The sequence below is a fragment of the Herpailurus yagouaroundi genome, unplaced genomic scaffold (assembly GCF_014898765.1).
Source record: "Herpailurus yagouaroundi ecotype Mexico unplaced genomic scaffold, PumYag 159, whole genome shotgun sequence".
NCBI classification, from domain to species: domain Eukaryota; kingdom Metazoa; phylum Chordata; class Mammalia; order Carnivora; family Felidae; genus Herpailurus; species Herpailurus yagouaroundi.
Window position 1 is genome coordinate 42,508,038 of NW_024412400.1, and position 70,353 is coordinate 42,578,390.

At 46.2% G+C, this 70,353-nt stretch overlaps 2 protein-coding genes and 2 long non-coding RNA genes across 11 annotated transcripts in view; 2 read left to right on the forward strand and 2 right to left on the reverse strand.

Annotated features, from left to right (window-relative positions):
* Positions 1-13,145: 13,145 nt before the first annotated feature.
* ZIC4 (Zic family zinc finger 4) lies at positions 13,146-40,722 on the reverse strand. 8 transcript variants are annotated; one of them, XM_040480426.1, is made up of 6 exons: positions 40,428-40,722; positions 33,639-33,892; positions 29,880-29,964; positions 23,098-23,715; positions 18,081-18,399; positions 13,146-15,997 (listed from the first exon to the last, which is right to left on the reverse strand). In XM_040480426.1, coding segments are annotated over exons 3-6 (1,008 nt in total). In that variant the 5' UTR covers positions 29,950-29,964; positions 33,639-33,892; positions 40,428-40,722; the 3' UTR covers positions 13,146-15,996. The 8 variants fall into 8 exon arrangements, with proteins under 8 accessions (XP_040336360.1, XP_040336359.1, XP_040336363.1 ...); XM_040480425.1 differs by lacking the exon at positions 40,428-40,722 and adding an exon at positions 36,497-37,413; XM_040480429.1 differs by lacking the exon at positions 33,639-33,892.
* Positions 19,369-22,572, forward strand: LOC121033797 (uncharacterized). Its single transcript, XR_005792120.1, has 2 exons — positions 19,369-20,433; positions 21,483-22,572. It is a non-coding gene; the product is annotated as an uncharacterized LOC121033797 (long non-coding RNA).
* ZIC1 (Zic family zinc finger 1) lies at positions 37,439-40,954 on the forward strand. Its single transcript, XM_040480422.1, has 3 exons — positions 37,439-38,451; positions 39,877-40,040; positions 40,730-40,954. Exons 1-3 carry the CDS (start codon positions 37,470-37,472, stop codon positions 40,925-40,927), a joined length of 1,344 nt encoding a protein of 447 aa, XP_040336356.1. The 5' UTR covers positions 37,439-37,469; the 3' UTR covers positions 40,928-40,954.
* A 9,145-nt stretch (positions 40,955-50,099) lies between these two features.
* Positions 50,100-70,353, reverse strand: part of LOC121033798 (uncharacterized) — a 23,594-nt gene continuing 3,340 nt past the window's right edge. The window contains exons 2-4 of the long non-coding RNA XR_005792121.1: positions 55,006-55,172; positions 52,058-52,736; positions 50,100-51,214 (exon numbers count right to left, since the gene is read on the reverse strand). This is a non-coding gene — a long non-coding RNA (uncharacterized LOC121033798). The remainder of the gene's footprint in view (positions 51,215-52,057; positions 52,737-55,005; positions 55,173-70,353) is intronic.

Below are 70,353 nucleotides of genomic sequence, written 5' to 3' on the forward strand. Positions count from 1 at the left end.
CAACCCAGGGAAAGAACGGGAGAAAGATGCCAGGGAGACTGAGAGGGTCAGCCCAGCACACCCCAAGTTCACACCTCGGTTTTCCCGCTCACGTATTTTTATTTTTCGCAGAGGATGCCGGGAGAAGACATCTTCCTTCTTAAAAGCTGACCTGCAAAGGTTTGGGGGCCGGGGGAATGGGGCGCGGTCCCTGAATGCAAGTCGCAGCCCCCGTTGCTCCCGGACCCTGGAGGAAGGAGGCATAGCAGTAGCTGGGAATTCAAGATAACACCTCTGAAATCTGCTATCAAAGTCAATGGCCCCATCTTTGGGGGCAACCGTGCTAAAACCCCACAAGATGTGAGGCTAGCCTGCTTCAACCAGCGTTTAGTGGCAAATCTATGAGAAGCCCTTTGACGGCCGCTTTGGAGTCCCCCATTTATTTGTGACGTTTTAAGTGTGGAAAGGTCAATTTCTGATCTCCACCGGGTCTGAGGGGCCCATGAGGACTAGACTTCCTGTCAATGTTTGTCTCCTTTGGGTATCTCACTCCTCAGATTCAAATTAGGGCACTGCCTGGTATCCTAGTATAAGGAGTTCAGGTTCCCCACGACCTCAATGGGTGGGTACCAAAGTCAGCCTCCGACCGGAGCTCTCAGAGTTTCGCACCTTTGGAGGCAGCTGGACCCTCTGTCAAGTTGCCTCCCCCTCTCTGTCCACTCCTTGCTGTCGCCAAGGCTCCTTCCAGAGCCCGTGACAGCATTTCCAGCGGCTCTTCACCTTGAATATTTTTACACCTCCCAAAAAGGAAATGGGAAAGAGGAATTTCCTGTCGGAAGTTTGGGTCTTGGTCATTTGTACATAGTGGTATGGTGCTTTGGTTTAACCCGAAGGTTTCTGTAGTCGGAACTCAAACAAACTGCTGGTAGCCAATTGATGCTTGTGGGGTCAGGTGGATTTAAGTAACTGTTCTAACAGACCCCTTCCCCTCGGGGCTGAAGATTCCTTAAGACTAATAGGCTTTGCTTTGTACTTTACAATTATAATAAAACTATTGGGGACTCCCCCTGCCTATAGTGACCAGCTCAGACATGATGAATCATGGTGTGTCCAAAGCCCTCGTTTTTGGCTCTGCTTTTATGACGCCCCCCATTCCAACAGCTCCGGTGGGCCAAAGTTTGCTCACAAATCCCACCCCACCCCCATCCGACATCTTTCTCTTTCTCTCTTAATTCTCACTTGTCCTTGGCTTTCTGGATGGGTTCTGGCTTTCTGCACAAGTATCAATCGAAAGGAACTTGGGCACAGGGTGGATGGCGTACCCGCCCGAGGTGGAGCTTCGCATTCATTGTCCCAATAAATTGAGATATAGTGTGCATAAAGCAACGGAGCAATATGGTTATAGTCCACGTGTATGACTTAATTAAGCTATTTGCAGCTTGATGCTGCAAGTCAACGGGTGTGCAAGTGGATTAACAATTGCCCGCTCCCTTATCCTCAGGATGGCGCATAATTACTTTACTAGCGGTACATATCAATTTTTGATGATTGCGGAAGTCATGCTCGCTTCACCAAGAAGCCGCTTAATAACTCTCCGTTGTGTATTAAAATAGTAGTGTTTGGAAATATTTCGAAGTCGCTCCCAACATTTTTATAGGTTCTGATCGTGGCCTTTAATAGGCCGCCGTTTTATTCCTGATATATATTTTATAAAGGGGCAAAGGCTAAACTACAAGTCCGTGCTCTGAGAGGGAACTGGAGTCTGCCTCCTGCTTTCCACAGCGAATGCCTCGCGTGTATGCTCAAAGCCGAGGTGGCAGAAGAGGACGTAATGGACTTGTACAAAGGCTTCCAGGGGGGCAGCCACCTCTAAAATTGCTAAAATTGTCTCTTTGGCACCGCGCGTGCGCGCGCGCGCTCGGCTCGCGTCCCTCTCTCTCTCTTCTTTCACACACACACACACACACACACACACACACACACACACACACACACCTCTTTCTACTTAAACATAACCCTGGGAGATTGTGAGTCCTACCTCACTTCCACAAATGACACTGTGTCCCAAAGGATGCATGCCCCTCATGGGCAAGGCTAAGGGAAGTAGGGCGTCTGGTGGCGCCGCGGGGTAGTGTGTACTAACACGGGTTGATAAAATTTGCAAGAGAGCTAATAAAATTACCCAACCTGATGACAGAGACATTGACATTCTGACTTCCTGGGCTCCTTGCCCTTTGTTTAGAGTAAGATGGCGCCAAAGCCCCAGCTCACTTCCACCGAGGCTGGGATGGGTGGTGATGATGTGCATTTGTTCTCTGTGCTTTACTATTTGAATCTTAAGTCAAGGCTGATCGTTTGACCTCTCTGAATTGAATTAAATTCATCACCTATAATTTTATTAAAAAGCCCTGTGGCCATCAATCATAATGAGAGCATGGGGAGTCAACATTTTCCAGGAAAATGTGTCAACTTCACGGACACATGGCGCTTACACCATCCCTTTCCTGTCCTAGGCTGAGCAGGCACACACCTGCTGTTCCCTCTGAGCATAAAGGGTCAGTGAAGCCCTCAATGGGCATGGCATTTGGGAGGAACCAAAGCTGGGTGAGATGGTGCCCACCGGCTGCTTTAGGCCAGGTTGTAAATGTAGTTCCTCCCTGTGAATTCAAGGGAAGGTTTACAAACGGTGCACCCTCCCTCAATATGAAGGAAATTTCATAAAATTCCAAAAGATGAAAACCAAGTTCAGAGCTGTTTTTCCTCATTCCTGATACTGCTACTGTAAATCACTTTGAAATCATAGTATATATATCTCAGCCACACTTGCATCTGAGTTTCCATGTTATTGCTTGCTAGTGAAATAAATGTAACAGCAGTCTCCAAAAAAATTTCACTGTAAAAATGTCTAGTGGTCTTTGAGACTGACGTCAATATTTATTCTTAAAGCTAAGGTTGCAGAGCCCCTGTTTTGAAGGTTTCCTGGTCGAAGTTGATTTGTTCTTGTACCTGAAGCAGGTGATGTTTCTGCAGAGACATCTGAATGACAGCGGGAGTGAAGGACAAATCTAATAAAGCCTAATAAAGCGTGAGCGTCAAAATGTCATTAAACTTACAAAGATGAGACTCAAAATCACCAAAAAGGTAAATGTCTTCATTAGTCTGATCTCTGAAGACTGTCGAACATTTCACTAATTTATAATTTATGATTGTTTGACAAATATTGAAAAGTATGTAAATATGAGCGGGATAATGTCTTTTCTGCGGGAGATGAGGAAATGACCCAAACTGTACGTGCCTGCAAGATTACACACAGGACCCAGCTCTCTGTTATCAAACTGTGCCGCCCCTTTAGCCAACATATTGTGCAAGTGACAAGTGAAATAGTGCAGATAAACCAATGGTTTAAAACGTAATAAAGACAACAGCCATTTGCATTTTTTACATTTTATTACAAAGGTAATTTACTATGACACATTTCTGAATGTAATTTATGAAAACATGTTAAAGCAATTACATCGTGTATACAGCCCTCAGAGCTACAAAATTCAGATAAATAATAATATTATAGATCTTTAGAGACTCACTATTGAAAACATATCATAAAGGGAATCTTTTATTTCAAAAATGCATTGTACAGAAGAAAATAATGGCATTAAAATTTAAAATTAAGAATAAAATCTTGAAGAACAATAGAAAGTAAATGAATAATATGCTTTGCTGGAGCTGTAGAATTAAATCTTCATGATGACAATTTGCTTACTTCACAGGGCTTATTATCAATACATTTTTTTTCCTTCCTGGAGTCAATATTAGGTGCAAATTGTTAAAGGTTTCTGGGGAGGGAGGTACAAGAGAAACGCATGCTCCCTCTTTCTTTTTTTTTTTTTTTAATTTTTTTTTTCAACGTTTATCCATTTTTGGGACAGAGAGAGACAGAGCATGAACGGGGGAGGGGCAGAGAGAGAGGGAGACACAGAATCGGAAACAGGCTCCAGTCTCCGAGCCATCAGCCCAGAGCCTGACGCGGGGCTCGAACTCACGGACCGCGAGATCGTGACCTGGCTGAAGTCGGACGCTTAACCGACTGCGCCACCCAGGCGCCCCGCATGCTCCCTCTTTCAAACTTCTGAGCTCTTTCCTTCTCTCCATTTCTCTTTCCCAAAGCACAGAATTGTACCAGCTTTGAAAAGTAAAAGAGAAATCCATTCCCTGAAGGTCAATATGTCTGAACTGATCCTTCAGGCAGACATTCTACACCAGCCTGTCATAAGCTATCAAAATGGGAGAAGAATCCATGGGGGGAAAGGGAAGAAAAGTTTATGTAATAGAGCATGAAATAAAAATGGGGGACGTTTCATTTCTCTCCCAACTCCCTAGACATTAATTTATTTTGTAATAACTCCATAATATATTTTAAAATTGGGAATGCATGGTTAGATACTTTAGATTCATCCTCTTAACTATTCTTATCAACTTTTCTTTGTTGGTGGAGGGGTTGGGGCAGGAATCATCCTTCCTCCTGTATGTGCACGTACAACACTTTGTAAATGCATTAGCTTTAAAAGCGAACCATAAACTAAATCTGAAATGGGCCCTTCTCCTGCCTATGGAGGGCATGCCCTGGGTTTATTCCACAATCTTGAGACTATCTGCAAGGCCTGCTGTATGTTTGCTTGAAAGATCCCTTGGGGAATGTTACCTGCTATGACAGGCTTACAGCTATCACTCCCCTCCCAGCCTTATTAAAATCTCTCCAACCTAAAGAAAAAGGACCTTGACACCACTCAAAGTCGAATTTGTGGGTCACTGGGTGCATGTAACAATTGTGCCCTGGTCTTCTCTTTCAGTTAGGGAGTCCCAGCAGCCCACAGTAAGTGGCTCCCAAAGCTTCCCCCTCCTTCCCAGCTCAAACGCCCAACACCCCACAAATGGATGCAGAGGGGCTGCGGCCCTTCAAGAGTGCCTATAGAGACCCTTCCAGCTGTTAGAGGTGGGCATGGCCTAACGTGTCCTCATCGCCTCACAGCAGTAGGCAGGTGAGTCCCCGCCTACAAACTTTTGCTCTACCCAGCCTCCTGCTAGACATTTGGCTTCAGAACTGACAGTTAACGTTTCTACCACCTTCAGGTGAAGCTAGTGCTGCCGCCGTCCCACCAAAGATCCCTCAGGTCCGTATTGCTGTATTCCGCAGCCCAGGGGTCCTAAGTTTTCGGGACTGATCCCCGACCGCCACACCACCATTTTGGTAGCGTGGGTCGCCCTTGAACCCTGCTTTAGAACAGATTCTGACTCTAATACTGGGATTCGCGCCCCTCACCGCAAACACCGATCCCTACCCCAGCCAAGGCCGGTGCCTAAATCTGATAGCCCCTGGCCCTAGCAGAGTCTCAGCCCCCTCTCCCTTGCCTCCAGATCTGCACTGGACCAAGGAGGTGGGCTGTGGGTTAGTTTTAGCCAGGGTGAAGTCAGTCCTCAGCTCCAGCCTTTGTCTCTCTTGGAATGTTTAGGGGCTGCATATGCTTTTGTGTTGCAAACAGCAAGCGGGGTCCCCAGGAGTCCCTGACCCCATGCCTTGGCAGGAGCACGGTTTCCCCGGACAACTGTGGCTGGGCGGGCTCCGGGCGGTAGTCTAGCGCAGGCACACTGCCACGCACACCAGCGCCAGCGCAGACTTGCAGCGCCCCGCGCGCGCGCACACACACACACACACACACAAAGAAAAGTTCCTAAACAAACAAACAAACAACAAACAAACAAGCTGATGGTGAGCTACCTGAATGCGTGGACTAGATGAAGGGAGAAATATAATGAACAAGGGGATCAATAAAGAGAGGGGAGGAGAGAAAAAAACCCTGCTGTTGTGTCAACTTCAGTGGGCAAATAATTTCCTAATAACAAATGAAACAATGAAAGGACTACACTGTTTTCTATTACTCTCTCTATATATGACCCTGTTTATATCTGCATGGCCATGTTTTGATGACTTAGAGTGTATGCAAAAACAAACTTTCCCCGCAGTGTTCCCCCCCCACCACCCTTCTCCTCTGCTTGTCAAGCTTTTCTTTCCAAACAGTCAGATGATTTTAAAAAGAAGGCAAAGGAGAAGAAGAAAAAACCTCCACTACCATCACCACCCAAGAAATGATAAATAGCATCGCATAGCTAATCGCTGGAGGGCGCATTTACCAATTCATAATCATTTATTCTTGGTGATGTATGGCTCTTACACTTAAATCTGAAAAGCTTCTATTTGAAGGTGTAAATAGCTTTTTTTTTCTTTCCTGCCGTAAACCTTCCTGCATTAGCAGTGATTGATCTCATGTACAATTCGTCCCAGAGTGCTATTTTACAGGGGGAACACTAGCTTTTGGAGATTAACTGGGGAGTCTGTTACATATTAATGAAGCCGGGAGATATACTAACGTTTTGGTAATTTAGTTATTTGTGTCTATAGCTATCGTCGTTATTTTCTTTTAGACCCCTGCGGTTGTTATCCATCGAATTAAAAAGTGGTCCTTAGAATTATTTTTTCTTCCAATGGCAACTAAACGCCATTTAATGTGAAAAACAAATGTTGACTTCTCTCTTGAAGGAACTGTGTCTCTTGGCAAGACATCAAAGTGTTTTAAACTGTATTAGTGGGTTATGTTAGTTTTCTTACCCTGAGTCTGCGCTAAAATAATGACTAACAGGGAGAAAAAGGGGGGGGGGCAGTCTGCCTGCCTCTAAGAAAAATTATTTAATCTGGGAGAAAGGGATACAGTTAAAACTCTAGGATAAAAGTATTCCTGGCAAAAGCTTCCGCAAAACATTTGGAAATCCAAACTTAATGTTGGGAGTAGGGTTGGGGGAGGAGAAGCAGAGGTTTCCCATTGATTTGCAACTTGATAATTAATATCCCGCCAAATGAGACATCAGCTTCATTAATGCCTGTGGGTTCACAGATAGAGACTTTTGAGTCAATTGCAAATAAAATCCACATTCCGCAAAGAACTTGCTTCATGGCCCTGGATAAAATGGCACCGATTCTGTTTTCTTGTAGGATTTTTATGGGGAGAGAGTGTATCTAAAATGCTCTGGCTTCCCACACTAGACCTAGGGGAGTGTCTGCAGGCAGGTAGCCTCCCCAGATACTCCGCAGTTCCCAGGTTCTGTGGAGGATTCAGAACCACTGCCAATTGCAGGAGTAACAGGATGAGAGGGGGGAAGCTGTTGAGAAATGCTGTGCTTAGAGTGCTGTGAGCACCTACGCGTGCCTCGCGTAATAAAAGGTGGATAACTCATTTCCACTTCCACGGAGTCGGGGAACTGCCTGCTGAGTTCAGGAGAGGCCAGGAAGTGGCATAACCTCCCCTAGGGACACATCTGCTTCTGGGTCTTGATCACATGAATCTTAGCTCCAAGGCCCTTCTGACGCCTACCCTAGGCCTCATCCTTCTCCCCTCCCCCCCAAATAAAGTCTTCTCTACATTCCCTTCCCTCAGCCAGTTATCACCCTCCTCCCAGAAACCGGGATCTGGAGCTCCAGACTATGGGGGCCTTCCAGCCAGGGTTTGCCATGAGGGCAGCTTCAAGAAGCAACAAACTTTCCAGGGCCACAAAACACTGAAGCGTGATGGCGCCAGTTGGCCAGGGCGCGCCCCTTTTGTTTTGGGGGGCGATTTATGTTCTTTATAAAAATGTGGATCGGAAAAAATAGAAAGGGCCTTGAAAACGTTGTTACAATGAAAAAGGGACAAATTAGAAGACATTTTCCGTGATCAAAGGCGGGAGGGAGAGCGCGCATGGGCATTCACAAAGCTTGACTTATTCACTCCCCTCCTTTGCAAGCCGGGGCAACAAGCGTGTCCCCCATTGACAAGGCGCCCTATTCAGACTGCAGGTGCGAAGTGGGCCGGCGCGCCCGGCCACATTATGTCAAGGTTGTTGGAGATTAGTGTTCGGCCTTAATAACTAAAGCGCTTGATTTACATTGGAAAAAAGCCCCCTCAGCCGTGAAAACAAAATCGTTGAACGCGTGATCATTGCGAGGGCGGCTGATATCCTAATACTCGCATTGTCCTAGGCTGGGCCCTGGCGAGACAGGCCTCCTCAGAAAGGGCAAGGCCTGGGTTGCTGGTCGTGGACCAGGTCCCCAGTCACATACCCTGTTCGGATTCAGAAAGAAAAGAAAAGAAAAGAAAAAGCGATGGGTGGGGTTTTACAGGAGCCTAAGGAAACAGAGTGAGGGCTTCCCTGAGAGTTCAGATCTGGGATAGGAGAGTCATGGGAGTCCCCCGGCCCAAGAATAGGCCCATGGTCCATGGTCTTGTTGCACGTTTGCTGGGCCTCCAACATTACTTTGGGGGCGAGCTGGGGACATGTGTTGAAGTATCACGGGCAAGAACAACTTTACTCAAAGATGATGATCATCTAGGGGTGACTGGAGAGCTGGAGGAACTTACAAAGGACTAAGACACATCCACTGACAGGCTGTCTTCAAGAAGAGCTTTGCTTTCAAGCTAAATCCTCCAAGAAGAGCCCATTTCAGAGAAGTGCAGAACAGCGGGCAGCCCCTGCCAATCTTTCTAGTTTTGTCTTCCCAATAACTGAGAGGGGCATCTACCTTGGCCTTGGTCCTGCTTCTCCCTATACCCTATATGGGTATTTCAGGGAAGATTCCATTCCCCCATACACTATCTCTGTCTCCCATACACCCCTCTTCCTCCACTCATGAGAAAAGATCCAGAGAATAAGACATCTGTAGTTAGAACCTAGGAACAGGCATTTCAATATGGATATGTATCTATTCTAACTGCAATATTTGTGTGTGTGTGTGTGTGTGTGTGTGTGTGTGTGTGTGTGGAAGTCAAGCAACTTAAAGCGATTTCCATAAGGTCTGTCCTAAAAGAAAAGGTTTGGTGGGGACAAGGTGAGAAAGCTATTAACTATTGTCTGGCCCTGAAAAGGTCGTAAGTCAGTGCCTTGGTAGCTGACCTGTCAGGGGAAGGTATAAAGGCTTTATTCATGCAGTCGTTTCAATGTTCTCAGCTCTCACAAAAGTGTTTTTATGATTCAATTTTCTTACCTCTTTTCTTAATTAAAAAAGCTGAACCATTAGAATAGCACCTGCATCGTGTCCTGACGGTGCCTGCATACTAATTCCAGAGTCTTTACAACCAGTAATTATAACATAAAATCAGAGATTGAATAAAACAGAAGGATTTTGCTCCCAAAGCCCTGCTAATCCCCTTTTAAAAGGGTCTGGTGAAATAATTCAGAACAGTATCCGGAAGTTGGATTACCGCTCCTTTTTTTAACTTTTTACAATGAAATGATATTTCACACTTAAAGAAAGCTCTGTTTTTCTACAACAGTTTTTTTTTTTTAATTGGCAGGGTTTTTTTTTTTTTTTTTGAATGATAGACAGCATTTGACTATGGATTCCTTGCTTACTAAATGCACCAGCAGAAAATGTAGGGGAAATTTTTATAGAGCATTTGAAACACTTAAACGTTCTCAGGTGAAAGTGGCTGCAGTGTGATTGAGAATTGTTTCTGTGCATCATGCATTAGGCAACTTTCCTTGTTTCCCTCAGAGGAAATAAATAAGCAAATCTTTCAGGGGCAGATACCTATTACTCATGACTTAGAAATATGCACATTTCAGGCAGAACATTTTTGAGAATATGCTGGGTGCATTTTTAAACACTTACTGAATACATTGATGAGTGCAAAAGCTAGAGACCTCCATTAACCCTGCCCTCCCCCAGAGCAAGACCTTGCAGTGGCTTAAGCCAAGGAGTTTGAGCTGTCTGCATTTTCTCCCCTGTTCTGGCAAGAAACACTATCTTCATCGGGCTAATCTGATCTTGCTTGGGCCAGCCGTCAGCCACAAACAAGGGAAAACTGGGTCATCCTTCTGATATTCTATATAAATCACCCAATAATATTACTAGTGTTTTTTTTAACCCTTCTTTTTGCCATTATCCTACAACTGCATGGTACAGCCAAACCCATAGAAGTTTACCCAATTTTGCTTTTTTCCCTCTGCAAACATTTCCCAAGTCTGCCCATTCATTATGAGGTTCAGAACCATGCACAGCCCTGCCTGACTTGTTTTGAACTGATCAATATTCTTGCCCTGCATGTTGGCTCATACAGAGTCTCACTGGATCTAAAGAAGCCAAAAATGCAAGACAAGTTTCAAATCCATCTCCCTCCTCATATTTACATTTGATTAACTTGCATCCTAAGATGATTTTTTTTCTTTCTTTTTTTCTATGCAGCTGTTGCATATGTTTGCAAGACTACTGGAAGATTCAGAAGCAACCCCCAAGACCACTCCTAATTGTCTAATGAGTTTCCTTTTCCTGAATGATTTTGGGATCTGAACTTGATAAGATTCTTAGAAAACTCTCAAGCATTTTCCTCACTGAAGATATTTGAGCAAAAAAGTGGTGCTGTCCTGGTGCCCAAACAGGAAGTTGGTGACAAAGTGAACATGCTATCATGGGATCTTTGGTCACTTAATGATATCAAGACATGATTAATTTCCCCACAATAAACATCAGTATGAGGAAACTATAATTATAGAAAAAGGCTTTGGCGCGCTAGGGGAGACTCAGTCAGTAGAACATGCGACTCTTGATCTTGGGGTTGAGTCTGAGCCCCAGGTTGAGTGTTGAGATTACTTAAAAATAAAAAATCTTAAAAACAAAAGTTCTGATGCCTTCCTGGGAAAAATATGCTTTTCTGTGACTTTTGCTCAAACGCTCTGTCCTCCGTTGCCTACCCTGGCACTCCCCCCCACCCCCCAATCGCATATTCCCTCTCTTCTCACCCGGATCTTGAAAAACCCAACCGACCTAAGACAAAAATAAATCAACCTCTGGGCCGGGCAGGCCGTAGAGTTCACTGCAGTGCCAGTGTCTTAACAAGTCATGGGGGTGACATTAAGACGATTGGGTTTCTCCAGCTTCATCTCGCACCGAAATAAACTCGATTCCCTTTAATTTTTCTTGGACCTTTTAAAAAATAAATGTCTCTGCCTTAGCGCCCTGCTGCACCAGGCTCTGGAACTCTCAGAGAACGTTACCTCACCTGGTTTCAGAACCCTCCTCTAGCCTCGGGGCTGTCTGGAGAGGTACACCCTGCTATGGAGCTTGAGGCCCCTGGCGGTACATTTTCCGGTCAGGTCTGGACATCTGATTCTGGGAGGAACTAGGGGACATGTCTGAAAGTCGCAGTCGGAGTCATATAAAGTAACGATAGTAACATTAACAAGCACTTAACATGTCAATGTTAAATGTTTCAAGGATTATCTTATTTAACGCTCAAAAAAAAAAAAAAAAACAACAACAACAACAAAGTGAAGGAGAGTCTTTCAAACTCTATTCTACCAGATGAGGAAACTGAAGCACAGGACAGTGGAGGAAAAGCTCAGTGGAAACCACTAGCAGGCTAAGATACCCCCAAACTGCCCTTGGCGCCTCCATTGCGCGGTGGGGGGTGGGTAACCCCCAGAGGACACGCGAGTTCGTCTCCTAGGGTGAGGCTAGCCAAGGGCACTAGGGCACCGGTGAATGCAACCTCCCCCAGAGGCTACCCCATTCAACTTTCTGCCAAAAAATAGTGGTTTCCGGAAGGAGGTCTGAGCTCTCCTGGCGTCAGGGGCTGCTGAGGTGTTTCGCAGCACGACCAGCACGAGTTGCCAAGGGCAGCCATCCCTCCTCACTCTCTTCTCCCTCCATTCCCAGGAATGGCTCGAGCCCTAACCCCCCGCCCCCCCCCCCCCCCCGCGGCCCTCGCGGCAGGCACGTTGCTGTCCGGAGACGGATACAGAGGGCAGGGGAAAGGCCTGGCTCTGGGCTCTCTCCAGGCGCGCACCGAGCGAAGCGCTGAGCCCGAGAGTCCTTCCCAACCCCCATGCTCCCCAGCGCAGCGATTCTGTCGGTGAAAAGGCTTTTAACGAGCGCTCTCTCCAGGAGGCCGGGTCGGGGAGACGGAAGCGGCAGTGGAGGCAGGCCCCTCTAACCTGTCCCTGAGCCGGAGGAGGGGGACCTTTCCTCGAGAGGGACGGGAGGGGGCGCTAATCCCAGTACTAACATCCTATGGCCCTCCTCCCTCGCGGTTCCCAGCGACTCGGACGGGTCTTGGCGGCCCCAGGGGCCTTCCCCTTGTGGCCGCTCTTTTCCCACGCGCGCGTGCCCCTATCGCCTTTGCGAGCCGGGGCCCTTCCCCCAACCTTCTCTTCGGTACTGCAGCCTTTGCCCCAAGAGCTGCTTCTCTAAGGTGTTCTCGATGGAGCCCTAGCACCCCAACCCCAACAGCTGTGACCCTTCCACGGAGCGCAGCCCCCGATCCCCGCCAGACCCACAGGAACCAGTTGAAAGAGGCCAGGCGGAGCGTGTGCGGACGCGGCGCCTGCGCAGTAGGGGGGCAGGGCGAGGGGGTCGCAGGAGCCCTCCAGGCTCTGTGACCGCGGTGAAGGTGGGAGCGAGGCTCTGACGATTCAGGGGGTTCTGACACATCTGAAATCTCTAGCGGCAGGACCAAATAGGGCTTCCGCACTCGAAGCTACAGCCCACTGAAGATCCCGGTCAGGACCCAGGAAAGAGTCGCTGTGGGCTGTAGCCAGTCTAACGGCTTGGCCTTTCGCAGCTCTCTGAAGGGAGTCGTAAGGTCTGAGCTCCCGCCACTCCGGGAGGGTGTGGGATCCTCCCGCTAGGAAGACTCCTGCGGGCAACTGTGCCCGAGGTACCCCATCACGACGTAGGCAGGGCTTGAAGCCTGCTCACTCTCGCTTGTTCTTTGCCTGTGTTTATTCCCGATGACTACCGGGCTCTTGTCTGGGAAGTGAGAAGTGGTTTGTGAAAGGGTGCGACTTGTCCCAGCGGTGGGAAGGCTACCTTTCCAGGAAGCCATTGAGAGCATCGTTTTACCTTTCCGTCTTCTGTGACGGAAATTGGTTGATGAGTGCCAGTGTTAGTGGGATGAAATTGGGGACGGAGAAGGCCTCCTTCACAAAGGCCGCTTTGGTGGGGCCCTCCGTTTTGCTGTCCTGAACCACTAGGCTTCCGAGGTGTTTCTGTAAAGCCCTGAGGGAGAGGCAGGGAAAAGGACTGGAGGCTTCAGGAGGGCCCCAATTCTTTCCCTGGATGATGAAGTAATAACAGGACACTCGAATTCAAAAGAGGAAGGGAAACGTCACAACATTTATTACCAAAGAAAGTAGCAAAATGGAGCTCCATGTCCACAACGCTCTTTGGAGGGAAAGAGAATCACAGATTTTAATCCATTTTTACATATTTACAGCAAGATGAAGCCACAGCTTTCGACTATGTTTTTTCATTCATAGTCGACATTCAACAATCACTTTCAATCAAATACATAACAACTTTTATTTTTCTTTCAAGTTAGTTCATAATTTAAGGATCTAAGGGGGAGAGATGATAAATCACAAACAGTGTGGGTAGAGATGTACCAAATAGTATAAGGTTTCAGTCAGGCTTCTTGTGTGTGTGTGTGTGTGTGTGTGTGTGTGTGTGTGTGAATTTATGATTACAAAACATTTGCCTGTCTGTATAATTCACATTCATTGCAATCATTACATTTCCCATAAATTAGTGATATAAACAAACATATGGGGACTTCCAGTAAACAAATAAAAATCAATATAAGAGACAACATTTTGCAGCAACTATAATAACAGCATGGGTTACAGCTTGGGGAAACTTCTTTACAAATCATTTATTCAGCACACACAGAGTAGGGAGGCCAGTACATCCTTATGTATGTAAACCACCTTTAAAACCACATCGGGAGGTTTGGGGAAAGCTGGACAGGGTGAAATTTTCTTTCCTGGGCACAATATTAAATGAAGAACTGCATATGTGGATGGGAGGAGGGTATTTGCATGCACTTTGGGGACACTATCTTGTAAACTGAACTTTCTGAACTCCAATTGCCAAGACTCTGAAGAAAACAGGAAATGATAAAAATGTCTCTCCTTCAAGCCACTCTACTTTCTATTAATGGCAAAAAGGGCTTGCTGATTGCTGCTAGTGGGAAGAAACACACAATGGGTCTATTTTTAGAAGAGATTGTCTTTGAAGGAGCAGAAAATATTAACAATTGCTTGGCTGCAGTCAAAGGTTCCAAGCATCCTTGGCAAGAATATTGGGAGTTTGAGGGGTCCCCAAAGGAGGTTCATCCAAGTGACCTGACTGGGACTGATGAGGGCAGGCCAGTGCAGAGAGAAGCGGACACACAGTTTGTGCTTGGGGTATGTACCCTCTGCCTACACCTCCTCTGCATTCTTTCCCCCATGTCCCAGAGCCTGTGCAAAAGGCCCCTCAACATCTGTGCGCCTCCACAGACCTTGGGCCTGATGTCTCTGTGTTGCTTTTGTTTTTCCTTAGCAGGACTGAGTCCTAAAGTTATCAGTTAGTGTACTGTGCATGTATTTTTTTTTTAAGAAGTTTGATTTTATCTCTTTAGAAACGGTTTGAAACTAACGGGGCAGAGGGAGTTTGACAGAGAGGAGAACAAATCGCTGACAAAGAACCTTTTACGTTTCATCAGCGTTGTTAGGACGACAAGCAGGAATGTCTCAGATAATAACTCCCACTTCAAAGATTTCTCAGCTCAATAGAAAGCGGACCATCCTTTTTATTCAACCACAAGGACTGGCACTAAAGAAGACTCTACTGTTTGATTTTTTTTTTCACCGTGTTTATTTTTCCCCTATTCACTGGGGTACTTGGATAAAATAAACAACAAGACAATTAAGGGAACATGGACTTCTAACTTTCCTGCCATCTTCCCTATCCCCTTGGCCTTGGGCTCTTGAGTTCATGCCCAGGGCCAGCCTAGGCCTGATGGGTATCCTATGCCCCACACTAGGGAGAAACAATATGGGGGCCTGCAAGAGACCTCTGGGATAGAGGGGGCAGAATGGGTTGATCTGGGGACCAGAGTGGTAATGTCCCAAAGGCACAGTTTGAACTCCTTAGATTCATCCAGTGTGTCCCCTCCACAAGTCCCTTTCAAATTCAGGCCTCTACCCTGCTCAAGTGGCAGAGAGGCGTTTTGCACAAAATCGAGCTGGGGATGCTCATTTGTTAAGCTTCTGAGGTTGCCCTAAAGTTATTTACTCTTGACCCTGGAGCTTCTTTGGGGGCGCAGTCAAGGTGCACGGAGTCCGGCTCCTCCTTTCCTGAATGCGTCCCTGGCATCAAAACGCCCCCTCCCCACAGGAGTGTAGGGTGAACCCCTAAAGGCGGGCGACGCTGGTTCCAAAGAGGAAGTATATACTGGAGAACGTAGTGACAGTATTAAATGGCGTGAAAGCAAAGGTCAGCGCAAATGTATCTTAATAGAGTGTCTGCAGTGAAGTGTGCCGCCTTTGAAGCGGCCGCTCCCCGCGCGCATTTCCATGGCGAGCCTAACGCGGCATGCTGATGCACCGTCAAACTCACACTTTCAACCCCAAAACCCGACTCTTTGAACAACCCGAGCTTGATTAGACCTTTCTCCTTTTCTTTCCCCTCTTACAAACCATTTCCTCGCCTTTAGAAACTCGCCATCAAACCCAAATGCGCCCTCTGATCACCGCAGAAAGCAGAAACAAAGGGGGCTGAGCGGCGATTCAAGCGGCCCTTTTCTTCCCTCACATTATTATCCATTTTTATTATGATCGGGAACAAGTGCCCATTCGCGTGGGTTTTGTTTACCGGAAATTAAATGAAAATGATTTAGTCCGCGTCAAACAAAAATATATACTTGTATACACAAGAAAAAAGGCCTGTTAGACGTAAATATTATGTCCTTAATGAAAAGCCTGGACGGGCTCCAGGCTCGGCCTTTCAGGATTTCAGTGCAACTTGCCCATTGCCATAGAAATCCTAACTTACCATGAAGATGCACCGTGGCGAAGAAACATTGCTTTGTGCGCGGACCCTTTGATGTCGCAGGCGCTAGATGCGGGCGCTCAGCTGCGTTGGGCGAGATTACCTTGCGAGCAACGCGGTGGACATCTGTAACAAGCAAATGAAAAATTAAAGGCTATTAGGGGCCGACCAAGCATTTTTATTTTATTTCACTATTTTGGATGGGAGTGGAAGGCAAACAGGGGCCTGGAAACAGAAGAGAAAGGAATGAGTCCGATTTGTAGAGGGAAGAATTTTTAAACGTCAGAAGAAGCAAGTTCTGCAGATGCCCTCTCCACCTTGGCGGTGGGGCGGGTGTTTCCCCGATGGGAACGAGTCATTTGCTGCAGGCCGCCGGCCCTTGGCCAGGCGGCCTCTGGACTCCATTGTACGGGTGAGAGGAGTGGGGGGGAGGGGATTGCGGGGCCACTTCCACAAGAATGGATTCACTAAGTGTGTGTTTGGAAGATTCTGGGTTTTTTTGAGAGGTACTGAAAACACTCCCATTCCAGTTAGGACATTGTTTATCTGATGAAAGTGTGGGGCTGCAGGGCAGGAGTGAGAATTGTCTAATAGTGTCTGAAGGGGAGACTGTAGAAGAAAACCCAGCAGAGTAGCAGGGCCAGGACTTGTTGGGCAGTCTAGCGGGCTCCCCCTAGGTGGGACTAACAGAGCGCCCATCTTCCAATTCTTAGGGGATTGAGATAGGTCTGCCAAAGCTTTTTCACCCGTCTTTTTTCTTTCTAACCCCCTCCCTCATGTTAGCAAGGATTTGGGGGCAGCCCCATCCTCCCTGCAGAGGGTGAGAGGCTGGGCAACAGGCTTTGATTCCTCCCCTCCTTGGCAACAATTGCAGACGTTCCTCTCCTCTGCCCCCAACATCTGGTTCTTTATCTGGGGACTTGGTCTGCAGGATATTGAATACTCATTCGATCTAGACCCATTGGGTATTTGCCTTTAAAACATTTATGATTGAAGTTAATCTCTCTTGTCCTCCCCCCCACACACACACCTTTTAAAAAATAAGACGAACAACTGTATGATTTTTTACAAAGATTATCCCAGAATTGATGAGATTCATCCAGGCACTGTTCCCTAGGCCAGATCCCTTCACTGTGGAGGCCTTGGCTCGGTGACGTCATTGGCCCACTCTGCACCCCCAATGCCAAGCACCCACAAGATTTCAAAGGCAGCTCTTCTACAAGAGTGGGGGGGGTGGGGAGAGGGTGATTGTTCCCAGGAGGCTTCAGAGCATTGAATCCTAAAGCCCCTCTAGCACTCCTTTGTCTGCATTTTCAGTTGTTAGGACTCACACCTTATCCCAGAGGTAGAAGTATAGGGAGCAGATATTTCTGGGTGCTTGGGCCAGCTCTTGGGAGAATGGCATGTGATCCACAGGGGTAGGTGCTTAAACTTCTCTCCCTTTTAACTCCTTTGTATAAGTAGTTGGAAATTTTGGGGCCTGGGACTTGTGCATTTTTGTTTGAGAGGATAGCTGAAGGAGGAGAGAATGTAGGGAGGCAGAAGTAGAAGGAAATAGGCAAGATAATGGCTCAGGGATTCCCTCTGCCACCTTCTGCGATTGGAACTTTCGAGGAGGCTCCCAATGGAATCTGGGAAGGGAGTCCCGGTGGCAGTCCCAGCCGCCCAGGCCTCGAGGAAAACATTTCACATTCTGTGAACCACGAGAGGACTTTGTGGTCTTAATTTCACCGCCTGCAGCTGCCAAGTTCGCACATAAACTCTCCTAATGTGTATTTTTTTTTCCTTCGTCTCTTTCTGTACTTTCTCCACCCAAACACTGGTGTCACGCTACTCAGTCGTGAAGGCGTCGATGGGGGTGGGTGCAGGGTGCTGGGTGTGATTGCGGAATAAATATGGGAACCATATTTATATTTTAAAATAATGGATATTATATTAGCATATTCAATGAGCTCTAACAACTTTTAGCGGTTACCTTCCTCCCTCTCTCCCTCCTTCCCTTCCATCCTTTCTTCCTTCCTCACCCTCTCTTCAAGACTCAGTAACCCCGCCTAGACAAGCAGTCAGTGTACCGGAAGCGGCAACCAGAGCAGCAGCGCTAAAACCGGAGGCGGTGGCGGCAGCGGCAGCGGCGGGACCAGGTGGTGGCTGGGGCTTTGGGGGTGCGGCGGGGGCGGTTGCGGAGGGGCCCGCGCCCTGACACACGTACCATTCACTCAGGTCGGCGCCACGCGCCGCCACCGCCGCCGAGGAGGCCACCGGCGGGTCGCGGCCGAAGTCCGATGAGGGCGACACCAGGGCAGACGGCGTGGCTGAGTCGTAGCCAGAGCTAGGCGGCGGCGGCGAGCGCCCATGCACCTTCATGTGCTTACGCAGAGAACTGGGGTGCGTGTAGCACTTGTCGCAGCCGCGCACTTTGCACGTGTATGGCTTGTCGCTCGTGTGCACGTGCGAGTGCTTCTTGCGGTCGCTGCTGTTGGCGAAGCGCCGCTCGCAGCCCTCGAACTCGCACCTGAAGGGCTTCTCCCCTAGTGGAGGCAACGCAGAGACATTAGTGCGCGTGGGTCGTGGCCCCAGTTTGGCCTCACCACCCTTCTCAATTTCTCTGTCATTTTTAGAAAAAGACCCACAGAAGATTTTCATAAACCTTCTTTCCTTTTGGCCTCTCAGGACTAGCACCCCCTTCGCCCGCTCAGAGCGCGCCCCGAGCTTCCTCCAGCACGCCGTCACCCCTCCCCCTCTCCCGCCCGGGCCGGAGCGGGGGGCGGGGGAGGGTAAGGAGGAGGAGCGATGAAGACTCCATCTTTGTCGAGTTTCCATCCTGATCCACTCTGGTTGTTTTCCTCCAAATTTTCTCCACTCGGAACCAGAAGTATCTTTGCCCGAGAATAGAGTTGACCGAGGAGCTAGCGTCCGTTTGCTTTAAAATTGCTGTTCTAGCCAAACGTCTGTATTCCTCCCACCACCCCCACACTCCCCCACACTCCCCCACACACAGTAGTCAACCCCGCACGCAGCCTACCATGGACCAAATTATTTACTAGAGTAGATTTTGTACAAACGCCAAGGTGATGGAATAATTTAAAGATGCGCAGGCGTTGCACACGATATGTGCATAATGTGGATTCGTGCTGCAGGAAAAGGTATTCCGAGCAATGATTCACTTCAGACGCGATTTTTACGGGAAATGGAGCCCCCTCCCCCTTCCCTTCTACCCCCTGAGGGCAAACATTTAGCAGCATTCTTCAAATCTTGCCTAAACCGTCCGGGATCCCTCCAGATACGCGCGCCGGCAATAATATTTTATTACGCTGCTCCAGCAGCCTCCAGGAGACGCTGCCGCTGGCAGCCTGCTCTCCCAGTCCGAACTGACTTGAGAGGTCGAAAAGCCTCCCCAGACCACCCACGCCCGGCTCTCGGGCCTTGCAGGCCTGAGCTGAGAGGCGAGCGCTGCAGGGTTTGCCCGCGCCAGGCGGGATCCGGGGCCTCTCGCGTAATCGCACCCTTGAGTTCGGCGGCTTCGGGATGAGCGCAGCTGCTGAGATCAGACTGGCCAGGACAAGCGGGCAGCCGGGGTAGACCCGCGAGGGGTTCGGATTCGTGGTGCGATGCCCAATAGAGCCGCGGGAAGGCGCGAGCGCGCGTTAGGGTGGAAATATTCGCCGAAGACAGAGCCCCAATCCTGGAGCTCACTGGCGGCTGGATTCGCTGGAATGTGGGGGTGGAAAGGACCCCAAGAACCCGGAAGCCCAGGTTCCTGCTGGAGCTGCAGATGCTGTGGCAAGGTGGAGAGGAAGTGTCTAGGCGCTTTAAACAATGGATGCCACAGGGCGCCCAGGGTTGAGAGAAAGGCTACCAAGCGTCTGGCTAAGAAAGAGATGCATGGCTGGAGGACTGCTGCCTTTGTGGTCGCTTCTCCGCCGCTTCCAGGAAGGCTGGGTGCTTTGGGGCAGGTTTGAACACACAAAGCCCCTATTCTGAGCCGGGCTGAAGCTCAGGCGGAGTCAGAGGTTTGCACACAACCCTTGCCTCCGTGCGGCTGCGGATAGTGAGCCCAGGGTTCTGGCAGGGCCGGGTCGTTGCGTTCTGACCCTGCAGGAGTACTGCTAATACAGTGGAACACTGGGCGGTGCTGGCATCTGCCATTTCTCGGCACACTGGTACCATTTTATTAAAACAAAAGCAAAAACAAAAACGAGAAAGATGCAGAATACATCAGTGTCCCTATTTGCCCCTTGTTTTCTCCTCTCTGATCCCTGTTGGCATTTGCAAAACTAAAACTTTTCTTCCTCCCTTCCTTCTTTTCTTTCTAAGATTACTTACAAGAACCATGCAATTCAGGGCCTGCAAAAGAAAACAAGATTTGCTGAGAACACAGAGGAGGAATAGAATTTGACGTTGACCGCCCCCCTTCCCCAATATTCCCCTTATCCCATCTTGCCAGCACCTCGTTGGACATTCACGTAAAACAGAAACAATGATTTCATCCCAAACGAGGAGCAGAGGGGAAAAAGCATGGCACTTCGAGCAGTCTGGAAGTTCTGAGGCCCCAGGGATGCCAGGTGAGGCCGCGCCCACTCGCGCCCTCCCGGCCTCTCCCCAGCTGCAGGAGGCCCCCTGGACTTCACGCTTAACACTGCGCCCCCACCCCCACCCCCATACACTGCTTCCCGCCCCCTCCCTTCCCACAGTGTCCGGGCGCTGCGCCCTGGGTGGGTGGGTGGATGTGCAGAGGCAGGGTAGGGCCAGGACCCTGCAGCCGGTCCGGAGCGGCCGGGGCCTGGGGCTTAAGTCAAGAGGGGCCGGAGTCTCCTCCCAGAGGCTCAGCACCCGGGAGCGGCCTCCTCCGCGGCCCTGCGCCAGGCCCGCCGGACAAAGTTCGGAAGCCGCCGGGCAGTTCGGCTAGCGCCATTTTCTCGCACTTGTGGCTGGACCAGGTTACCGAGCATCTCTGTAGCGGCGCGGTCACTTCTCTACCTGGGACCCCCCGCCCTGTCTCTCTCTAACGACTGGCGGGGAAGGTGGGGCGAGCCCCCAGCTGAGGGGTCCCGAGAAGGGGGGGTTGGGGGACAGGCGGCCGGGTCGGGCCGGAGCTCGGCGGCTGCCCCGCATCTCCCTCGCGGCGGCACCATTGTTCCGGGATTGCTGTGACCGCCACAAAGTGAAACCTTTCGGCATGGGGCTTGGGGCAGCTGCCTCCCAAGCCGGGCCCGGGCTTCAGATCCGGGAGAATCTCAACTCCTGAGAAATCAGCTCCTGTTCGCCGCTTCCGCGACTCGAGGAAATGAAACGCCATTAATATTTGAAAAGGCAATTATTTTCCTGTTGAATCGAGAACTGTCTTCATGAATAATTTGTAGTGAGGTCTATTGCCATTTGAGAAACATTTTGTTGTTTTTTTTCCCCCCCTCTCTCTGTCTTTTCATTACTTGGGGGGGGGGGGGGTTTGAGAGAAACGCGGGAGCAGGAGAATCTCAGTAGGTTTTTTTTTCTTTTTTCTCTCTCTCTTCCTTCCTTCCTTCCTTCCTTCCTTCCTTCCTTCCTTCCTTCCTTCCTTCCTTCCTTTCTTTCTTTCTTTCTTTCTTTCTTTCTTTCTTTCTTTCAACTCCAGAGATAATGAGTCAGGACTGCCAGTGGAAAGGACGCACTTAAAATTCTGTCCTGAATGGACGCAAACCTGAGCCAGCCCGGGCGCACTGAACTTGCTTCTCTGCTGTAGGTCGATTGCACTAAGAATTTAACCATTTTCTGCTTCATGGACTTCAAACAGTAGGCCGGCAAAGAGCAGTAAAAGTTTGTTTGTTAAAAAAAACAAAAACAAAAACAAACCCGTCATTAAAAATGAGTTCCTTCTCTGGCTCAGGACTGCGCGTCTACCTTCGCAGTACGGGCCATCAACTCCTGGAGTCAGCGGGCCTGTGGGAGGTGATGGGGCCTCACTTCTCCTCCCCTCCTCTGGGATGAAACTCGGAGAGCGCTAAAGGGGAACAACTGCTTGCGGAGGGGGTGGGAAAGATACTGGAAACAATGGGGGGGAAATTGTACATTTCTAGATATACTATGGAAATAAAGGAAACTAAGAGTGGACTTTGGTCTGGACTCCACCTGTGCCAGCGTCCTGGCCAAGGACCTTCCCCAAGATTGCAGGGCTTGGGGGAGAAATCAGGCTTTGCAAGTTTCTTTCCCCAGCAGTATCAGCCTGGGGGAGTCCTTTGACTTCAATCTTTGCTGATATTTCCACCAAGAAGAGAGGTGAGTAAGGTAGAGCCCCAAGAGAGTAAGAGAAGTGGGGGGCACCAAGCTGGAACTTATTTTATCTTCTCCTCTCCCCACCAGTCCCCCTCTCCAGCCCCCAAAATAGAGGAGAGGAGATGTTGCCTTCTTAAACTTCTAGGGTGTTTGGGTGAGAAAACCCTAGCTAGAGAGAATACAAACATCGGCTGCTAAACTAATTAATGTAACTTCACAGGCTGTTCTGGGAAGTGCGAAAACTTTCTCCTTGCAATTGCATTAATTAGAGATGCTTCTGGCCAGAGGAGTTCAACTTTGCATGCTCTTCAGCAGGCTCCTGTTCTTCCTGTTAACTAGAACTAACAGATGTGGTTGACACATGTCCCCATTTCACTTAACAGCTCAGTAAACGACATATAAGGCAGATGAGTCTCCTTGGTCTCTGCTAAAGCAAAGGAGTTTGTCAAACATCCCAAGTGTCAGGTCACCAAGGCTCCAAAACCTGGGCAAAGTCAGCCCATGAGACCCCCAAATCCTCAAGAAGACACCAAGGGCCCGATGATCCCTTAGTTCAGGTGGTAGTCAGGTTGTCAAGTCCACCAGGGGAAGAGCACTTGCCTCAGGATTCCAAAAGGACCAAGAAAATGAAATTGGTACTATGTCTTATGACTTTGGGGAATAGTGCTGTTTTAAAACCTGCAAATCAAGCTCGATCAGAGAACACACATTTGCACACACAGAGACCCAAGTATGTTCACACTCGCCCCCTCTCACAGAGCAGAAATCACTTGTTTTCCTCCACACACAGGCTCAGGAAACTTCTGTGATTCTAATAGAAGGGCATAATTAGTATTTTATGGACTTGGGTCATGGAAATACCAAGATAGCCTCCCTCCACCCAGATGGAACTTGAGGAAATCCAGCCCGGAGGGCCCAGAAGAGGCCGCCTGCTCCCCCAGAGGGTCCGCACGAGACAGACAGTGCCGAATACTGACCTGTGTGAGTTCTTTTGTGTATTTTGAGATTTTCTGATCTAGCAAACACCTTCCCACACCCCGGGAAAGGACAGGGGAAGGGCTTCTCGCCCGTGTGCACGCGGATGTGATTTACAAGTTTGTATTTGGCTTTAAAGGGCTTGCCCTGGCGCGGACACTCCTCCCAGAAGCAGATGTGGTTGGCCTGCTCCGGGCCGCCGACGTGTTCCACGGTGACGTGCGTGACCAGCTCGTGCATGGTGCTGAAAGTTTTGGAGCAGAGGCGCGGGGGCGCGGGGCTATCGGCTGCCAGCCACTTGCAGATGAGCTCCTGTTTGATCGGCTGGCGCATGTAGCGGAAGAAGGCACCGGGACCGTGGGGCGCCGTGAGGTTCACGGTCAGGTTCATGCCCCCATAGCCGTGCAGGGCCGCGGCAGCTGCCAGGGCGTCGCTGCGGGCCACCGGTCCCGGCGTAAACGGTTCGGGCCGCGCGTACATGTCTCCAGGGAGCCCCAGACGCAGGAGTCCGTTCAAAGTGCCGCTGGGGGAGGCCTGCGGTGGCTGCTCTTGAAGGCCCGGGAACACCGAGGGGCTGGAGGCGGCAGCAAGCTGGGGGCCATGGTGTCCGGAGCTGCTACCTGTTGTGGAGACAAATAGCGCGCGTGAGAACGGGCGGCGTGGGCCGAGCATTCCACCGGGCCCCGGGGGGCAGGCCCAGCCCAGCCACACCACGGCCTCTGCCGTCAGCGCCGGGACCGCGAGCCAGACAGAGGCAGCAGCGAACGGAGTGGACAGCGAGAGGCCAAGCACCTCCACTGCGGACCGGCTGGGCAGCAGTTCGGTAGAGCCCCCTGCCGCTCCATGAGCGGGAGAGGGAGAGAGACTGCAGGGCAGGTGGAAAGGGCAGTGGGGTGCGCAGTGCTGAGTCTGTGGGTTGCTCGGGGACCCCGGGCTGTGCTCCAGAGGGGCCCGACCTGCGCCCCCAGAGCGCTCTGGCAGCCAATCCCCTGGAGCACTCAGGGGTCTCGGAGCCCTGCGGGGAAATGGCAGTGAGGGAAGCGGTGATGTTTTAGGTGGTGGTGGTGCGGAAGCGCCCCAGCCATTTTTTTAATTTCAGTGCCCAGCTCTGATGAAAGAGGGTGGCCTGCTGGATCCTGGCCGGGGCTCCCCAGAGCTCCCTAGGTCAGGTCGCTCAGGCCAGTCACCTGACAGCAGGGAGGGCAAAGAACAACCACAAAAAACTTATGCAAAGTTTTTTTTCCCCCCTCAAGTTTCGGGGTGTGTTTCCCCCTCCCTCAGTCTTTAATGCCTACTTGAAATCCCGTACACTACAGAGGTAGCAGCGGGGCGCGTGAGGAAGTGAATAGAGATTCGGGGCCATGGCCGGGGCCCGCGGAGAGGAACAATCGCCTAGGTCGCCTATTGGCCCGCAGCCGGGCCCGACGTCAGCAATGACAGGTCCCGCCACACGCAGAGATACACACACACACACACACACACACACACACACACACACACACTCTCTCTCTCTCTCTCCTGCTCCAGCGCCTCTCCACCCCACCCCACCCTACCCCCAACATATCTTGCTTCTACTGCTCATGCGCTCTGACCCGGGCACGGATTCTTTTCTCTCCTCTTGAGCCCCCTCCCCCTCCTCTCTGGAAAGCTGAGTAGATCTGCGCTGCCTCACTGCTCCAGGAAGTGAGAGGGGTTGGGTTATGCCTTCTTTCACCACGACTTTGGGGAGGGGGTGTTGCGCCTTACGTAAAGTACTCGGGTTATTAGACTGGCAGTCCAGCCCTGCGGACCGGGCAGCACCGGGCGCGAGGGGATGGCGGCCTGCTTGGTGGGTTTGTCCCCGGAGCCAGAGGCGGGGGGAGGAGGGGCGGGGGGGAGGGGGCTGCTGTACCCAGGGACTGCAGACTACGCGTCCGGGAGCGGAGGAAACTCTCAGGCTAGCAGCCCTTGAGCTTTATTATTATTTTTTCTCGCTTTTGCCGAAATTTCTCGTGTCCCTCATGTCTCTTTCTCTCATTTCCTTGGACTCCCCGACCCTTTCCCTTCTCCCCACTCTATCCTTCCCACCTAGCCTTGCCAGCCCTTCCTTTCAAGTGGCGCTCGGAGACCCCTAAACCCAAGAGTCCGCCCCTGACCAGACCCAGAATGACCTGGGAGAGACTGGCCTCGAACCCACGCCACTCTCCCGAGAGGGGCTAAGAATCCTCTCCGCCACAAACCCCTTCGCCCCGCGGGCCGGCTGGCCAAAGAAACAGAGGCGAGGGGAACGCTGCAAGGAGAAACAGGTCCTCATCCCCGGGTCTCCCCGTGTCAATTTGCAGTTTTGAGCTCTGTACCCTGACGCCAAACAGAGCCTCTGGGAAACGGGACCGCGATCACTTCCACTTTTAGCTCCCTCCACTTGTTGCCAGTGGCCGGAGTCTCTGCGTCTATGCTCGCTAGCCCTTAGGGCTCTGAGAAGAGTGGACACCAAGTTTCCCAGCCCAGGCTGTGAAAGGGACTGCGGGCCCACGGCCTCCTTTCGCCGGACGCCCTCCCAGGCTGAGGCTCTACAGTCTTGGGGTGGGGGTCGGCGGGAGGAAATAAACCTTTCAGTTTCGGCCTAGCCTAGTACCGCTTGAACAGGGGGGAGTGTCCTTTGTCTGAGCCGCCGACCGGCTAGGGCTGGCTGCACAGCTTGGCGATTTAAAGGGCTGCTCGCCCTAACGCCTGCCCTGCTCTCTGAAGCCAAAAATGCCAACTTAGGTATTTGGGCCTCCCTAGCGGCCATAGTAAGGGCCTCCAAAGCAGAGGAAAGCTTGGATTTTTAAGAGAAGTTGTAAGGATTGAGTAAAAGATCCCATATCCCTAGCCGAGGTGAGAAGTTTGGGCAGATTGCAAGGAACTCTGACTTGGAGTTGATTGAGCTGCCCCACCCACCCCCAGCACGGAGAACTATTCTTATACATTTCCTGGTCAGTAAAAAGGGTTTCTTTTAATTTTTTTTTAAAAATAATTAACTTACTTATAATGGTTGGCAGCTTCTTTGAGACGTTCTTCATTTAATACATTGTTCCCCGCTCGGGCCGCATTTTAGCGAGGGATTAACTTACACAATTTCCCTCGGCTTTGACAAGTCCAGGTCTTTTGCTCCTCTGGCCGGCCGGAAGAGCTTAAGCAATGCGACCAATAGATGCTGCGTTAGCATAAGAAAGAAAGAAAGAAAGAAAGAAAGAAAGAAAGAAAGAAAGAAAGAAAGAAAGAAAGAAAGAAAAGAAAGAAAGGAAATGAAAGAAAGAAAGGAAAAAGAAAAAAAGAAAGGAAAAAGAAAAAAAGAAGAGGAGAGAGAAAAGAGAAGAGAGGGAAAGGAAAGGAAAGGAAAGGAAAGGAAAGGAAAGGAAAGGAAAGGAAAGGGAAAGGAAAAGGGAAAGGAAAAAGAAAAGGAAAAGAAACGTTGAAGGAGAGCTTTTGACAGTCGAATCCCTTCTGCTCTGGAAACCAAGGATGTGTACATAGTGTTGAGACCAGACTTTGAGGATTTGTCTCCTTCCTGGCTTTTACCTCCTCCCACACTCTCTCTTTCTGGGATTTACCCTTCTGCCACAGAAGCCTCCTCTCCTGTCTCTCACTCTGTTTTCCCTTCCCCCTTGTGATGGCCAGGCCTAGTCTTAGTGGTTTCAAGGCTCCTCACTGCTCAGGTGTCTGTTGAATGCGCAGTTGTCTAGGCAAGTGTGGGCCAAACCCATGAAGGGCTTCTGAAGACAAACAAACAAAAAGCCCCCCCACACAAAAAAACCCAAACCCAAAATGAATGTGTTCCTCCCTGGGACCCCTTGCCTAGCTGTTTCTCCTAACCAACTCTGAACATAGAGCTTAGTCAACTCCTCCTGTAGCTTTCAGGCCTAAGTGCAGGGATACTTCTGCAGTGGTCCAGCAATAAAAATATCTTCTTTTCCACCTGAACCTACATGATCTACAACCTACTGTTCAGGATGTTTGTCAAACTCATCATCCACTTTTGCTCCCATTAAATCTCTGATTTGCGCAAAAATGGATCCCTCAATATATAACTGTGACCTCACCTACATCATACGCTTTGAATAACAGCAGAGAACAGGGGTATTAAAATTGTTTTAGTCTATGGACCCTTTTGGAAGCTTTGTGAAGCCAGTGGACTCTAATAGTCTTGTTTTTGTTAACACATATAGTAGAAGAAACATGTAACTTTCCATTTGAAAGTGGTGAAAATAAAGATGCAATTTTTCCCTTTCAAGTTTGTGGACCCCCTAAGTTCTAAGCCCTGACTCTGTAGACTCTAGGGATAAGAAGCAGAGGTTTTATACTTGTAGACTGTTAGTACGCTATATACTCTTACTAACTTTACCCTTGAAAAACTTTGAACATGTGCGTGGCTTTTTGTGCCAACAGCGAAAGGGCAGATATGTCTGATTCAGCCAAATTCACCGATAGTAACCTGGCCCCATGGAGCTCCTTCCCAGATGCAGCATTCTCTTGAAGTACTGAAAACATATGGACCCATCCCGGGTAGATGCTTCTTGAGTAGCCAGGGATTACTTGACCTGCAGGTCAGTAAGGCTGTCTGATCCTTGCAAGTTCGTTAGAGCCACATGGTTCACACGTTGGCTAAACACAGAAATGGGACAAGGAATTCTCCTAGAGGGACATTTTCCCAGGGACAGAGACAGGGAGGGGAAAAAAAAATCCATTTAGCCACTAATATAGACAGGGAACTCTAGGTGATTACATGAGGGTCTTTAAGGCATATCTCCAAAATAAGACCCAAAGCAGTATCCAGGTAACCACAGATGACAGGTGGAACGCCGATGGCAGGGAGGTATATTTTAGTTTTCAGGGTGGTTTCTTTGAGTCTTCCAGTGCCAAGTATCAAAGAGTCCTGACTTCATTGACTTGACAGGGCAGGCTGAGGAGTGGTGTTCCTCAGTGGTGCTCACAATTTTTCTTTCAGAAAGTTATCTCACCACACTGACTCCCAATACCAAATGCTTGGCTGGAGCATTCTATTTCTAACCATGCTGGGAGTTACAGCCCTGTTGAGTTCACTTTCCTACTTGATTTGCAGGAGAAAAACCACCACATTCTGCAGCCCAGAGATCTTCAGCAGAATTCAAAGAAGCACTGGAGGCTTTTGTAGGGGCCTGTGTGGAGCAACTCCACCACCAGATGCCAAACATCCATCCAGTGCCCAGAATCCTGCCCTAAGAACCTTTGTTCACCTCAGCCTGGCCAAAGCAACAGCATACACTAAAGTGATTTTTTAGCCCTGCTGTATAGAAATATGACATTTGGTGGCCCTGCCATCTGCCAGAGCTCCTCACATCACTGGTTCAAATAGGGGAATGTCTGACCTCTCTCCTTTGGAAAAGAAAGAAATGGGGGAGGTTTCAGATCAATAGCTAGGCCATTTTTCCACTTTGATCTTTTAAGCAATGCTAACTGATGATTATCTGTTGCAGGTTATGCCCAGAGCAGGGTCTCAGGAGCTGAGGGCCACCACACAGAGCCTAGACGAGAACAAGCCTTCTTGTCTGAATATTTGCATCTAGATCTGCAGTCACTTGTTCAATCCTTTCTTCCCTGTTTCTAGCCAGGTTACCACCCCAAACAAGAAACATATCTCTTTATAGGCTATTCACAGACAGACTTTAGATTCCTGCAGTGAGAGGTTGTCTCTAGTCTTATGAAAAAAAAATAATAACTTAAGCCCCAGGAGCCCACTGTATGTCCCAGCCCAAATTGTACAAAGGAGATGAGATCTAGGATTTTGGAGATAAAGGAAGAGATTTCCCTCCTCTGCTATGGAAGTTTGGGCTTTAATCATCATTAATGGAACTGAGTATGAAAGAAAATATACTTGGATAAAATTTAATTTCCAAGCAAGGGTTCTGCTAAACATCTTTTGACAAAAGATTAAGAAACATGGTCAAAGACCTTCCAGAACAGCACTGAGGGATTAAAACAAGTGAATTTACATAATAAGCACATCTCTCTTGAGAATTCTACCATCGAATTATCCCAAAATAATAGAAGAAAGCCATTTCCTGAGTTGTCCATTTAACTTTTGTTAAGAAGGTTGATTTTCCTTCCACCAAGGGAATACCTTGGAGGCAAGCATCATCAGTTGGTGGTATAGTTGAAATGAGGAAAACTAGAAGCGCCTGGAAGGGAAAACACCCAACCCTAAATCATATGCTTATTCTAAATGGAATATTAAATTAAATTCTTCACAATGAAGGTATTCCTGACAGAGTGGCTGTCAGTCACTCCCTGTTCAGACACCACATTGTGGGAACGTAGTTGCCGCCACATTGCAGAAGGCTGGTGTCCCTGGTAAAGATGATGCATATCATGTAAACCCCATCACCAAGATCAAAGTCTGCTCCTTTCATGGAAGCCAATACATGTCAAACCTCATTCCAATCAAATCGTCTGGAAATGAATTCAAGATGAATATGTCATAGAATAATGTGACAGTGGAACTGCAGAAGGTCAGGGGTGGTTGTTTCAATGAGAGAGTCGTCAAATATTAATTCTAGAATGTCCAGATGAGTAGGCATTGAGGGGGATTAGCTGGCTGCTGGTGGGATGTTGTGTCACTGATTTGTGTGCAAATGCATCAAACGCCAAGGTGTTGTTCTCAGTTTCATTGGAACTCAAGAAATATCTCCAAGCTCACAACTCAACATCACCAGAAGACCAAACAAAACTTCCCACTATAAAAGAATAACTTCAGCAAACCAATATTCGAAAGAGGATTTTAACTTACTAGACTCTTTTAGGGAGTTTCGGTAAAGCCGTAATCTTTTCCTCATCACCAAGGAAGTCTTGTATCTCATTTTCTGACTTTGAGCCTGTTTGAGAAGAAAAGAGAGATGGTCACTGGTTAAACAATTTCATACATGTTTGTATGGCAAGATTGTGTGGCCTTAATATATGAGTGAAAAACAGTGTGGTCTGAAGAGTCTTTCAGTCTTTCTTAAACCATTTAAGGTGAGAGAAAGCACTCTGCTGGGAACTACCGTTGCAAAACAATATATCCTTCATGATACAAAATATTAAAAATCATTTTCCTCCTAGACATTTTTTTGTGAAACTCATCTGTTGATTTCCCTTGTAAATAGGATTTAAGCACCAGCCAGTGTTCAAATACCTCTAACTTCTTGAATTTGAATTTAATGTATGAGAAGTTCCCATTTCTTTCTTTAAGTTTACTGAGTTTAGTAAAATGTAATGAGGAGGGCTAGGTGTCCTCTGGGAGGTTGACAGGTTAAAAATTGAGGTACACATATTGAAATTGAGAAGAGAGAAATTTCTTTGTGGATTTGTAGATCTTGCCCATAGTGGTGTGGGATCCCTTATCCTTACATGGCTTCCACCCTCAAACCCATTTGGAAATCATCATTGGTTGATTTTTTAAAGTTAGTATAAAATTCACCACAATAGGGGGGGAAAAGTATCATTTCTATCATCTGGTCCTGGTTGGCTCCAGTTCTTAGTTAAGAATGTCAGAACTGCAGGGGGGGGGCCCGCCCGCAATACTTGCATCCCTTATCAAATTCATTTTGTGGATAATGCTACCAAACCTTTGGCCATCTTAAAGTCTGAAACCCATCCTGGGGACCTTTGCATCTGTCAGGCAACACTAACGACAGTGGAACAGCCAAAGAGAGACGATCCACCCAGCCCCAACCCTCAATTTGGCCTAGAAAGACAAACAGTCATTGAAAAGGTCTCAGGCTGGACAAACACAGCACGCCCTCTGTCAATGAGGACGTCTGCCTGTCTTGACACTCCAGCCCACAGAACAAGCGATTGTTTAACTTGTTGAACCACAGGCCAAATCCAAATGGGGCTCTGCTATCTCAAAGGCTTTCCAATTCTCTATGCTCAAAGATCTCTTTCTCTCTCCCTCAACCCTCAACCTGGGCTTGAACTAGCTTGTGTGTTTTTGCCCTTTCCTCTATCTTTTCTAGGTCCAAGCCTGAGGGGTGTGTGTGTGTGGGGGGGTAGACTTACCTTTTCCCAGAGGGTTTTATTTATTTTCAATTTTTTTTCTAAACAAAAGGCTTCTATCCCCAAAAGTAATAAGCTCTTCCCTGCACAAATCAGGAAAGAACGGGGGGGGGGGCAACGTTGCATCCTACAGAAGTTTGGCACGCGAGGCATCCTTGCTCTAAATTCCTCATGGCAGGATATCTGGCACTGGAAACATCCTGGTTGGTTGGGATTAGTAGAATTTACCTTTTTGCTTCAGAGGAAAATGGGTGTGTTTCCCTAGAGAGCCCCATCCACCCACAATGCTGCCCAAGTCCCTCCCTGCTTAAGAGGCCTGGGTCGCTTCTACCCCTAGATCCTGGCAGTCTTTTGTGCATTACAAACCCACAGGCATGCAAACAAATGCTGCAGAGGCTGGGCTTTGGGCTGGCAGCCTGGCAGCTGAGAGCTTATGCTGCTCTGTAGCAGCTCCATCACCAGGCTGGTGTAGAGAACCAGGGTAAATATCTCCTCCTTTGGTTCAAACTCTGGTCCCACTTAGCAAGCCAGTTATCTCACTGAAGGAGGGGTGAAAGAATATGGGAACAATCCCTGGGCCCCTAGACATGAGTTCCCCACTAAGCCAGGGATATAAAAGCTCTGAAAATGCTTGGCTAAGTTCTCCTCAAATTACTGCTCCTGGTTTGTCTCCGCACACTCCCATGGCTACTTAATCAGGAGTCAGGAGCACAACCTGGAGACATCAGAACTTACCTTCCTCCTCACACTTTGAGAAGAGGAAAGGGTGCCAGCCAGCTGCCGTAATTAATTGGTTTGGGGGAGAGCCAAGCAGGTGGGCCGGTGGGTACACGCAAAAGACACTGTTTTTCTTTGGGGGAACACCGAGGCTGAACGTTGTAGGGTCGCCCCGGACTGCTCAAGCCTGCCCAAGGTCAGAGGTCACCTAGAGCCTGCTCTCCAAGCCAGAGATTTTAGTCCGGGAGCCATGAACGCTGCTCTGCACTGATTAACCCGCAGGCACTCAGGCAAAGGCATGCCGGCCTCTCGGCCACGGCTCAGCTGGGACGGTGCAGAACAGGGGCCCTTCAACCTGCCAGGGAGCTCTGAAGCCAAAACCAAAAAAAGCTCCTGGCTTCTACCCGCAGTCTGCTATTGCCAGCTGCACCGACATCTCCCCGACTCCCCTCCATCAGGCCCTTTAGCACAGAGACAAGGCTGGACTGTGTGACGGCCTTCTCGCCTTTTTCTCCTCCCTTGAGGAAAGAGTCCCGGGGTTTCCCGGCTGCGGGCTGAAGGCTGGGTGACCTCCGTGGGCTCAAAGAAGAGTATGCATTAGTGGGTTGTCAGCCGGACAAGCCGGGACGTTTAACTGTCTCTTTGAACACCCCCGACCCGACCCCCACCTGCCGGCAGCTAGATAGAGGAAAGGAAGTTGGTGCCTCGCCTTGGGTCGCTCTGAGGCCAATGCTGTTCGAAAGTGGGTAGAAATATGGCCTTGGAATCCATAGGGAGCCTCCTGCAGACAGTGCCGGCCAAGGTACAGCCCTTCAATACCCCTTCTCCATTCCTAAGACCTCGCTGGCTTCCAGCTGTCCCCATGGACCGCCAACCTCATTCATCAACCCAAAACTTTCCGGTCGAGCCTTTGAGGCAGTCCTAGCTTTCTTTCACATCTCGACTCAGTTCCCGCCTTACTTGCCCCAAATTTCCTGTGTCCCTAAATGTCTAAGATACTGATCAGAATTCTAGGCGGCTGCGGCCTGCTCCCCAGAGAACTAGTCGTAGCCCTCGTTCGAATCTGGGAGAGAGAAAGCCAAGTCCCGAACCCGTGGCCCGCTACGCGCAGAGAGCGGATCCCAGCGGTCAACTTCCTGAAGCAGGACGAGGATACGCGAGGGCGAGGATCCGGGCCCCGCGGCTGACCCAGCCAGCATCTCCCCTCTCCCCTCCGGTTGGGGCGGAGAAGTTCCATCATCTTGCTGCCAGCAAGGCTGACTTAGCTCCTTTGACCCTGGAAAGGGGAAGCCGGGTCCCTCCCTGCCATCCTCGCAGGGACGGGCGAGAAGCTGCCTGGAGGGGGGGGGGGTCCTCCTCCTGGAGAGGGTCCCGCTCACTTGGTGAAAAGAAAAGAAAGCTCTCCGCCACGACTCCCCTCCTTGTGCCTATGGTGGGGCACCCAGGCAGTTTACAAGGAGGGGAGAAAAGGCGGGTGGGTAAGAAGCTGGTCTTGGTCCCGGTGCCAGTGGGAACCCCATTCGTCCTCCTTGCCCCCCCCCCCCCCCGGGAAGAAAAGATGGACTCATCCCCAGCGCTGCCCTTGGCGGAAGGGCCCCCTCCTCCCCTCAATGTCAATGGGGTGGGGCCTATGCCCACGGTTGGGGGGCTAATGATGGAGGGGATGGGGAGAAAGTCTAGCTGGGCCTCTTTCCCCAGTGGGGTTTGGGTGCCAGTGGCCCCGCGAAGGGCGCTTGCTACCCGGCAGCTGGCTGTACAGGTCCCGTCTATCTGCCCCCTGGACTCACACACTTACCCCGCTCCACCTGTTGCCGGGATCGCCTCATTTCTGCACATCACTTTGGGGTGGCCGAGGGGGAACCACAAACCCCTCCAAGCCTCTCTTTTGTGGTTCCAGCGAGGCGGTCATCCTTCATTTCTCCTTTTCCAGCTTTCGGGAAGCAGTTAGGGAATGTATGATGAAGCAGAAATGAGCCGTCAGGATGATATTTTAATGGCTTATATGTCACGTTGGTGCATGTGGCTTTGAACTGGAGCCGCTTGCGTTTCCTGCAGAGAGCGCCGCAAATCCCACTTGATAACTTCTACAACCCACAACTTTTTTTTTTTTTCCTCACATTCACTCTTACCCTGTATATTTGGAAGCGTTTCCTAAAAATACCCTCTTGTCAACGTCCCCCTTGGATTTTCCACGGACTGGAGAGAGAGGACTGACTTTTCTTTTTTGAAGAATTATTTTCCCTCTCCCCCTCCCAACGGCTACCATTCCCCCTCAGGTCCCCTCCCTTGTTTTTTTTTTTTTTTTTTTTTTTTTGAACGGCAGGCGAGGTGGGTTCAATATTTGTTCTCCCTAGTGAGAACACTATTACAGCCTCTAGAGAAAACTTCTCCTTGCAAATAAGGTTTTTACAACTGAAATGAAGGCAAGATCCAACTTCCCCTTGAGTAGTTCTGATACATCTTTTGAACAAACTGTCTAATTGTTTTGTTTTGTTTTGTTTTTGAAAAACCACCCCTCAAGCCATAGCCCTTTTCCCTCCATTCCCCAACCTGGTTCCACTCAAAGTTGGTGGGGAATACTGGGCTGCTATACTGACTTGTTGCTGGGGACAGAACATATGATTTTTTTTTTTCCTTTCTCAAATTTCTATTTCCCAGCACAATAAGCGCAAATGCTGGCCAGGTCCCTTCAGACACGGGAAACCATCCCAGATACACAAGCGGAGTTTTGAGCCGGGAGAGCCCAGGGAAAGGGCAACTCATCTTGCCAACACCAAGTGACAATCTAGTCGATGAAAAGACCAGAAAATTAGAAAGGCGAGGAGAGGCTGCCGCTGACCCTGCCTTCCTCCCACCGGTGCGGCCCGCGCGGGCGACTGGGCAAAAAAATATTCATTTTCATTTTTTCCTCTCGCCGGGGCACTGGTGAGTTTCCTAACGGGGCCGCCAGTGAAAGGATGAGTTGAGGTTTCTTTGTCTGAGAAGAGTTTAGGGCTCTGATTCAGCTGCAAAGAAGCCAAATGAAGTTAGAAACAAAGGGCAAATTGAAGGATTCCGACTCTTGGCTTTTTGTGTTTTCCTTACTAGAAAATAATTAGACCTAATGAATATGCAGACGCTACAGCTAAACCCTCGGCCGGCCGGCCGGGGCTGTTGGGTTTTAAACAGAGCTTCCAGAAATGCAACCTTCATCCCCCAACCCCCCGCATCTGCGTGCATTTTTTGAAATGCATAAATGTTGCTTGCCTTAATTGATTGAGTCACAGGGATTTTTTTTTTCCTGCTTTTAAGTGCCATACTCCTCTACCTTTCAACAATCATTTTAATATATAGTCAATGGCTCTTTGTGGACGGGACAAAAAGCAACTACGCGCAGTTGTTGAATAGACTTTGCGCTGGGCAAAGACAGGTTAATCGAGGGCCGCATCGCGAAAACAAGCGAGTGTTGTATGTTTGCACTGAATCCAAATGTCTGCATTTTCCTAACTAAATCAAAGGGAGTGTTATTTCTTTTTCTGCTCACTCATCTGAAGGTAAGTAAATTTTCTCTGGCGATCAAAAGCCTGGTCGGCAACAAAGACCGCGCCCGCTTTTTCCACCGTCCTGGTGTGGCGAGTTGCGGAATTTCAATAACTGTGACAAGGGTGACTGATTTGTGAACCAGAAAAGGTTTGAATGTCACAAAATTTACATTGGTCCTATCTATCGGGGATTTAAATACCAAAAAAGTATTCGGGGATTTCTAGGGAGCTTTGGGCAGTATTGAAGAACAATGGCGCGTTGGGAAATTTACAGTTTTACCTGAATGAAAGGGGCCTCGGTTGGGAACAGGAGTGCAGAGGGAGGGGGTTAGCGGGGGCAAACCAGGGAGACTAAGGAAAAGGAAGAAAAAAGAAGAATAACCCAGGAGAAGGAAAAAAAAACCCAACTCGGCAACAATGTTTCCAATTTGCCACACACAAAAATATGTCACTTTAACAATCTGGAAAGTTAAGCGAGCCCCCCCCCCCGCCCCTCCTGGGGGGGGGGGGGGCGGGAAGCGCAGGAAGCCTGGTTTATTTGATAAAAGTGAGAAAATCGAGGCAGCCGATTACCCTCAGAAATCACATTTCTTGTAAATTCATAGTGGCGTGCCCGTGTGCTACCGAGATCTTAAATTATGAACAGGAGGGGGACGAGGCAAGAGGGAAGCAAACTTCAAAAGGAGCAAATAACAAAAGCCTCCTTTGCTGCCCTTGAAGGGGTGGGGGTAGAGGGGAGAAGAAAGAAAAGAAAGTTGCTGAATCGGGACATTCTGGAAGTGCCTTAGCTGTGTTTACCAGCCCCATCCCCACCTCCTACTCTCGGAGACGCCCGGAGTAGCTAATCGCTCAGCTAAGAGCAGGTCTGAAGAAGGACTAGATAGAGAAAAAGAGAGAGAGAGAGATGATAGAGATAGAAATAAGAGTGAGAGGGAGTGGAAGAGGAAGAGGGAATGGGAGACAGAGAGGCATCAGAAGAGAGAAGGAATGTATATCACTGCGAGAAGGAAAAGGAATCGTGGCAAAACAATTTTTCCATGAGAAGAGGGAAAAATTTGGCTAAAAAAAAAAAAAAGTTGCTACTCCTGGCAGCCCTGTTTGTCAAAAGGGGATGTCAAGCGCTTTACAATACCTGGGATTGATGAGGCGGGCGGGCCAATGAACGGCGCGCGGCGCCTCGGCGCGCCCTCCGTTGGCGCGGCGGCTGCAGGAGGGGGGAGTGTGGGCACACCAATGGGCGCCCGCGTCAGCAGCACGTGACACCTCCCCCTGCTCCCATTCATCAAGGGGGGGACGGTGTCGTCCTTTCAATTCATTTATCTGCAGGAATGATTGCTGCTATCAGTCTCGCGCTCACCGCCCGGCTGAGGAGGTGAAAGTTTCTCCCCAGGAAGATAAACCGCAAAAGACAATATTGTGCATGATTTGCGCCTTTTCTTTGGTTTTTTCTTTCTTTCTTTTTTCTCCCCCCCCCTTTTTTTTTTCGCAAAAAGCAGAGGGGGAAAAAGGAGAGTGAAGGAGCGAGAAGGCGAGCCTGAGAGAAAGGCGAGAGAGAGAGAGAGAGAGAGAGAGAGAGAGAGAGAGAGAAAAGAAAGGGCGAGGGGCTAGTGGAGAAGTAAGGAGGGGCATACGGCGCGAGGCGGAGAAAGGGCGAGCAGTCGCGGCTCCGGCGCTCACATTCCTCTATGCTACAAATCCGGGAGGAAGTTTTTTTGGGGGGGCTGAGATGCTCCATGCCTTTCCCTGGGCAGCCTTGACGCAAGGTCCTCTCGGCAGAGACTGAGCGGCGAGAAAGTGCGAGCCGGGCCGGCAAGGTCTGTTTGGCGGGAGCCGGAGCCCGCCTTGCTTGCGGCCCGGAGCCGTCCGGCTTCCCCGAGCTTGGTCAGGCGGGCGTCCCGGCGCGTCGCGCCGCTGCCTGCGGGCTAGGACTTCGCGAGGTGGGTCGACTCCTCCTCCCTCCTCTTCTTCTTCTTCCTCTTCCTCCGCCTCCCGTTCCTCCTCCTCCTCCTCCTCCTCCTCCTCCTCCTCCTCCTCCTGATTTTCCCTCCTCGGCGGGCGAGGGTGGGGGGGGCGGGGGAGGCCGGGGCTCGCCCCGAGCAGCCACGATGCTCCTGGACGCCGGCCCCCAGTACCCCGCGATCGGCGTGACCACCTTTGGCGCGTCCCGCCACCACTCGGCGGGCGACGTGGCCGAGCGCGACGTGGGCCTGGGCATCAACCCGTTCGCCGACGGCATGGGCGCCTTCAAGCTCAACCCCAGCTCGCACGAGCTGGCCTCCGCCGGCCAGACGGCCTTCACGTCTCAAGCGCCCGGCTACGCGGCCGCCGCGGCCCTGGGCCATCACCACCACCCGGGCCACGTCGGCTCCTATTCGAGCGCAGCCTTCAACTCCACGCGGGACTTTCTGTTCCGCAACCGGGGCTTTGGCGACGCGGCAGCGGCAGCCAGCGCTCAGCACAGTCTGTTCGCTGCTTCAGCTGGAGGCTTCGGGGGCCCACACGGTCACACGGACGCCGCGGGCCACCTCCTCTTCCCTGGCCTTCACGAGCAGGCGGCGGGCCACGCGTCGCCCAACGTGGTCAACGGGCAGATGAGGCTTGGCTTCTCCGGGGACATGTACCCGCGGCCCGAGCAGTACGGCCAGGTGACCAGCCCGCGTTCGGAGCATTATGCAGCACCGCAGCTGCACGGCTATGGGCCCATGAACGTGAACATGGCCGCGCATCACGGCGCCGGCGCCTTCTTCCGTTACATGCGCCAACCCATCAAGCAGGAGCTCATCTGCAAGTGGATCGAGCCAGAGCAGCTGGCCAACCCGAAAAAGTCGTGCAACAAAACTTTCAGCACCATGCACGAGCTGGTCACGCACGTCACCGTGGAGCACGTCGGCGGACCTGAGCAGAGTAACCACATCTGCTTTTGGGAGGAGTGTCCGCGCGAGGGCAAGCCCTTCAAAGCCAAATACAAACTGGTCAACCACATCCGCGTGCACACGGGCGAGAAGCCCTTCCCCTGCCCCTTTCCTGGCTGTGGCAAGGTCTTCGCGCGTTCTGAGAACTTAAAGATCCACAAAAGGACGCACACAGGTACGAAAACGCTGTTCTTGAATCCTCACCCCTCATCCCGGGTCTGGGACCCGAAATCCAAAAGTCAGCGGCCGGGGCGCACAAACCCGGCCGCGATTGGGTCTGGGCATCATTTTCCGGTAGGCAGGCAGTGAAAAGTGTGTGCTGGTTTTGTTGTTGTTGTTGTTGTTGTTGTTTTCAGTTTGAGGCTTGAAATTATGAAGAGGTATAGAAAGGATCGGACAAGATGTATCTAGGAATATAGGTTTTAAAATGAGGACTAAAAAGCCTGGGAGAGCAGAGAGACAAGCCCAGCTTTGCGGAGACCTTGGTGCGCGCGAAGCCGAGAGAGGTGGCAGGCTCTCGGCGGCGGAGGCGCCAGCCGCTCCAGCTGCAGACAAATCTAAACGTTTGCTTCCAGCCAACATCTCTGTCCACGCACCTTAGTGAGGACTTTGTCAAAGGAAGGAACTGAGAAAATTGGGAGAGATAGGACGAAGGCGCAGAGAAAGAAACAAAAACCGAAAGGGGGGGGGGCGGAGGATTGAAAGCAAGTAAGTTGGGCCTGAGGAGGCTTTTGGAGACTTCTGCATAAAGAGCCCAATTTTAGCAGTGACTTGATTTTGAGTAGGCTTGAAGAGTTGGGATAGTCGGCGGAAGGCGAAGTCTTTTTTTGTCAATTAGATTCTATGAGGTAGTTTTCAAAACACCGAATATTCTGCATTGGCCTTTAAAAATAAAGAGACCGGTCGGGAACAGTTAAAAGAAAAGTTCGCGGCGAGCTCAAGGCTGTGGTCTGAGTCCCAGGCCATTCCAGGCCTCTAGCGCCAACAAGGCCGGGGAATCCTGTCTGCTTTCCCATTCTGGTTTGCCGGGGTGATTTCTGTGAACCGCGTTTGGACCTTGGGGTTTAATGCCGGAGTGAGGGAAGAATTTGCGGCGCCGAGCTCTCGGCCCCGATTACCTTATAAAATGTGAGTGTGTGTGGGGGGTGGGGTGGGGTGGAGGAGGCGACCAGGGGGGTGCGGAGCATCGGGGAGGGGGTAGGGGGTGGAGAGAAGAGCAAAACAGCAGGAGAAGCAGCTCGCGACGTGAAAATTAGAAACCAAGAGCTAGGTAGAAGCCGCCGGAAATCGTCTGTATAGCCTCAGGCAGAAAAACCAGCAGTCAGACCTGCTGCTGCTCTGGGATCTAGAAAAACTACCACTACTTATAATAATACTAAAAAATTAAATCCGGATCTGATTGGATTAGGAGTTAAAATGGTTCAGATACCAATAATTCCGCTGAAGATATAAGACTTTATTGAAGACCCAGGTTTTTGAACTTGCAAAGTATTAACACTGGGCTGCTTTGTTTTGGTTTTTATTTCTTCCATGGTTTATATTTTTAAAAACAGTTGCAGGATTTGTTCTAATCAGACTTCTTTCTTGCCTTTCGCACCAGGGGAGAAGCCCTTCAAATGCGAGTTCGAAGGCTGCGACCGACGCTTTGCCAATAGCAGCGACCGCAAGAAGCACATGCACGTGCACACGAGCGACAAGCCCTATCTTTGCAAGATGTGCGACAAGTCCTACACGCACCCCAGCTCGCTGCGCAAACACATGAAGGTAATCGCCGCGCTCTCGCTGCCCGCCTTCGAGCCGGGGCCTGTCCTGCTCTTCGGCCAGGGTCGGGCGGCGAGTCAGGGTCGCCGGCGGGAGGAGCGGGGGCGCAGGCAGACAGGAACCCGTCCCACTTTGCTGAGTGGGGCCGGGCGGAGAGGGCAGGGGCTCGAAAGGGGGGTGGGGTGGGGGCACCCCAGGGCGTTCTAAGTTCACCGCCGAATGAGAAAAGTAAAAAGCAGTGTGCACTGGAGCAGAAGCCGCGGCAGTTTGGCCCAGGTAGGGAGCCAGGGCTGTACCGGCGGGCTGGCTCTGCCGAAGCTGCCGCCATTGGAGCCGCCGGCGTCGGCAGAAGAGTTGGGCTCTTGCGCGCAGGCCTGAGCGTTTGCTTACCTAACTCTGAGCAAGCAAAGTCCAGCGGCTGCGGGAGGGACCATCGCGGGCTCTGGCCTCCAGTCCAGCCTCTCTCTTCCCAGTTCTATTTTTCTTTTGTGAGTCCCGGGGGCGCTGTGCCTCTCTGGAGCGCTGCCTTCGCAGGGCGGAGGCGGGCAAGCCTCCCTCCGGCCCGCCAGGCCTCCCGCGAGCTGCACGGGATTCAGCGCGGCGTGGGGAGGGCGGCCCGCGGCCTTCACCCCTGCTGGGCGGCCGCCGCGCGCGCTCGGTATCTCCGTAAAAACGCGACTTTATTCCCGCAGGTCCACGAATCCTCCTCGCAGGGCTCGCAGCCTTCGCCCGCCGCCAGCTCCGGCTACGAGTCCTCCACGCCGCCCACCATCGTGTCTCCCTCCACAGACAACCCGACCACCAGCTCCCTGTCGCCCTCCTCCTCCGCAGTCCACCACACAGCCGGCCACAGCGCGCTCTCTTCCAATTTTAATGAATGGTACGTTTAAACTCAGAAACAAAACACCGAGCAAAACCCTATTTAAGAGACTGAACACACACGTACACAAAATATTACTGAATGAACCCTGCGAATCAACACAGCCCCCCCACCCCCTCGCCCCAGACCCCGCAGTCCTATTTTTTTTAACCTGCCAAAAGACCCAGGACCGAGTAAGAGAAAGAATACCCCAAACCTTTTATTTTTTTTCTTTTCTTTCTTTCTTTTTCTTTGATATTTCTTTCTTTTTCTTTTTCTTTTCCTTTTTTTTTCTTTTCCTTTTTTTTTTTTTTTTTGGCAAAGGTTTGGTAGCCGAGGGGCGGGAGGGTGGTCGAGGAGAAGGCGGCCGCCTGACCAAGGGCCGCCAACCCCGACCGAGGGCCAGTTTCTCGTCGGAATCGAACAGGCTCTATGGGCTTCCGTTTTTGTTTTTTGTTTGTTTGTTTTTTTGTTTTTGTTTTTCTTTGCATTCTTGTAAATACAGAATTACTAGCTTAAAAAATGTACTGTTGGATTCTGTAAATAGTTATATCTCGGTTGGAGCGGGCGGGTGGGTTCGTGGCGTTGTGGTCTTTGCATTGGGGGAGGGGGGAGGGGCTGGGTGGGTGGGGGAGGGGAGGGAGGGTGGGCGGCCGAAAGCCAACTGTTTGTACTGAATGGCAAGAATGTTCTAGTAAATGTGTACCAAAATGTGAATTACTTTGTACGATTTCAGTCTCCACGTCGACCTAACAGAATATTATTGGTATTAATGTGCTTTTTTTTTTTTTTTTTTTTTTGTATAAAGTGCAAACATTTCGTCCCAAAGTCTAAGTACTTTTAGTGCAGTAAAATGTTGTTTCACGTCCTGTCAAGAATTCGTATAGTACGAGCCTGGATCTGCGTGTCAAACTGTTCCATTTGTTTATGTAAAGTGATATTAAAAAAGATATAAACTATAACTGTCCGTTGCTTTTGGCAAAAGATACAACCACATAATGTATATAATTCCTAGTTTCCATATTTATCCGCATGTAAAGGGCCGGTTTATTCATGTTACAGCTATTCAATATTTATGGCTAGAAAAACTCGTATGTACACTTTAGTTTCCAGAACTGTTTGGTAACCTTTCGTACCTTATTAAAGATTCTTAAATCTCAGTGATTGTGGTAGGAATTTCTTCTTCACCCCCAGCAACCTGCTGCCTCTTCGGCCAGCTTTAGTGGGTCTTGAGAAAAGCTTTCCAGTCTCCCTCGCCTTTCTTTTCTGTCATCGCAGGTCGTATAAACGTGATAAATGAACGCTACCCTGCTGGCTCTCCGAGAGGGTGTAATTAGTATTTATATCAAAATTTATGAAACAAATTTTCGGCCGCTGTATAATTTAAATGACCTTTGCAGACGTAGAATAACAACCATAAAAATAACAGAAATAGATTGCACAGGCGACATCAATATTAATGTAGGTGAATTGTCAGAAGCTCAGGGGCTCACTCTGCAGTGTTGCAAATGAACTTGAAGCAGAGGGTTCCGCTGCCCCCCAAATTAAATTCCCCGGGCTGAAACCGACTTGCAGATTTACAATATCATATTTTAAATTGCTGTCTTCAATTAAACCATTTACGGCTATAACTAATTTTCAGGATGTTGATGCATGCTTTTACAGACCTTCCTTCTTTGTACAAAAGTAAACGTCCATAAAGCGTCTTACTTATATTTCTTCAAACGTGATGCTAATTTAAATTAATTACTTCCTATGATATGTTATTATTCCTATAATTTTGCCACTGTTATTAGTTCTTTCAAAAATACATCTAGGGAAGAGAATTATTTTATGTAATTTGATTATCTTTCTATCTCTTTTATTTATTTCTCATTTACTTAAGAAATTCGTTCCATTGGCTGGCGTTGATACAGTAAATTTGTAAATGAGGAGACAATATAAAAAATCTAAATTACTTGTGCTTAATGACTGTAGCAGAACGCCTTTTCTCTAAATCAGATTGTCTTTCTTGCAGTTTAGTTTGATAGATTTGCAAGCTATGCTGCTCCTTCCAAGTTAGCTGCGCTGGTAGGAACGCGAGCTTCTTTGTCTCTGGTTGTAGCTTGCATGATCGCCCCATTAAGCAGACAACGTAGGAGAGATCACAAATCAGGGCCTTGGCTGTAGCTGCAAGGGTGTGGATGTGTCAGAGCAGGAGGCAGAAACTGACCTCACTGTGGGCAAGGACGAACCTGGACCTGCTTTTTTAATATACTCTGTGTTTCAGGGAATCACAGGCCATATTGACTCAGTGAAGCAAAGTAAGAGGGGGAAACCCTACAAAAGTGTAAGAACCCCTTCAGATACTCACATCTATTTTAAAGTGACATTAATTTTTCAGAGTATGCCATTGACCAATTACAAAATCAAAATGTTAAATTCTCTTTAAAAATTCTTTGTTGACGTGGCTTTTCATTTATTGCCATTTGTATTTGTCACTTTTAGTTTTATTGGTGGAAGGGATTGCTGCACTTTATTTAGCACATGGAAAACTGGAGATGGTGGTGTTTAACTTTTTAAAAAATACTATTGTGATTCTAAGAGTAAATATCAACCTTCCATGAAAAGAGCGCCACCTTGCAAGGTTTGGCGATATTTAAGGAAGTTGAACACCTACATAAGCATTGCTTCTAACTCCTAAGATTTGTGAGACCAAAAGCTGGCCCCAATTGGCTTTGGAGGTTCCAGACTGATTAACAGTGTAGTACTTGAAGTGACACCAGACATTAGGCCCAATAATTTTTTTAAACATGGAAAGAAGAATAAAGATAGCTCCATCTCTCTAGGAAAGTCAGATAAACACCTCAATTAATAATCCTTTCTCTTCCCATTAGGAATCAGAATGTCTGGGAGCCTGACATGAGTATTTATGACAATGATCACAATCACAATAATAACAATACTTTTTAACTTTTTTAGTATATTTGAGAAGATAGTAAATGAGTGCATTTTTTCTTTTGACCATTCATAAAAGCAGTTGACTTCAAATTTGGAAATATAAATGTGTCATTATTTGTTATGTTCCTGGTTATTTAATATTATTGTATAATAATTATACTATGATACATGATTTAAGTAGGATATTTTAAATATAAATTTTAGGGGTCAATATTTACTCTAAAAAAACATTTGAGGAATACTGTGTGTGTCTGTGAATAACACTCACAGGAAAGGAACAGCAGAAGCCAATATTTATGCCAAAGCCCCTTATGCTTTCTTTTCTCCAACACCCACCACAAAGAAAAAGTCATTAATGATGTAGGTCGCTTAAAAAAATGCTTCAAACTTAAATGTAGCCTATTATTTTGCTGGTACCTTTAATGTCTGCTTCTTGAGATGTATTCTTCATACTTTTCTTCATGGGCTATTAGGTTTTGAAATACATGAATGTGAACAGCGAGATATATTGTTAGACCCTATTTAGCAGGAGCACAGGATGCTGCAAATGGCTGGTTTCTGTGTGTAGCTGTAGATTTTGGTTTAGGTAGAAAGCCATCCTGATTCATATTTCAACTGCATTGTAATCTGGATACTACCAAATGATTGGAACAGCTGACAAGTTATTAAAAAGTTATATTGTGTCAACAAAAAATGCCTAAGTACAAGCAATCATATTTGAGAAATGAAGAGAAATGAGTTGTGGTTTGTGTGTGTGTACATTTACAGAATAAGCATATAAATATACAAGCACCATTTATATGGGGGCTAAGTAATTTTCAACCATTTCAGATCCTTTGTTTTCTTCTTCAAAAGCTACCCCCAACTGCTTTAAGCATTTGCAGCTGATGATTTTGATTTTTTAAAGTCAAGCATTCAAGTTAACCTTTAAGAAGCAAACCACCTCCAAAAGAAAGATGTAACCTTTCAATTGGCCCATATGCTTATCATTTTTTTTTCTTTTTCTTTCTTTCTTTCTTTTTTTTTTTTTTTTTGTAGCTGACAATGAAAATAGCACTAACCTTCTTTGGTGATGGGCCTGGCATTTAGATGTTTCTATTTGTTGATTGTGAAGTTTTCTCAGAACTTTTAAGGGCTGGCAACAGAACTGTACTCCCCAGCTCTGAAGCCTTCCAGACAGCCCATTTTTGAGGCCAAGATGTAACCAGTGTGCTGGATCCCTTGTGAATCAGTGCTGGTGCAGTTAGTACCTAAACATACTGCTTTCCAGGAAGAAGCTTGGAGAAGGCCCTGGTCCCTAAAGAACAGCATCAGTTTAAGATGGGTTGGGGAGTAACTATATATGGTCTGGCAAACTCAAAAGGAAAGCCCTGAGCTTGGGCTTTTGATTATTTGTGAACTAGATATGAAACCATCAGATTTCAGAGATTCCCAATTCACATTTCTTTTTTTTTAAATGTGAAATACTAATTAGAAATTTATCTCCTCTCTAGGTATAGAGTTCTCACTTCCTCCTAGCACCAAGTGTAGTTCTTAGAACCTTGTGTTATTATTGGCTAAAAAAAAAAAAAAAAAGTCTTGCTTTCATAAAGATGGTCACAGTTGACAGCACTCTCTGGTTTTAGAATTTTTGAAAATAGAGGGGCAATGAAAAGATATATCCCATCTATGCCAGTTAAGCCACTAAAGGTTGACATTATCTATGGTACTCTTTCAGCTTTTACCACCTCATTCACCATCAGTAATATGTATCCATTCAAACTGGTTGGATATAGAAAATACTTTATAAGGATACCTATATATATATTTTTCAAGTGACAATTACTAGTTTGGGGCTAGAAATAATAAAAAATGTTAACAACTTCCTATGACATGTCACATTTGAGCCTTTTCTTCAAAGTTTATTGCAAATATAATGGTGTAATATACACAGAGAATGGGCAATATTCTCCATTAATCTATGCAAGACTGGTTGCTCCAGAGTCTCTGCCTGAGCAAGAGGCAACAAGACCAGGCCAAACCAGGGACTATTTATACCATGCAAGCTGAATTCTGGCATTAGTTCCTAACGTTTATTTCCACTTTAGAGGAGGAGCTAGAACAGTATAAAGTTTCCAATTGATGTTAAATTGGAGGTGGGTTTCTCAAGAATGAGAAATAAGAGTTAGCTATCCAGTATGGAAATAACATTGTTTGGCAGCGAAGATGCTAGAGACTTAAAACTGTCAACTGTCCACAATATTTTGGCTGCTTCTAATGGTTGCAGGGCATCTCTAGTAAATGCAGGGAAATTCACTGGTTGTGAAACTTACACAGTGATATTTTCACCTACAGCACCTACAGCCTACTCTTAAGCGTGGATATAAACATATGGGAATCGTATCTTTAAAAAAAAAAAGCCTCCAGACGTTTGAAGGCGAGATACCTTAGCAAATCTATCCTTTGTGTAACAATTTTCATTAAGCTACAGAAAACATAAGGACGTAAAGACAGTGAGAGAAGCTCACATCTTGATTCCTTTTTAAAAATCATCTGTCCACTCGGAAAAACCCTAGCTTCTCGCAAAGCAAACTGAGTTGTGGAGGAAGGTAAAACCAAGAGAATGGCGTGGGTGAGTCTATGTGTCAAGGGAGATTTTTGTCCTAGAGAATTTCCTGAAAATCTATAAACACAGGGGTTGGGGGTGGACGTGTGCGTCGGGGGTGGAGGGTGCGGAACAGCAAGACTTCCCCACAGCACCACCACCAAAGGCCAGGCGGTCAGCTTTTGAGGGGCCCTTTGCGCCACCCTGCAGGCCAGCGGGGCGCTTTCCAAGTCGCTGCCGCGGGCTGGGGCTGCGTCTGGGAACGCAGTGCGCATGCGCGGCCCGCGGCCCGCGGTTCCACGTGCTGATGAATATGCAGCAGGCGCCTTTGCCCACGCGGGCTGCGGAGGGAACCTCTCAGAGGCTCAGGCCTGTGAAAGCCGCCGGCCGGGCTGCCAAAATAGTGCGGCGAGGAAGCTGCACGTGTTTGTTTTCAAGCCGCGCTGGTTTAAGTGAGTTCACAAAGCCAGGCAGACAGAGTAGGCTCGAGCCTAAGCTCGCAGAACTTAGAAAGAACCGAAAGCTGAGCCGGCCAGGCAGTCTCCCTTACCCCGAGGGCCTGCGAGGTGCGAGAGTCCCAGACGAGATCCAAGTCCGCTGAGGATTCCTCCACCTCCCGTCCCCGCCCAAACCGGAAGCTGGCATCCTGGCTCTTCTCATCCCTTAGCTCCTAGACGGGGCACTCTCCCCGCTGCCCATAGAGAGAACCCAAGCCTGAGATGGTGGGAGGGGGGAGCAGGCAGTAGGGGTTTCCTAGTGCCCACTTCTTTGCCCAGATATAGGCCTGAATGTCCCCCTGTCTGTCTCTCTCCCCCTTTCCTTTCTCTCTCCTGGTCCCTCTTCCTCTTTCTGTGCCCTAGCCCTAGTTACCCATTTAGGGGGTTAGCAGCAGCTCGCTCTAAGGTTTTCATTTGACCCTTCCCAAATAATGCTCGTCAGCTCGCTTGTCTAGGAGCTGATGTAGTTCTGTTAACCTCAAACGTGCTTATGTGATGACTGGTGGAGGAACTGCCCTGGCTGAGAGACCTGGCAAGTGTAGGGTTTGCTGAGAGACATCCGGAGTTCAGGCGCTGGTGACATTCTTGGGGTTCTGCACGGTGCATGACATTTTGTGGCCAATGTGCTGACAGTTACAGAGCGAGTGAATAACCTGTCTGGTGGAGTGACCAACGCTTTTAAACAAAGGGGAGGGGTGGTGGAAGGCCCTTGGATCATTCTATTCTCAGCCGCCTGTAGAGTCCTGTCTTTGAGTGTGTTGGTCAAAATCCTAGGTCCCATGGCATCAGATAATGGCTGCCACAGGTTCTAATCTTCAGGATTTTACTTTTAACTGAACGGGTGGACTCATTCCATGACACCCATCCCTCTTGCTTCCTCCACTGCCAACAGGAGAGGCCTTGTGCCACTGCAGTCTTACTGAGGGCCAGCTTCACCCTACCAGTTCTGATGGGGGGCCGTAGCAGCATTCCATCTGACAGTCACCAGTCGCCAAGTCTTCCGCTGAAGGGTGCAGCCGAGAGGGGTTTTGGAAACGTTCCTGCCAGGACGAGGCCTTTTCTCTTTGCCAGCCTTTAGGTCTCAGAGTTCGATAATACAAAGATGGTTTGAGAAGAGCCTCACGGACCTGGATCCACAGAAGCCTGGCAGAAGCCCCTCACTCCCACACCCAGGGACTTGGCGGAACGGGCTGGAGCAAGGGGTTCTCTTGTCTGAGGTCCCCGGAGGCCAGAGCGTCCAACGTTTAGTCCCGGGTGCAAAATCCCTTGATCCACTGAACCCCTGCCACAAGAGCCACCTCACGGGAAACCCTTCGCGATTTGGGTCCTTTTGTGTTTAAACGTGTTATGGGGAGGGCGATTCCACGGACTCCATGCTAATGATGAAGACCTGTGTCGGGCACACTCTGAGCAGAAAGCTCAAACCCAGCGTGGGTTCCTGCGTTCCTCCCCAAAAGGCCAAAGCCCAAAGAACCCTTTTCATTTGGCGAGGGGCTTGACGAAAGGGAGGGGCGTAGGCGGGAGCGGGCCGGGGTCTGCAAGCCAGCGGCCGGACGCGACGGACTTGCCCGGCTGCTCAGCTTGGCCGCCAGCACCAGTGCCTGCGACTTGGTTGCTTCCTCTCCGGCCAGAGAGTGGGGACGCTTCTCTCCCCCCCCCCTCCCCCCCCACGGCGCCTCGGGGTCGGCGCCAGAGGCCCAGAGGCTCTGGCCTGATGGAGGCGAGGCAGGCTCTGTGGCCTCCCCGGGTCAGTCCGAGTTTAGTCTGCGGAGGCGACGGCGGGGGAGCTAGCCGGGGCCAAGATGGACCCCAAACCAGACAGGCGCTTTCCTCCCCCCCCACCCCCACCCCCACCCACTCGCGCCTTAGTCCCTGCCCATATTGCCCGTCTCCGGTAGGACTATCTGCCCGGCTTCTGTCTGCTGCCAACCTTGCCCGAAACCTAGACCCCAGACTTGGTAAGTCGCGTTCTTCCCCCACCCCGCCCTGCCACCTTCCTAGCGGACTGGGCCCGCGACTTCGTGCACGCGCGTGGCCCCGAAGCGCGCGCTGAGAAGTTGGGCTGGTTTGGAGCAGCCGCGCGAATCCGGCCTCTGCGGCTGGTGTGTATGAACGCCTAGGACCTCAAGGTAGTGAGAAATGTCGCGGGGCTCCCCGGTGAGGCGGGAGCGAAAAGGGTCCAGCCTCGCTCCCCTGGATCCTCTTTGTCCCTCTGGACACCAAAAGCTACCTTTTAAGAATAAGCTTTCTGCTGGTCTCTAAAGAGAGAGAGCGAGAGCAGAGAGCGAGAGGGGAGAGAGAGAGTGTTGGGGGAGTATGGGGGAGGGAAACTGTCCCTTCCCTAAAGCAGTGTCTAATCCCTAAGGTCTCCAACAAAGTTTACTCAGAGGTTTCATTCGAATGCTGTGAAGTCCTTGTTGTTGTTGTTACTATTTTAAGTGAAGATTTCTAAGTCACGCTTCTCAAATATACGTGCCTCTTGAGGACATTTCGACAATTACCTTGTCCACTAACTCCACTCCCTTCCCCTGGAAAAAAAAATAAACGTAATGTTTCAGTAGTTGCCCTAGGACCCATCGTTTACATGTCACTAATGTGAAGAAAGAAGGAAAGAAAGAAAAGCAGCCTTGGTGTTTCTTGCTGGAACTCCGTGTGCTCTATTATTGAAACGTGAAAGATGGATTTTGGGGGGGAGGGGTAGGCAGGGCTCTGGAAGAGTGCTTTTGAACCGTGCTGCCCTGTTGCACGGGACTGACCTTTGGCTGACACGGCCACGGAGCGGGCCGTTCGTTAACGAGGATTTGATACATTAGACATTCGAGCTGGGCGTGTAAACCCACACTCTGAATCCAGATTTTGCTCAAATTAGTGTACGAGGAAATGATCTTTTTAAGTCCCGAGGCTTAACCAAATGTCAGGAGGGCCAATCGCTGCCTGAAAAGGGCAGTGGAGGACACCGGGTAAAAGACACATTCCTAGCTCCTTAAAAAATAAACAAAACAAAACCAAAAAGCCTTCTCTGAATAATTCCTGAAATCTCCCAAGTCACCACTTGGACGAAATGCTTATAAATAAAGCTAATCATTCGTTCTAATAAATTCTGTTGTGTTAAATCCTAATACTAAGCAAGACTGTGAAGGCAGCGGCACAGTTAGGGCAATAATCCTTTTCTGAGATCCGTATATTTTGAGATGCTGTTTTACTCGGTGGAGATACTGGAGTATGACAATTTATATCCGCCAGGCAGTGGGGCACACACAGAGGAGGGAGTCACAGATTTTAAAGCCGTTTCAAAGTTGACGTGTCCCCCAATTTTATTTGGTTCGATTTGTCTCCAGACGTTGGAGCCCGGAAAGGGAAGGCAGGCTGGCCACCAGCACCCTGGCCTGGAGCGCAGCGGCCGCACGGATGGGGCAGAGGTTGGGGACTTTGCTGCGGCCACTTGCAGGGTGCGGCGGCTCCCGCGGTATTTATTGACTGATTCGGGAAGGTGTCATTATATCTAAGCTCACATTAAAGCTCGAACTTAAAAAAAAAAAAAAAAAAGAATACCGCCAGAAAATGCTTTTCTTTTCTTTCCCCCAATAGCAGAGCCCGCTGTTGTCAGTTGGAAAGGGGGGAGAAATTCTCTCCTGTCGAAGTTTCCAGCCACTCTAAGAGTGGAAGGGGGAGGGCGAAGCGAAACGGTGTTCTTGCTCTGTACCTGGCAACCCTCTAACCGCTGGCTTCTTCACGTTGCTGTCCTGGGGAGAGTATCGCAGAGGCAGACGCAGACGTTTTCTGCACCTGAGTGCTGGGTTCTGCCGCTGGGTTTTGCTGGGTCTCCGCAGGGGCGGTTCCTGGGATGCGGATTTAATCCAGGGGAAAACGTACGCGAAACAGTTTTTGGCCTCCTATCTTTGCTTAGAGAGGCTCTGTCTCCATTCCTCGGTGTCCTCTGAGTGTAGATGAAAAGACGGAAAATTAAACGAGAAAGGCACTTACTATCATGGGAAAAAAAGATAGGTTAAAAATAAGGAATCTAGGGGAGAGAGGTCATTCTCCAAGAGCCTACGTTGAAGAAATACAGACAGGGCCTATGAGAGCTACAGGACTTGCTCCACAATGGGTTTTGTAGATAGCGTCCCCACGCACAGGCCGACGGCTCGCCAAATTCTGGTTCCCGACCCTTAGGACAAGGGCAACTGAGCCGGTTGAACACTTTTCGAGACGATAGACGTCCTGGCCCTCTTTGGAAAAATCACACCTTTCCAGACTCTTGAGAACCCCGCAGGCTTGAGAAGGTTGCAAAAATGGTCTAAGAGTTAAGAAGAGAATGGAGAAAGAAGGGAAAGGTTGGTAGGGGATGGAGAAAGGAAAGATTGTGGCCAGTTAACTGAGAGATCGAGTTCATTTTCCCCCAGTGGCGGGTCCCCAGCACCCTCCTACCCAGTCTGCGATCACCAGTTACTGGTGCAAGGGCGAGACACTGCCCGGGACCACCAACTTCCGAGTTGTGTCAAGTTGAGGTGGAAACGGTGGATCTATTTCATTTTAAGGTCCACTTTTGGGAGTCGGTGGGATTACTACAATGCTGATGCTTGTAAGAGTGGAAGGAAGGAAGCACTTGCCGCTTACAGACTTGCTCCGAGTTTCTTTGGCCCCCTTCTCTACAGCCTCCACCCTCGTCTAGCCCCGGGAGCTTACACCTGGGTTTGGGCCTCCGGACCCGGTCGCAACTCTGGGGTACCCGCGAGTACCCCGGAGCCGTGAACCCTGAAGTTCTAAATGCGACGTGACTTACTGGCTGGCTTGAGAAAAGCCTCTTTCGCCCCTTCTGGGATATCATCCAGCCCTGCCCGGGGCTCCCTCCCCGAAGCCCCCAAGGCCTTGGTAGGTCGGTCGGGGCCACCTTCGGGGCTGCTCGGGGGACCTGACGCAGGCCGCGCTGCCGCTGACGTCAGGGGCTCCCGGTGGCCCGAACCCCAGTCCTGGCAACAAGGCGCCCGGCGTGGGAGTCATTAATTATTAGATGGTAAATATTGCAAAGAAAGCTCAAGCTATAATTCAGGCGGGAGATATATATATATATATATATATATATATATATATATATATATATATGTCCCGGTTTCTCAAAGCATAGTTACCAACTTCGCACCTTCTTGTGGTCCCGTCTGCCCTCTGGGTCCACACTTTTGTAGGTCTGAGCTCTTCACTTTGTAACTGGTTTTGGGGATTCTTGGTGGAAGCGCCAATATTTGTTCATGTGGGAACTGCATGGTTACAACTTCCCTGTAGATTCAAGCTTGAGGAGCTTAATCATCTCTATCAACCAAGGGGGTGAGATGTGTGTGGGCATTGCTTCATAAAGCTGGATCTAGGATGCTCACATCCCCTTTTCTGTTTCGTGAGATTCTTAGTCCGAGATCTGATACTATTATTGTTGTTGTTGAGTGAAAAGGAGGGGAAAAAACCCTATCAAACACCGACAGGGCCAAGGTAAATGAATAATGTCATTCGGTATCAGGAACAAAACCTTCCATTTGTAAAATCAAACACAGCTCTCCTTTTTTCTTTTGTTTTAAAAGGAATCACACCTATAATATCTACTTAAAATAGAATGTTAAGGAGCAGTAACTTCTTCAAAATAACACTCGTTCTCGGTGCTAGCTCTAATACATTTTCAAAATCCTTTCCCCGAGGATTACTGCCGAATAAACATAGGGCACAGCAGGGTCACTGTGGCACGAATTCTCTCTTGGGCTCTTCTCTACAAAAGGAAGAAAGAAATCATGCCATATATGATGGAATTCCACAGGTGATGGTGAGGTGATTTTCTGGAAAAAGAATGAAATTATGTAAGAATCAAACTGACCCATTTGAATCAAGACAATTTTTATAGGAGTGGAAACAATAATCCACAAATTTAAGCGTCTTGCATATTATCTTACTTGTCATAAATCATTTCTCTGCAATTCTCTTGTTATATTAGCTGTTTGAAAGATCCTGTATATAAAAATAAAGTTCACATGTATCACTGCATAAGACCAAGAAGTAACAGCTCTCAAAAATATAAAATTATCTTCATACATATGAATATAAAATGTATGTCAGGATCCACAGGGCCACAATGAAAAGCCTCTCTAGTTATATCTATAGGAGGTAGAAATATCCTGAAAAGTATTCTGAAAGGCAGGTAATTTGTTTAGTGTTTCACAGACAGAAAAACAACTGACCGAACTTTAATTTTTCTTTTGGAAGTTTTAGAGCCCTGCAGGCAGCTTTTGACTCAGAACTGTGATGGTGACCATTTTATTCTCAAGTTTATAATTTATTTTTAACCAATAGTTATGTGGTAAATATTTAACAAATATATACAATCTCTCAGAAGTGTGCAATAATTATTTTGTAAAATATGAGTAAAAATGGAGCTCACTCTTATACATCAGATACATATATTTGCAGTATTGAGAGCTTTGTGAAGGAGAATTTTAAAGTGTCAACAGTCACATTAGTCAATGTACAAAATTCCACAAGCATTCATCAATAAAAATTTCCAAGAATTGTGTATTACATGTATTAGAAAAGAGGTAACTGCACACAAAAAGAAAAATGAAAAGAAACCTCATTTAGGGAAATAAAAACAAACAAAGGTCCAGGGTCCATCATTTACTTTTTCTGCTATGATTATTATGTATTTCTATGGCTTGTTATACCTAGACTTTTCTTTAAAATTCCAAAAATGTGTGTTAGCTGGAATAAAAAAATATTTGGAGTTGCGGACAACAGTTAATTGGCATTCAACAACTTCGGTGCTGTTTTCTATTTTACGTACTACTACTTGTATATATTACAAATCTTTCCAGAGAGTTCTGCTATTTTTGGTACAGCAGGCTGAAATTTATAGGCCTAAGATATATTCCAGACTATGTTTATAACACCCTGGCTGAGAAAAACCCTAGGATATTCATTAGATTTTTTTTTAAGTCAGCTAATGTTATTACAGTTCCTGAATCAATAAATATTTACAGATTTAAGGCAATAATTGAATTGAAGGGCCACATTTGAAAGTCATTATGTGTGTGTGTGTACATCTTCAAATAAGTGATTTGTACAATTTAGACAATATCCTATGGAGGTTATGTGATTTTTCTGCTGCTTCAAACATGATTTCACTTGCTGACCTCGTGAAGTCAGTTGATATTCTTGGCTCTTACTTAGATTTGCACTTGTGAAATCAGTGTCCTAGACAAGATGCTCACTAAATTTTTATGTAGTCCTCAAAGTAGTGATTTCACTTAGTCTTGCTTATGGATTAAAAAAAGCAACAACAAACCTTTTAACTTTTTATTTGTGAAAAAAAATAAATCAGGGAAATAACTGATTTGGGATATAAATGAAATCAACTAGCAATTCCTATTGTAAAACCTCATTGTTAAGTTTTCTTTTTTTTTTTTTTTTTCCCTGAGAGTCTTGTTTCAGAAATGTGTTCTACTAAACAAGGAAGGCTACAGGAAACCTCTTTTTCTCCTTCTTAGTTTGAAAAGGAAATAAAATACATTTCCAGTGTTTTGTTTATGTGAATTACAAGGAGTATTTTCGTAAACAGGGGCAGAGGATGCTTAAGAGATGGAAACACTACTAAATTCAAATGTTTAAGAGCATGAATTTAGGAAGTGTAAACTAAGTTCTGGTCATATACAAATAGATGTATATTTGAAGGCGATACAAATCCCACCATGTAAGTAACAAGAGTAAGAGGAAAACACAATGCTCCTGCACACTCTCCTCGCTAGATCAGTGTGAAGAGCTAAATATATTGAGTATATTATTCAATCCACAGGTTCTGCAGCTGTTGCTTGTTACTTACCTGTCAGCTAACTGCACTTGACTAGACCAATTAATTGATTAATTAATTAGCCCGACAAACATTAGAGATAAGTATAGTTATTGTTAATAGAGACTATGTCATTTCAAAATTAAATTTCAAATGCTTTCTTCCTTCCAGGCATATAACAGGAGAAATATACACAGTTATTCAAAATATAAGGTAAAATATGGTACTTGTCATAAGAGAGGCATACACAAAATTGGGGAATGTTTTACTTTTTGATTCTCTTTAGAAGATATTGGATGTCACTTGCTGCTTTAGAAAATCAGAACAAAATGTCATATCACGGATTTTTCTTTCTCTTTCCTTCATGCCCTCTTTTGCTCCTTTTCCTTCTCTGTAGCTCCTCCTTCTTCTCTTCTTCTCTTCCTTGCTCTAGAACCTCAGGTAAAATGAAATTTTCAGAAGACCTTTCTCAGGCTGGTGTCAGTGGTGTTGTGAGCTCACTGCCTGAATCCTTGCCAGGCCTTTGTCTTTTGGGGGAAGTTTTGTCCAAGTGCCCATCTGTAGTCAGCTAGCCTGGGCTCCCATGGATGGGCTTAAACTCTGGGAATGCTGGGATCTGGGGCTGGTCAGAGCTTTTCAGCAACCAGGGTGTCCATTTTAATGGTCGAAGTGGGTCAGACCAAGCAGAGACCAAGTTCTGACAACTCTAGGTAAATATCTGAAAAGAGAACACTGATTGGTCACCAGGACATTTACACTTTATAGAATTGAGCAGGGTTTCTCTCTTTTCTATTATTTGTTTGATCTAAATACAGATTCCCTTGTCACTAACAAATAAATCTTTTGTTTGTTTTCATTATGGTTCTTTTGTTCATTTTAATTCAGTTTTTAAAATATTCACTATAAAAGTGTCAGCATAGGACTAATTTTTCAAGACTATTTTTTGTTCTGAAATATTAGGCCATGTTTTCCCTTCCCCTAAGGCTGATGTGATTCTTTGGCAGTATTTTCCAAGGAAATTTTATGTCCACTTTATAACATTTGATAGTCACCCTATGAAACTAAGAAATAATTCATGTTTTCTGAAAAGGGTTCCAATCGGGTTCTTTAGAAGCTCAAAGTAGGACTAACCTGTAACCAATCAAAGAATTAGAGGTAACTGGTCCAATTACATATTATTCACATTCCTTTTTTTTCCCTTTGTGCTGTTTTTGGGTCATTTGGAAAGTGGCGCAACTCAGATCAGTTTGATTTGTATTTTCTAGCTGTTTGGATGAGTTGATTCAAGCAGGAAGGGTCACAAAGTGTGTTTGAGGACTTTGTTGTGTCATTGTCATGTGATTCTAATCCTTTTTGTAACAAGTTTTAATATTGAGCAATTTCAAATACATACAAAAGTAGAGAGAATAATGTAATAAATCTTTATCGCCCAACTTCAGCGTCTATCAACAAATAGCCCAGTTTATAATATTTCCATCCACCGTTCTCCCCAGAATTATTTTGAAGCACACCCTAGACATCCTATTATTTAATATGTAAATATTTATTACTTAATAAGTTCTTAATGTTTGCTACAAAGCAGAGTGGCTTTTTCAAGTCAACTAGTATGTTTTTCTGAAACACTGCCTGGCCTGAGCTTTGAGCTGCTGTTCTCGATCCTTTTAACAGTTTTACTTCCAATACCAGAGCCTTTATTAGCCACTGGAATCAAGGAGCTCTGTAGTTATCAAGAGCAAAAGAATAATTCACTTGATTATCATCATAATCAATGAAGATGGAAGCTTCAAGTGGGAAATCTCATAATCTCCAGAGTCTAGTAGTCATAATGGAGTGAGAATAATTTACTCAAAAGTTTCTGATTTGGGGAAAAGTGATGACTAGGAATCTTTTAATGAAAAAAAAATCCTATGAACTTGTACTGGTATGGAAAAATCATTGTACTTGAAAAACTACCACTTAAATGCATTCATTGGGTTTCAGCTTTATTTCACCCAAGGTAATCCCCCAATTATTGATATAATAATAAATATGAATTTATGCACTGTGATTTAAATGTATTGTTTCCTAATCTCATTAAGTCACATGAAGCCATATGTTGTTGATTTTTCAAAAGAGAGTACTGATATTTTAGAGCTCTATGCCAAACTATTTATGTATGAAATTATGTGATGTCTGGAATTTGCTTCAGATAATCTTGGGCGAGGGGTGGGAATGAGTGAGTGTGAGAACCAAGACTTTTATTGCAGGGAGATGGGTACCTGGGATTATGGTAATATTCTCTACTTCTGTATATGTTTATTTTTTCTTAATAAACTAGCAAAAATGAAAAAGATAAAATGTCAAGAAGAACTCCACTAAAGTGTTTTTCTATCTATCAGTAGAGAAGTCAAAAGAAGGAATGAAATTATATTAAAAATTAAAAAGGTAAAAGTTTACTTGCATCGTCCTGGACTACCCAAGCGTGTCCTTGGAGAAGCCAGTGAATCTCTTTCAACTTCAGTTTTTACATACATGAAAACACTCCCTCTGGTTTAAATAAATGCTAATATTTTTTCCATATACCCCTATGTATTAGATATGAATTCATAACACCTTGCCAGCAAAAACGTTGCTTGATAATTTAAACTTGTAGTTACTTGAATGTTTGTCATCTAAATGTTTCAAGATCTATGGAAAGGTCTAGTTGTCACTTTCTACTTGTGGTCGTTTTGTGCATTGATTATGGTAGAACATTTCTCAGTATGTGGAGAAAATAATGACAGTTATAGATTTTAAAATGAGATTCTTGCTATAGCATAATGCTTTTCTTTTTCTACTTTTCTTATGGGAAATAGAGACTCTTGAAGTTCAGGGTTAACTCCTGCCTCTTGTTTCTCCTTCCATAACACATCTGCCCTTCAGACTTCATTTCTGGGCCATTCCTTATGGAAGTAGAAAACACAGCATCCTCATAAGGTAATTCATTATGGAACTTGGAATTGAATTATGATTTTCAGGTTTGAGTTTTTATAGTGGGCCTCCAGTTTTGACTTGTGTTGCCCTTCCCCATTTCCTAACCAGTTCTAGAATATTAGGGATAAGAATAAGTAAATCCTTCAAAGTGCCAAGTTATCTTCCTCTCAACCTATCCTGCCCAGATTGGCATTCCGTCTCAGTTTTCCTCCATGTTCTCACTATGCTGGATTTTCCTGTCTGCAACCCAAATCTCCCCAAGGATGCAAACCAGCCTAGACAGTACCATGAGACTAGAGCATTCAAAGCATTCTAGTTCTTTCCTCCATGGGACTAGATCCTGGTCCTACATCTTTAGCAGTAGTGGTTCTTGTAACAGAAGCATTCAGAAATGATGGCTCTTCTTATCACTTTGTTATGTTTGCTGTAATGTATGTATGTATGTCTCTCATATCAAGCCATATCTGACCATGCCAAGCTGTGGAAGCCATTCATTGAACTAACTAACCATCCCCAGCCCAGCCTTTGAAGTCAGGTAAGCTCTCTCTGGACCAGTATTTCTCAGGGGGCTTCCATCAGCTGTTTATACAAATTCATATTCCTGGCCTTCAGTTCTAAGTGAATGAGAATGTCTGGGTTAGGCTGTTATTGGGAATCTTCATTTTAACAACGTGAAGTTTAAAACTCATTTGATTGAAGTCCTAGACTGTGCCCTTGGATGTGACTTTTTCTCTGGGCCTTGCTTCTATTGTTGTGATTTTAAACTCCCTGGTGCCTGCACTTTCTGGAGTCTGAACTTCCATCGAGATTCATAAAACAAAAAGCCAACAACAGTAATGATGTTGGACAGGTTCTTAGCAAACAAAGCTGGTGGTCTCAAACATACTATTTGTGTTACCACCATTACCCTTACTATAATCGCTGTCTTCTTCTTGATCTAGCGTTAGAGGAAGAATATGTGTGTGATATTAATAATGATAACATGCATCAAAGTGCCTTTTAAAAAGTTAAAAAGCACCTGATAAATGCAATGTATTATTCAACAAACACTCAGTTAATGAACTCATAGTCTGTTTGGGGACACTGTACAACTTGCCCCCTGAACAGAGTATGAAGAAAATGAAGAACATGTTTTCTGCTCAGGGGAAGCCCATAATGAGGATAACATGCACACATAATGTTATAGGAAAACAATTGGAAAGCAGCATACTTGATTTATATCCCAAACATACTCTTTAGTGATATAATTCTGAGTGCCCTGGGAAATATAGGATAACTATGTGCTTATGTACCAACCATTGTATCTGTTGATGTATCTATGACTCTGTGTATTCATCTCTATCAAACATCTGCTTTCATCATCTCTACTTTTAAATATCTTTAAAGTAAATGTGATGCAGTTAGAATATAAGCTCCATGAGGGTAAGCAGTTTTATGTTTTGTTTACTGATATATTTTCACTGCGCTGGCACCAAAATGGTGCCAGCTACATGATAGACATTCAATAAGTGTTTGTTGTCTGACTGACTGTCCTAGTGGTTGACTGAATGAAATTAGTTAGAAAAGATTTCCGAAGAGCGATGAGTGTAAAGGATATCTCACAGTGCCTGCCTATTGGTTGACAATGGTTGTGTAGAGAAAGGGCCATAGGACATAAGACAGAATTGGCTTAGTGGTGAAAATCTCCATATTTGACAATTCCAGTCTGCCCACTATGGATCATTTCAGTAACCAATGACTTGGGGTGATTGTAATTGTGATTTTCTGGCTCAGAGGAGGAACTTCCTACCTCCCCTTTATTTATTTATTTATTTATTTATTTATTTAGTTAGTTAGTTAGTTAGTTTTACATTTTTTTTTTTTTGAAGTTTATTTATTTTGAGAGACAGAGAGCGTGAGCGGGGGAGGGGCAACGAGAGAGGGACAGACAGAATTCCCTCAGATGGTGGAGCTTGAACTCAGCAACCATGAGATCACGACCTGAGTGGAAACCAAGAGTCAGAGGTTCAACTGACTGAGCCACCCAGTCGCCCCCACCCCCTTTTAGATCTGTGTTATGAGGTGTAACTGAATTCTGTTTGTGGAGATAAACATGTGAGGTTTTGTGTTTGCTTGTTTGTTTGTTTTTGGAACGTGGCATTTCCTTCCTTTAGGAATTGTGTCTGTTTGTATACACAGATACATTGGGCAGTGACATATATTTGCCAAATGTCAATAGTTGTAGTTTAATTGTAGTGAAGTCTTCTCCTTTGCAACTTCATTTTCTAGTCTATCTGAGGAAAGATAGGACATTTTCTCTTGGAAACTAATGATAGTCGAAATTGAACAGGCTACTGATTATAAGCAAGTAGCAGCCAACCAGGATTCTAAATAGAGCTGGAAACATAATTTCACAATCTTTTCATCTAGATGCCGTGTGAAATTTTAATTGTCCAAAGATTATTTGCACATATAGCAATTTAGTTTGTTGCCTGTTTCCAAATACTGAAGAGCAGTGATACCATGTGTGGGTGTATATTTTAAAATTGCAATTTCCAACCTTTCATTCACTCATTTAACAAATATTTATCGAAGGCCTCCTAAATCCCAGGCCCATTCTGGAGATGCGGTGGTAAGTCAAATTTCCTCATGGGGTTTACATTCCAGTGGGGAGAGCAGTGACAACAATTAACATGAAAGGAATGCATATAAAAGGGAACTTCATATAGTCATCAGTGTTGTGCTTAAACTCAACCAGTGTAGTGGGACCGGGAGGTCCTTGCAGGGTGGAGAGGCTAGCGTAATCAGTGGCCTTTCTGCGGAGCTGACATTTGACCTAAGACCTAAATGATGTGAAGGAACAAAGAGAAGGGGGTTCTGGCTAAGGAAAGACAAAATCTAAAGGTTCTGGAGTGGTAATTAGTTTGGCATGTTAATTAATCCATTCCTTTATTCTTCTCCACAAATATTTGCTAAGTGCCTGTTTTGTATCAGATGCAATGTATTCTAAGGTGCTGGGGAAATGGTGACGAACAAGATAGATATCTTGAATACCAGCTCCCATGGAACCATATTCTAGTGAAACAAAGAGACAAACAAAGCAAACAGAAAAAATATCAGAAAATAATAAATGAGATCATCCGAAGTGGGATGGAACAGTGCGATAGATACTTTTTTGGTGGATATCCTAGCTTGAGGGACTAGAAAAGGCCTTTCTGAGTAAGTGACTGGTATGATAGGAAGCTCACATTTGTGTCACATCCTACCTTTGGATATTTCGAATTATGTTTTGGGATATAGTAAAACAGGCTGATGATAATGTGTGGCTCTTGTTGGTCTACCTGTAACCCCACTATTTTCTCTTCCCCTAATGAATGCATATGGGAATGCAAGGAACTGTAAATTTTCAAGTTTATAAAACAGGAAAAAAATTCATAAATTTATGTACTTTATTAGTAGTAGCAAATTACATGAAACTTTCCCCACTGGGGGTTTGGGATATTCAGGCTTAAAACAGCTGTTTTAATTATTGGGAACGTATGGCAGAATTAAGGAATTTTTTGCTGAATAAATATTAAAGAAAAGCTTTAACAATGATGAAACTTAAAACTAAATAATGAGAGTATGCAAATTAATATAGATTTGAGCAATCCCGCAAAGGCAAGAATCAGCCTTGGTCTTAGCCTTGTTATACTTTTTAATTAAAAGCAGCAAATTCACCATTGAGCACATTTTCTTATATTTTACAATTTTTCCCATGTTGGGATATTGTCTTAGTTTTTACTATCAACAAGATATTGGTATTTGAGTCAAGATTCAACATCACAGGGAATAGAACTCTATTTAAAGTAGTTCATGTTGAGGGGCGCCTGGGTGGCGCAGTCGGTTAAGCGTCCGACTTCAGCCAGGTCACGATCTCGTGGTCCGTGAGTTCGAGCCCCGCGTCAGGCTCTGGGCTGATGGCTCGGAGCCTGGAGCCTGTTTCCGATTCTGTGTCTCCCTCTCTCTCTGCCCCTCCCCCGTTCATGCTGTGTCTCTCTCTGTCCCAAAAATAAATAAACGTTGAAAAAAAAATTAAAAAAAAAAATAAAGTAGTTCATGTTGAAGGGTATTTATTGATAGGAAAGAACATGGACAGGAAACAAAGTGTAATGTCTGCATGTGGATGACACTGAAAACATCTCTTTATCTACATACCTGCTCCACTAGTTTCCTGTTTCTCTTTTTGCATACACTTTTTTTAAAAGATTTTATTTTTATTATTTGTTATTTATTTATTATTTTTGTTATTTCTTAAAAATTTTTAAAAATGTTTATTTATTTTTGACAGAGAGAGAGAGAGAGAGAGACACAGAGCATGAGTGGGGGAGGGGCGGAGAGAGAGAGAGGGAGACACAGAATCCAAAGCAGGCTCCAGGCTCTGAGCTGTCAGCACAGAGCCCGACGTGGGGCTCAAACTCACAGACCGTGAGATCATGACCTGAGCCGAAGTCGGATGCTCAACCGACTGAGCCACCCAGGTGCCCCTAAAGATTTTATTTTTAAGTAATCTCTACATACAACGTGGGGCTCAAACTCACCACCCTGAGATCAAGAGGTGTGTGCTCCACCAACTGAGCCAGCCAGGTACCCCCATAATCTTTCTTGTCTTATGTATGTTTCTTTGTTTCTCCAGAAATTCACTTTACATGTGGTATTGTTTGACATTGGTCTCAAATTCCATGTGGCCTCTAGTTCCAATTTTCACAGCTCTCTGACTGCCTTAGTCTTACAATGACCAGTTTCAAATTCCTGGGAGAGATACTTTGATTTTCCCAGTTTAAATTAGGTATATACACTGGTCCAATCAGCTGTAGCTGGAGGAGGGGAGCAGGAGATAGGAGGTATACAGTATGTTCTTGCGATGTGTTATGTTATTAACAAACAATCGATCTCCCATAATATAAAAATAAGGACTATCTCACATTTAAAAACTTGAAATAATACTTAATAAGGATAAAGTACCATTTTGATATCCTCTTCCACCCACACCAATCCTGATACCATTTACCCTCTCCCTACTCAGTACTCTCCCTAGAGCTAAATGTGCTTTAGAGATATACACACATACACACATTCTATAGAAAATAGTATAATATCACATAAATTTATTTCTCTATTTAGCAAATAGTAATTGAATGCACTGGAAATTTAGCATTGCATGAAATGAACAATAATTGTTGCCCTCATGGAGTTTACCTGCCAGAGGAGACAGACGGACATAAAACTCGCTAAATAAATATGTTACACGGTACTTGGGAAGATCATGAGTGCTATGCAGAAAAATAAATTCTGAAGATAATAGGAAAGAAGTGGCCAGAGAACAGACCAATTTGAAGGTGACATTTGAGCCAAGACTTGTAAGAGGCCATCTAGAGAAAAGACATTATAAGCATACGGAACAGCAGGTGACTGCATGTTCAAAGAACATGAAGAAGTTCTGTCAGTCTGAAGCAGAATGAACAAGGGGGAGAAGAGTAGGAGAGGTCAGAGTAACTGTGGGATTCTGGGAGCTGGGGAGGAGTTGGGACTACTCACTGAGGTTCTTGTTAACAAGTTTAAGGCCTTTACTTTAATTCTCTGTGAGGTAGAAGACGCTGTAATATTTTGAGCAAAGTAACGTGATCTGACTTATTTTGAGTGGATCATCATGATTTCTGAGTTGAGACTAGACGGAAAGAGGCTGGCAGCAGTCAGATGTTAGGCTATTGCTATGGTTCAGGCAACAGATCATAGCGATCTGGACAAGAGAGTAGCAGAGAAAGTGATGAGTAGTCAAGATCCTGATAGTAGAGCAAACAAAGTTTCTTCTGGATTAGATGCAGATGTGAGAAAAAAAGAGAAATCAGTGTTGACAACAAGGATGGCCTTGAATAATTGGAAAGATGCAGTTTTCATTAACTGAGATAAAGAAGATTGTGGAAGGGGAAGTTTTTAGGGCATGTGTGTTAGGGAGTGGAAATCAGGAACTCCGTTTTGGCAATGGTAGGTTAGATATGCCTTCAGACATTTGTGTGGAATCGTTGAGCAGGCAGTTGGATTGGAGTCATCAGCATAGTGATAGTATTTAAAGCTTTGAGATTGAATGAGACCACCAAAAAACAAATATAAAGAAAGAAGAGGTATAAGGTTCAGGTCTTGGCCTCTCCAAAATTTAGAAGTCATAGAGATATGGAAGAACTAGAAAAGGAGAGAAGCAGTGAGTGAGAGAGGAAGAAATCTAGGAGAGGTGGTGTCATGACAGCTACGTGAAGAAAGTGTTTCAAGAAGGCAGGAGCGATCAGCTGTGTCAAATGTGATGGCAGGCCAAGTCAGAGTAGGAGAGAGAAGTGATCGTTTAATTCAGTAACAGAGGGTACCAGTGATTTGACATGAACAATCAGGGGGTTGTAATGGTAGAGATAATGATCTCTTTGGAGTAGGTTTGAAGGAGACAAAAGGGGGAGAGGAATTGGAGATAATGAGTATATAGGATAAATAAAATGGTAATATTATTTTTTGGGAACTTTTTTATGAAGCGATATGTGCTAGGGATTTATACTATTCTTTATAGCTCTAGCTCATTTCTCCTAATGATCATGTGATTTTTAATTATATGGATGACCACAAAGTGTTTAAGACAGTTCTCTAAATAGACCTTAACTCTTTTGTTTTAGTACCAAGAATATCAATCATCCCTCCCCTGAAACAAAAATATAGATGAAATGTTCAGAGGGAATCCATAGATAATAGGAGAGGCCAAACCATGTGCAGACAAGAGTTGAGATAAGCCTGGCTATAGTGGGGATTTCATAGTGGAAACCGGTTGGAAATAAACTCCCCCAAACTTTTCCCCGATAACTCTTCCTTGGTTTAGTGCCAACACTAAGCAGGCAAACGCAGTTCTCTGTCTCACAAGAGACACAAGCGTAGGTCATAGATAATTTTACCAGTTGTATTTTTTTCAAAACATTTAAGTTTGTGTAAGTTGATTATGAAACCAACTACAGTTCTCCATTATCCTTTGTGATCGAGTGGAAGATTTTTTAGTTGTTGTTTCGGTACCAATCTTCAGGATGAACATTCTTGCTTTCTTATGTTATTCTGTCTACTCTCAAAACAACTCAACCTATTTTGGAATGCTTTGTAGCTAGAAACCCCTTTTAGTTCCAAGTCTCTCTTATGAAGACAGGAGCTGTTTCTCCCCAACCTCCCACATTGCACAGCTGTTTATGAGGCTTGTAATTAATGAAGAGTTGCTAATAATCACACACCCAGTGATGTTCCGGGCTTGTTGAAAGAAATAGGGTGGGCAACAGTCATTGGGCTGGGGCCTGTAACTGTGCCTTTTGCCAATGGGCTGTAGATTGGCTATTGTCTTTTTTGGTAAGAGAATTTCTGGGAGCTCTACTCACATAGTTCATGCTAAATTACTTTGGTAAACAGGAAATGATCTGAAATGTGGAAAAAAGTAGAAAAGTTAAAGAGGAATTTTCTAAATAGAATTAGCTTCTTTCCGTTGGACTTATTTAAAAGTCTACAGATCTTCAGGAATTTCCAGATTAATTGTCTGGGTTTATTGATTTCTATTTTCAATTGCTTTATTAAATGGCAGCTTCTGCAGGCAACCTCATTTTCATTGTTCTAATGAAGAGAGCTTGATCTAGTCCAAAAGTTGAGAAGTCAAGTATCTGTAGGAGCCAAAGAAAGAACTAAGCAAAGCAGCCCAGAATTAGAACTCACTGGAGAGAAGTGAGGACTGGGGTGGATTTGTTGACACATGAGAATGTCTGCCTTGTCTTAAAACTCCTCAAGTTTTTCAAAAGAAGATAGAAATCTGGATTTTAACATGACATCTTTCAGCTTGGAAATATTGGCAATGAGCTCAAAGTCTTAAGAAAAGCAATCTGTAACCAAATACATTTCAGGCCAAAGCAAACACATCTGCAGGCTGGATCCAACCCCAGGCCACCAGTTTGCAACTTCTGGTCCAGAAGGATCGGTGGTTAGGCAGTGCTTTGGGACCAGTTCTTCACAAAGACTTAAAAAACAAGTGATTGCTAATTATCTAAATGTTCATCGTTACAAGGCGTTCTCTCTCTTTTTGTTTTGGTAGCAAGTTTTAAATCACATTAGCCTGGTGTTTGAAACCTGCTGGTGGAAAGTAGGATGATCATATATCATGGACTTCCCAGGACAGCACTGGCTTAGGCCTGTAGCAGTTAAAATGATTAATGCTACCCCTTTTCATTTCCAACATTATATGGACACTTTAAGTGTCTCTTTTGTCCCTGCTTCCCATTTTTCACTTATTTCTTTCCCTCCTCCTTCTCCTCCTTCTTCTTTAAGTAAGCTCTACACCCAACCTGGGGCTTGAACTCATGACCCTGAGATCAAGAGTCTCTTACTCGTCCGACTGAGCCAGCCAGGTGCCCTTCACTTATTTTTTAATTCATTTCTTTTTATAAAAGCTATCATGATGCATTTTAAATATATAAAAAAAACTAGACAAATATCATAAACCTCCATGTAGCCATCATTCAGTTTCAGTACCTATCAACTGATGGCCACATGTTTCTTCCGTACCCTCACCCACTCCCTCATCCTGTATTATTTTGAAGAGGAGTCCCGATTTCATATCACTTCATCCATAATTTCTTATGCACCTTAAGTCAGTATTGTCTAAGTACCAGTCTAACACTAAACATTTGGATTATAACTCATTTTGTTTTAAGTTGTCCTTACTTTTTTCCTTGACTTCTTTATAGCTTTTCTTTCTCCACTGTGCACCATGAGTCAGTCCTTTTGTTCCTGAGTACTAGTACTGAGATACTTCATTAGCATTTCTCAATAACTTTTCAAGAGTCATTGAATATTAGTTGCTGCTTTATTTGTGTCTAAAAATAAATTATTCTTATATGTATTATTAGAAATAAAAGATAATTTTGAAATTTATTTTTTCTAGTCCTTCAACTTCATCCATCTTTTCAACTACTGATTTGCCCACCCTTGAGTGATTCTTGGTGAAATTATCTCATTGCCTTGTTATAAAGTGGAAAGATGCTTGCCCGATTCCAGTTCTATGATCTCTTATCTATTGTAGGCTAATCCTGGGCCCTAATTTCAAGGTTTATTTGACACTTTTTGGTGGAAAATGCGAATTCTGGTAACTATGTCCTTTGAAAAATTTTATGAGTTGCAAATAGCAAGAGAGACAGCAGACATGATTGTTAGAGAGGAATGGACTTTGGAGTCAAACAAACTCATCTGTGTGCATGTATTTCCTCCCTCCCTTCCTTCCTTTCTCCCTCCCTTCCTTCTTTGAGAACTTCATTAAAGACTCAGAATACTTTTCTTACATCAGAATTTTTTTCATAGTTCAAATTTTTTGGATTAGTATTTATGAAGGCACGTTATGTAATACACACATATAATTTGATAATAAAAATGATTGCCTCCTCAGATAAACTACTTCTGTTAACTTCCATTTCACCTATTTAGAAACCTTGAATAAAGATGTATTATATTTTTACTCTCTTTTCATTTCCTTCTGTGTTGTATTTATATTTTTCTTTTCTATGATTATTTATTTACTTACTTGGTTGTCAAATGATCCTTTATTGAGTTATTTTCTGTTATAGCTCTTAACTAGCTGGGCATTCCACTGTACCTCTGTTGCTGTCATCTGTAATGTCATGAGGGTGGTGGCCATCAGCATTGCAGCTCACAGATTGGGCACTCCCCAGGATCTCTTTAATGGCTCCAGAGAGTTCTCTGGCTAAAGATCTGTGTGGCATCTGTCAGGCAATGTTGACAATCTCATCAAAAGGGCTATTTCTGGTGCCTCTGGGTGGTTCGGTTGGTTAAGCGTCAGATTTCACTCAGATGATGATCTCACAGTTTGTGGGTTTGAGCCCCACATCTGGCTCTGTGCTTGACAGCTTGGAGCCTGCTTCGGATTCTGCGTCTCCCTCTCTCTCTGCCCCTTCCCCACTCATGCTCTGTTTCTCTCTCTCAAAAATAAATAAACATCAAAAAATTTAAAAAAAAGTCAATTCTTTCCCTTCCCTTTAAAAATAAAAGTGATATTTCTGCTTCTTTCTGTCTCTTGGCAGTTCCTTTAGGGCTTTGATAATCAGGGCAGAGGCAGAAGGTACCGCTTCAATCTGGGCCTATGTGTTCTGAAGGATCAATTTCACTGTAATCCTCAGACCTATCCAGTCACCAGTTGCCTTGGCAATGTCATCACTAACCTGTTTTGGAGACAGACTCAGGGGGCCAGTCTTTGATCTTAGAGGCCAGGACAGATAGGCACCTGCTTCCTCACTGGTACACCTCAGGTATACGACTGATCTCGTTGAAGTCAAACTTAGGCGGCCTGGTGGAGGCTGCTGGTGATGGATGAACCCAGATTTGGGATGACCAAAGACAGTTGCACCTTTGTCTCCTCTGAGCCAAAAGCCAAAAGCCAAATTTTTAAATAACATATTAAAATTTTCTCTTGGGGCGCCTGGGTGGCGCAGTCGGTTAAGCATCCGACTTCAGCCAGGTCACGATCTCGCGGTCCGTGAGTTCGAGCCCTGCGTCGGGCTCTGGGCTGATGGCTCAGAGCCTGGAGCCTGTTTCCGATTCTGTGTCTCCCTCTCTCTCTGCCCCTCCCCCGTTCATGCTCTGTCTCTCTCTGTCCCAAAAAATAAATAAACGTTGAAAAAAAATTAAAAAAAAAAAAATAAAATTTTCTCTTTGAGTTTTACGTTTTTTTCCTCTTTTTTTGTGTATTGGTAATCCTGATCTGCATTTTTCCCCAATATTCAATTTTCATGTGGAGGGTACCAATTGCTCTATGTTCTCATATGGCACATAATTATCTTATTTTCTTATTTAATATAATTTTGAAATTCTTTGTGATCTTCATAGTTATATACATATATGTGTGTGTGTGTGTGTGTGTGTGTATACACACACACACACATATATATATATATATATATATATATATATATATGAATGAAAAAGAAGATGTTAGAAGGTAAAGGAATTATTCTTTTTCTAGTTATTTACACAAGTAGTCTCACTGTCCCCACAAATTTTCTGGTTAGAACTGTGCTTGGGTTAAATTTAGAAACAAGTGAAGATTTTGCTTAAAATCTCCTCTCTCCTCTTGAAGTTCATCTCTTCTTCCTGTGCCTCATCATTCAAAGGTGTCTTGTCGTTATATAAGTCATACCTCTACCTCAGTTTTTCATCATGTTGAGACAAGAGTTTTTTAGACCTTAGATTCCTGATTTTGTATTTAATGTGGTGTGCCTTCAGTGACCGAAATTTCCAGTCGAATATATAAATGCTCCTTAATCATGCCTTGTTTGAAGGCTTATCCCTTCTACTGATAGAGTTAGCTCTGATAATATATTTTGTTATTTCTAGGTTTACTTTTGCAGGTATCTAATTCTGCAAAGAATGCCTGAGAGGACAAAGCATGATGTTGGTATGCGTGTATGTATATGTGTCTGTGGGTATGGGTGTACCAACATGTGTCTTCTTGTCCTGAAACAACGGGTATCTCTCTCCAGTATCTTCATAGTGTTCTGGTATAGGATGAGTTGGGGAGGAGTTTTCAACTTTTCGAACTTTTCTAAGTTCTGCCGTCCTTGTATATTCCCTTCCTTGCCTGGCTGGGTAGACAAAGTGTAAGCTTGAAGTGCTTCATTGCCAGAGTGACCTTTCATTCTCCCAGGTGGCTGGGATTAGATACTGCAGTCCTCAAACACTCACTCACAGTTCTTAGTCAGAGACTAGGTCACAGCCAAGCAGTCAGCCTCGGGGGGATGGCCATGTTCAAGTTCAGCTCATTAGTATCAACTCAGGCCATGTCTTCTGTTTCTGTTCTCACGGTTATGTCAAGAACATGCTGAATTTAGGCTGCTTTAAAAAATTTAATCATGTCTTCTCAAGTTTTGACTGCAGAACACCTAGAGAGGACTGGATTTTGGAGTCAAACAGACTCCTCTGTGTGCATATATTCCCTTTCTCCCTTCCTTCTTACCTTCCTCCCTCCCTTCTTTCCTTCTTTCATTTTTTTCTCTTTTTTCATTTGTTTATTTATTATAGGAATGGATATAAAGCAGCATGATAAAATTTCAAAAAATTTAAGAGAGTATGCGATGGACAGTAAGTAGTCCCTCCCTTTAAGGTCTCTAGACTCCTCTCCCAATTTTAGTATATGAGCTGCCCAAGCCAACATTAGACTCCTTTCCCAAAGGCAGCCAAAGCTAGCATTTTAGGCATCCCTCCATAAATTTTCGATTACTAATCAAACATCTATTTATATTTATACCCCTTAATTTAAGTTCTTTTAAAAAGCTCAAATGTTTCTGGCTTATTTTCACTTGAAATGTGTCTTGAATGTTATTCCAAAATAGCATATACAGATCTACCTCATCCTTTTTCAGGTCTATATTTGGTTACATAGTGTTCTACTGTATGGGTGTAAATGTTTTCTTGAACTCGCCCATATGGAGGGAACTTATTTCCAGTTCAAAAATAATTTTAAAAAATTAAAGATGGTATAACGGTGAACATTCAAAGAGATATTGGAGTATAATTATTGGAAACGTTCTTAAAGTGGATTGCTATATTTACGCATTTAAATTTTGATAGTTATTGTCAAA

Coding starts and splice junctions, on each gene's coding strand:
- ZIC4 (XM_040480423.1), bottom strand. CDS start 33,042: ATGCTGGCTGGGTCAGCCGCGGGGCCCGGATCCTCGCCCTCGCGTATC. Junction 23,716..29,879: donor AAACTCCCTAAAAGAGTCTA/GTAAGTTAAAAT, acceptor TCTCCACAACAG/GTAGCAGCTCCGGACACCAT. Junction 18,400..23,097: donor ACACAAAAGAACTCACACAG/GTCAGTATTCGG, acceptor TGCCTCCACTAG/GGGAGAAGCCCTTCAGGTGC.
- ZIC1 (XM_040480422.1), top strand. CDS start 37,470: ATGCTCCTGGACGCCGGCCCCCAGTACCCCGCGATCGGCGTGACCACC. Junction 38,452..39,876: donor CCACAAAAGGACGCACACAG/GTACGAAAACGC, acceptor CTTTCGCACCAG/GGGAGAAGCCCTTCAAATGC. Junction 40,041..40,729: donor CGCTGCGCAAACACATGAAG/GTAATCGCCGCG, acceptor TTATTCCCGCAG/GTCCACGAATCCTCCTCGCA.